Here is a 72,089-nt window from a genome sequence, read left to right on the forward strand (position 1 = left end):
ATTCTTTTTGTGAGTGGCTTAATTAAGGTATCCAATTCCTAAGGCTAGTGTTGTACTAGTACTGTACGTGTAAATTGACTGGCCATTAATTTTTGTCATTGCATGTCTGGATAACAATATGGAGCGCCCTTAGTAATTATGAAAATAAAGCCTTGTGATTTATGCACGCATCATTTGGCAGCAGTTAATCCGTGTATTAATGTTGTTGTTTTGTTTTTAATTATAATTCGTGTGGTGTGGATGGAACGGTCTCAATGGATGAAGAATCGAAAAACCGCATAACTTATCAGTGGCGTGACAGAGTTCATGTATTTAGCTGAAAGTACAAAGAGGAGAATTGGCGATGTGGATTACATCCTGTGTCCATGTACTGATTGTGCCAATACAAAGTCACATGAAGTTGGAGATGTCCAGTGGCACTTAGTTTCTCGGGGATTCATGGATGGATATACATGTTGGACCGGAGACGGTGAAGACGAGGTCATGGATGAAGCTACCAAAGGCTGCGAGATATCAAACCTCGACCAGTGTCACATGGATGTTGAATCTAACATTGGGGCAGATGCGTCAAGCTACCAATGGAACACCCGAAAGCCAAAATGCCCACTAGAAAACCAAGATGTCAACGCAGATGACGACGATCTTGATATGCCAGATTTTGCTGCTATGATTGCAGATTTCGAGGGCCCAAAAAAGGATATGATGGGTACAAGGATCTGCCAACCATTGATGTGGACTCCAAGAAAGAATTGTATCAAGGTTGCAAAAAGAAATATTCCAGGTTGAGTGCCACCCTGGCGCTTCTCAGATTTAAAGCAGCAAATGGTCTATCAAACAAGGGCTTCACAGAGATGTTAGGTCTTTTCAAAGAAATTCTTCCAGAAGATAATGTGCTCCCCAGAAGCATGAATGAAGCGAAGAAAAATGTTTGCCCATTGGAACTTGAAGTACAGAAGATACACGCTTCCGTGAATGATTGTATATTGTACCATGGTGAGTACAAAGATTTGCGTGCATGTCCCCAATGCAACCATGCACGATACAAGCGCAGGAGAGCAAAGGACAAGTACAAATTGGACCACGAGATCAAGACAGGAATCCCGTCCAAGGTTGAGGCGTTTGTTTGCAAACCCTAGAGAGGCAAAGAGTTTGTGTTGGCATCATGATGAGAGAATTGCTGACAAGTATATGAGGCACCCAAAAGATGGGGCTTAGTGAATATTAATCGACAACAAGTTTGAAGACTTTGCTAAGGATCCTAGAAGTATAAGACTTGGGGAGTGTACTACCGAGATGAATCCTTTTGGCGATATGAGCACCAATCACAGCACATGGCCATTGCTTCTGTGCATATATAACCTAGCTCCTTGGTTGTGTATGAAGAACAAATACAATATGATATCAATGATTATCCAAGGCCCGAAGCAACCTGGAAATGACATTGTCACATCCCTAGTTCTGGTATGCTCAAGGCTAGCTATTCATGTGTGCATCATGTTTAAATTCCATTTATGTTTGAAATGGGGATTTGTGAAACCCTCAGAATCATTTTAGGAATTGATCCAAATAAAAAGTGCTCCAAAAAGGTCCAAGAAAATGCTCATGTTGCTCTCTGAAAATTTTGGACAAAGATAAAAAATCAAACCAATATTTTTGGGAGCTCATAAGTATTTATTTTAGGCATTTGGAATTAATGCTTAATTATTTGCATTGGATATATATTTGTTATATATATAATATATGTCCAAAAATTATGCCATTTGTTGAGGAGCTCTGGAATAATACCACTAGTTCCTACAAAAATTGGCATAAGGAAATAAAATGGTTTAGTATTTTTTTATTAAACCAAACAAATGTTAGAAAAATAGAAAAGAAACAGAAATGGAAAAAACCTATGTGTCCTTACCTGCGGCCCAGCTCCTATGCTGGCCCAGCACTGTGCAGCCCAGCAGCAGCCCAGCCGCCTCCTCCTCCGTCTTCTTCCTCATGCCTACTGGCACTGTGCGTGTCGCGCGCGCGCTCGCCCGTGGCCACGTCTCCCCGCCACCTCCTGCTTCTCCCTCTCGTTGCCCTGGATGCCCTGGACGTTGCCATGCACCACCCCACATCTCTCTCACTCTCTCTCGCTCTTCCCCTCCCTTGGTCTCTCTCCTATGCGCATGGCCAAACGCCACCGTTGCCGCCGCTCGCCGTTGGCGTAGCCACCGCCTTCCCCTCGCCTCTCCGACACACGCAGGAGCTCCGCCTCCTCGCTCTGAAGCTCTCTGCCGAGCCACGCAAGCCGGAGCGCCCCGTGGAGCCGTCACCGCTGTCGTCTTTATCATCGGTCGCCGGAGATCGTCTTCGCCGCCCCGCCGATCCAGCCCTTCTCCGAGCTCACCGTCGACGCTGTCAAGTTTGCAGTGAGCCTCTGCTCCGTTTCCCTCTCCGCGTTCCTCCGTTCTCGCGCCGTAGCCCCCTTCCCCTGCCATGGCCGTGCTCCGGCCGCCGCCGCGAGCTCTGCTCCGGCGAGCTCCGGCAGCCCCACGGTCTCCCGCGCGTCCCCCCGGATGCGCGTGAGCCTGGGCTCCTCGGAGATGGTCTCCGCAGCCCTTTTGGTCGCCGGAGACGCGATCCCGAGCCCCTCTGCCGCGTTCGGCCTTGCCGGCGGCTAAACACCGATGGGGTGTGACCCCTTGGACCTCGCTGGCCTGGATCAGGCGATTGGCTTAAGCTAATCACCACCTAACCTAAACCCCTGACACTGACCAGTAGGCCCCGATGCCCTAATCTTTTAATTATGTTTAAAACTAACCCCTGTTTAACCCCGTGTCACTGACGTGTGGGACCCACACGTCAGGTTTGACCAGTCAGCTCTGTTTACTTGCTGACGCAAGCATGACACAGTGCTGATGCAGTTATTTATTTTCTGGATTTAAATTTAATCAGGAAATTCCAGAAAATGATATAGACTTAAAAAATCATAGAAATTCAACCGTAGCTCAGATTGAAATAATTTATATATGAAAAATTATCAGAAAAATGCAATCTATCCATCTGTACCAGTTTCATGCATGAAAAACCAACCTAAACCTGCTGTATAGGTGAAAACACATAAATGGCATATATAAGAGCTTACTTTGGAGATGCCTTTGAATCTTTGGTTCAAATGGACTCCATCCAAATAACAGCTAGTTGCATTAGCTAAAACAGCACCACATCTACATGCCACGATCGTGCATCATATTGTTGCATATGCTTGTATTTTGATTGTCGACACCGTTCCTTCTCGATAGGTCCTGCTTCGGAGAGTGTTCGAGAGTACCTGCCTGAGGAGCAGTGCCACACTGTTGATCTACCGAGCAAGCAAACCCCCTTGTTCATTCCAATACAATCCTACTCTCTCGCTCCTGCTCTCAGTTATTGCATTAGGACAACAACGATTCAATTGCTACTTTGTGCTGTGGTAGTTGAACCCATTCGTCTGCATGACCTGTGTCATTGCCACAATAAATAGTTAAAACCCACTAGCATGTGTAGGAGTTGATTGAAGCCATTGCTGTGTTCCTACCATGCCATGCCTGCTATTGCTTAGAGTGTGTCAGGTCTGATTCATTGGGAATGAATTGGAGTGCAGTGCTATGTTCTGATGCTGAGAGTTAAGTGTGTGAACATTATTTGGTAAAAGGTAGTGGTGAGAGGCCATGTAGGAGTACATGGTGGGTTGTCTCACTGGAACCGTCCTTAAGCACTTAGTTTTGTGTATGTTGTCCAATGACTAGATACTACCACGCATTGGAGTGCTTAAGTGCCCCTCTCGACTTATTAACCAACTTGATCTCTGTCCAGGAGTTGCAACTAGTTTCTGGTGTTTGTAGGTAGTGCTATTTTTCTACCAAGTGGCACCCGGTAGGGTGGGCTTGGGACAGACTAGGCACACGTGGCCTGGTGTATTGAGTGGCACCTGGATGGTGGGCTCGGGAACCCTGCACACATCGTTTGGGACTATGAGCGAAACCTCGGCCGGATCTCCTTGCGGATGGAACCCAAATAGGCGATAAACCTGGACTAGAGTCTTATGTGGTTAGTTAGGTCGTGGCCGACACCCTCGCCAGGCTTCCGCTTGCAGGTTGCCGAGTTACATGACGTGTACATGGAGGTAAGTGGTGAGAGCGTGTGTGAAGAAGTACACCCCTGCAGGGTTAACATGATCTATTCGAATAGCTGGGTCCTCGGTTATGGACTTCTTGGATGCTTACATGGTACATAGACAACTAGAAGTAGATACTCTAAAATTCTCAAGACAAGTGTGAGTATTATGGATGGCCTTCTCATAGGGAGACGGGGATGAATCCATAGTAGTGTATTGTGTGGTGATTAGTGGACTCGTGTGCGCCATCTCACCTCAAGAAGTTTCTCGTAGTCGTAGAATAGGATAGCCACTGAGTCAAAGTTGGCTTGCTGCGACTGAACCCCACATTACCCTCTTGATACAAATGCATGTATGATAGGATCTGATGTAAGTCTTGCTGAGTTTCTTTGTACTCATGTTGCTTTACTTATGTTTTTACAGCAGAGACTTCGGTCTTACTAGTTACGTGGACTTCGACAAGTAGCTTGTACCTCAGCTACGATCTTGACCGGATGTTGTAGATAGTGAGGATCCTCAGCCTTTTTCATTTGTAGATGTCTATACTCAGACATGTAATGCTTCCGCTTGTTTCTTGTCTGCTCTGAATGTTGGGTCATGTGACCCTGTTTGTAATAAATGCTATGATGGCTCTTCTGATCCTTTATCTATATGAGTTGTTGAGTTATGTTGTGATGCCAAGTTGTACATCACATACCTGCATGTTATGTGTACGTGTAATGTGTATTGCTATGTGTGGGATCTGACTATCTTGTTGTGTATCCTTAGTAGCCCCTCTTATCGGGAAATGCTTCCTAGTGCTTCCACTGAGCCATGGTAGCTTGCTACTGCTCCGGAACACTTAGGCTGGCCGGCATGTGTCCTTCTTCATTCCTGTGTCTGTCCGTTCGGGGAAATGTCACGCAGTGTCTATCAGAGTCCTGTTAGCCTGCTATAGCCCGGTTTACCGGAGTTCTGCTAGCTCAGTTGCTACAGCCCGGGTTCACTCGCTGATAACCTACATGTTCGTTGCTGGGTCATGTATGCTTGTCCCTGTAAGTTAGTGCCACTTTGGGTTCACGACTAGCCATGTCAGCCCGGGTTGTTTGTCATATGGATGCTAGCGACACTATCATATACGTGTGCGAAAAGGCGCAAACGGTCCCGGGCATGATAAGGCGACACCCTTGGGAATACCGTGCATGAGGCCGCAAAGTGATATGAGGTGTTACATGCTAGATCGGTGTGGCATAGAATCGGGGTCCTGACAGACATCGACATTTACTTTCAGCTACTAGTAGAAGAACTTCTCACAGCGTGGATAGATGCACCTGCTATAAAATGTTATGATGCTTACAGAAAGGAGATTTTTGATCTACATGCGATGTTGGTGCACACCATTCAAGATATGTCGGCATTAGGCAACACATCGGGGCAGAAAAAAGGGATATGTAGGGTGTGTCACATGCATGGATAGGACAACTAGCAGAAGACTTCCCAACTCGTGCAAAACCGTGTATTTGTGTCATCATAGGTTCTTATGAAAAACTCACCCATACCGAAAGATGAAATCTGAATTTGATGGTACGGCAGAGGTAGAAGTGGGCCCAAGACCCTATGATGGGGAGGTGGTCGACAACATGGCTAAACAAATTAATTTTGTCCTTGGCAAGAATCACGCTTTGACGGTGAAACAAACACCCAAGTGTCAAGTGTTTGAGAAGAAATCGGTGTTCTGGAAATTACCTTACTGGGAGATTCTACGTGTATGTCACTACATCGATGTCATGCACGTAGAGAAGAATGTATGTGAAAGCATCCTTGGTACTCTGCTCAAGATTAAAGGTAAAATAAAGGATGGTGAGGGTTCACGGCTCAATATGCTTGCTGATCAATCAAAAGGTAAAAGTGAAGCAGAAGATGATGAAAAAATCATCAAAGCTCGCCAGAGTTGCAATTTTAGTACAAAAGAAGCAACACAGTTCTTCACCTATTTGTTGTCAGTTAAGACACCCTCTTCCCACTCCGCAAACATCAAAAATCTCGTGGATGTGAGCTCTGGTAAAATGAAGTTGGGACACATGAAGTCACATGATAGCCACGTAATGTTGACACAAATCCTCCCAGTGGACATCAGGAATCTGATGGACAAAGATATAAGGAACACACTCATTGAGCTCTGTGATTTCTACAACTAACTATGGTAGAAAGTTGTAGATCCTGAAGAGCTGGATCATATGCAAGATGATATTGCAAGAATATTGTCCAACCTAGAGATGTTTTTCCCACCGCCATTCTTTGATGTCATGGTCCATCTCACTGTGCACCTTGTCGACAAGATAAAGTATTGTGGACCTGTGTTTCTATGCAACAGGTATCCCTTTGAGCGGTTCATGGGAATACTGAAGCACTTTTTTTGGAACAAAAACCATCCAGAGGCATGCATCCTACAAGGTTATACCGCGGAGGAGGTGGTCGAGTTTTGCACCGAATACATGAAACAATGACCTATAGGTTTGCCCCTCTCTATCCATGAGGGAAGGCTGAAAGGTAAGCCGGTCCTTGCTGGCACGCAAATGGCTGCACCCAGAGAATTGGTAGAGAAAGCCCATTTGATGGTACTGCTTAATAGCCCAGTTCTCAGCGCTTACGCCGAAGAACACTTGGCGGAGATATGCCAAAGCTTCTTACCAATGGTGCCTTCATCAGATGTGGAGATTAAGGAGCACACTAAGAAGTACGCCAAATGGATGAAGAAGCGTTTGGCACAAGGATCCGTCGATGACATTGCTACGTGGTTGGCACAAAAGCCATCACCTACGATGTTGACATACCAAGCATATGACATTAATGCATACATGTTCTCCACTGATGAACGTGATGAGAAGATCTCATATCGAAACCAGCTCTATTGGAACAAAATGCATGACTATAGATGAAGCTGATAAAAGGGTATAGTATATGGAACCATAAAAGAGATTTGGGAGCTTCACTATGTGAAAGTTAAGGTGGCATTATTCAGGTGCTCATGGATCCCTCTTGGTCAAGTAAAGGTTGATGATTATAGGAAGACCTGTGTTAATAGGACAACGATGGCGTATCACACGGAAACGTTCATTCTTGCCAGCGATGCTACACATATTTTCTTTGCGAAAGACCCTTTGCATAAGAACTGACATGTAGTGATTCATGGGAAGAGGAGGGTACTTGGTGTCGGTGATGTTGCCGATGAGGACGAGTACGATGAATTTGATGAGTTGCTAGCCAAGGGATCATGCACCCGTGTAACAGAGAAGCGTAAAATCATCAGAAAACCCAAGTTCATTTGGGGTCAACGTAATGATTCCAGTTCCCCATGTAAATGGGAATTAAGCGTAAGACTAGGACCAAAAGCAATTATATGTATGGACGGGCATTCTTGGGTGCAAGCACACTACATAGTTCTACAAAATTCCTCCTTGGTGGATCCGTATATCGAGGAACACAAGAATATTCTACACTCCAAACACCCGGAGCAGTCTGACGACTGGATTACACCTGAATAAACGGGGACTTTCGCCGGTTCATTGCAGACACGTCTCATGCATGATGACACTATGGAAGATGAGATGTACTTGTTGTCCCCGTTACCATCTTTGAATATATTGACTTTCAAAGGGTACGAGATAAATGGGAATACATTTTACATGATCACCCAAGATAAAAAGAGCACCAACCAAAATAGTGGTGTCTGAGGGAGTCCTGGACTAAGGGGTCCTCGGGCGTCCGGGCTATGTGATATGGGCCAGACTGATGGGACATGAAGATACAAGATAGAAGAACCTTCCTTGTGTCCGAATGGGACTCCGCTTTGCGTGGATGACAAGCTTGGCGTTGGGATCATGTACCTTCCTTTCTTTGTAACCGACTCTGTACAACCCTATATCCCTCCGATGTCTATATAAACCGGAGGGTTTGGTCCATAGGGAACAACACAATCATACACGCTAGACATCCAGGGTTTAGCTGTTACGATCTCGAGGTAGATCAACTCTTGTAACCCCTATACTCATCAAAGTCAATCAAGCAGGAAGTAGGGTATTAACTCCATTAAGAGGGCCCGAACCTGGGTATACATCGTGTCCCCTGCCTCCCATTACCTTCGATACTTAGATGCACAGTTCGGGACCCCCTACCTGAGATTTGTCGGTTTTGACACTGACATTGGTGCTTTCATCGAGAGTTCCACTATGTCATCACCAGAAGGCTCGATGGCTCCATCAACCATCCACAACAACACCGCCCAGAGGGAGACTTTTTTCCCCGGCCAGATCTTTGTATTCGGCGGCTTTGCACTGTGTGCCAATTCGATTGGTCATCTAGAGCAGATTGACAGCTACGCCCCTGGTCATCAGATCAGTTTCGGAAACTTAAACTACGTCGCTGAGATCCGAGGAGACTTGATCTTCCAAGGGTTCGCGGCTTCAACCCCAACTCCGGCCTTAGATCTGGAACTCCTCACCGAGTCCGAAGATGGGAGTTTAGAGCCCGCCGGACTCTCCACAGCCATAGAGCTCAACACCAGAGACACGGAGGGGATCGTATCACCGGCCAGCCTGGAATCACTCCAGGCTCCCTTTATCCTCATCAAGCTGAACTCGCCTCCGTGCACCAGCTCCGAACTCTCGAGGTCCGTGTTATACAAGCTCAGCTAGGGAACTCCTGTCCCGCCCCGCTCCACGGATCCTTGCTACCATGTCCAGACACCTCTCTTAAACGAGGCTCTGGACTTAATGCGATCTCTTGCCATTACAGAAGGATCGCTGCCAAACTATGCCCAGCCCGCACTAGGGGCAGAGAGCGGGGAATTTTATGTCCCACCCACCACCCACTTCATAGCCACTATCGAGGACTTAACCGACATGCTCAATTACGCTTCCGAGGACATCGATGGCATGGACGACGATGCCGGAGAAGAGCAAATCCAGAACCCGCCGCTTACCGGACCCTGGATGGCTACTTCCACATATGACGTGTATATGGTGGACACACCCAAAGAGGATGACGACGAAGCTGGGAAGGACCCTGTCGAGGATAATTCTCCTATGGCACCACCAAAGCGTCGTCGTCAACGACGCTGCTCTAAACCACAAAGAGGAAAAGACAGCAATACCGGCACCGGAGACAACAATACTCCGGATAACGCTGAAGACTAAGAAGCCCCTATCGAACCAACATCCGAACATGATGATTAGGAGCAGGGGCAGTTCAACCCCAATGATCCTATCAGGACGAGGGCTCGGAGGATAGTAACTACCTACAGACCTTCGAAGAGGATGAGAGCCTGGGCGACGAAGACTTCATCATACCGGAGGACCCCCTCGAACAGGAGCGCTTCAAGAACCGGCTAATATCCACGGCAAGAAGCCTGAAAAAGAAGCGGTAGCAACTTCAAGCCAATCATGATTTACTCAACGACAGATGGACTAATGTCCTGGTAGCCGAGGAATACGGCCTCGACCACCCAACTAAGAGTTACCCAAAGCACATGTTGCTCTCCCAAGGAGGTCCCAGAACCTATACCAGCATCGCGTAACACACCTGACGGACCTGAACGACCACCTCATGGTCGGGACAGAGCGGCAACCCAAGCCGAACACCAACCTCCGGCACCTCGCCCTAGAGGTAGAGAAACAGCGGCCGTAGGACGCATGCATGACCTATGATAGGACCTGGACAATAGAGCCGATCATACCAGATCAATTTATGGATCACGAGGGCATGCACCAGCGCAAGAAGACGGCCATCAAGCCTGGTGCGATAAACACAACCTCAGACGGGCCCAAAACCGCATATGGACTCCATCCGAACTGCGTCATGATGTCGCCCGATACAGAGCAACCGCACACCCTCTATGCTTCACCGATGAAGTAACGGAGCACCAGTTCCCAGAAGGTTTTAAACCCGTGAACATTTAATCATACAACGACACCACAGACCCCACAGTATGGATTGAAGACTTTCTTCTCCATATCCACATGGCCCGCGGTGATGACCTACATCCCATCAAGTATCTCCCCCTGAAACTTAAGGGACCAGCAGGGCATTGGCTGAATAGCCTCCCAGAGAACTCTATTGGAAGCTGGGAAGACTTGGAGGACGCCTTCAGAGACAACTTCCAAGGTACCTATGTTCGGCCGCCGGATGCCGATGACCTTAGTCACATTATCCAGCAACCCGACGAATCAGCCCGGAAGCTCTGGACTAGGTTCTTAATTAAAAAGAACCATCTAGTGGATTTCCGGACGCGGAAGCCCTTGCAGACTTCAAACACAGCGTCCGAGATGAGTGGCTCGCCCAACACCTTGGCCAAGAGAAGGCGAAGTCCATGGCAGCCCTCACCGCATCGATGACCCGCTTTTCCGCGGGAGAAGACAGCTGGCTAGCTCGTAGAAGCAATAGTACCAGGGACCTAGGCACCTCTGAATCCAGGGACGACAATGGCAAGCCACGACGCGACAAGCACAAGCATCAAAACAATACCGAAGAAACGGCTGTCAACGCCGGATTCAGTGGCTCCAAGTCCGGTCAGCGGAACAAAACCATTCAAAGGAAACAAAGATGGTTCATCTAGTTTGGACAAAATACTCGATTGGCCCTGCCAGATTCATGGGACCCCTGATAAGCCTGCCAATCATATCAACAGAAACTATTGGGTCTTCAAAAAGGCCGACAAGCTCAACAGCAAACACAAGTTGAAAAGGCCACCCCGCGAGGACGGCGATGAAGAGCCTGGCCCACCGAACACAGGGGTGCAGAAGAAATTTCCTCCCGAGGTCAAAACAGTGAATATGATCTATGTCTCACACATCCCCAAACGGGAGTGCAAGCGCGCATTAAGGGACGTCTGCGCCGTAGAGCCGATCGCCCGAAAATTCAACCCATGGTCGGCTTGCCCAATCAGCTTCGATCGAGAGGACCACCCGACCAGTATCCGTCATGGAGGATCGACAGCTTTGGTCCTCGACCCAATCATCGAGGGATTCCATCTCACACGAGTCATCATGGACGGCTGCAACAACCTTAACCTGCTCTATCAGGACATTGTCCACAAAATGGGCATCGATCCATCAAGAATCAAGCCCACTAAAACTACCTTTAAAGGAGTAATACCTGGCGTGTAGGCCCGCTACTCGGGCTCAATAACGTTGGAAGTTGTCTTTGGCTCACCCAACAACTTCCGCAGTCAAGACTTGATCTTCGATATCGTACCCTTCCAAAGTGGCTATCATGCACTGCTCGGACGGCCTGCTTTTGCTCGATTCAACGCGGTGTCGCACTATGCTTATTTAAAGCTCAAGATGCCCAGTCCACACGGTGTTATAATAGTCAATGGAAATACGAAACACTCCCTCCGCACGGCGGAGCACACCGCAGCTCTCGCAGTTGTGGTACAGAGCGGCCCACTCAAGCCGCACACCTTGTCAGCCACCAAGCCGCCGGACTTTCTTAAAAGAGTCCGGTCAGTCCCGCAAGCTAGCAGCTCGGTACATCCAGAGCTAGACTAGTAGTTTTATTTCCATCGATCGCCATGCACACCCGCGAAATGTGTACCGCGCATGCATCATTACACACTCAAAATACATTGGGCATCGGCGGAGGCACAATATGGGAAGGTCTATAGTACGGCTCGACCCTATATGATCTTCCACTTTTCTTCGCTTAGTTTTTTACCACACGTGTACTCGAGCCCATGTACCCTAGAGACTTACAAGGACTCCTTCCGAGCCCGCTTTTGTACGGCGAACAGAAGACCGTTCCTTTCAAGGAACTCCTCTCTACAAGGTGAAAGCGGCATAGACGTGCGGCAACACATCCAAAGGACTCTTCGGACCAAACCTTATTTAAAAGGACTTGTATGCTTTTCTCCTTATTACTAGACCCCCGGCATGTAAAATGATTTTGGTGCTTGCGGTACCCTCTGTAAGATCATGTTTTGACGTATGAATCAGATTCTAGTAGTGACAATTTTTTCGGTACCAACTTCATTCATAAAAACTGTAGTCCGTCTCTCCAGTTGTCACACCTACCTCGACACCCATTGCCAGGGGCTCTATACCGCCTTTTATGAGCCTTTAAACGAAATCCCGAACAGCCTTGTAGCACACTTCGGTGTCCCGAGCTTGGCATTATATGCATCAGCTCCGAATCATGTCTTTGGTCAATATTTGGGTTGCCCAGCTCCTGTGTTTTCTACCTTACGTCCCATTTGTTCGGCTAGGGTGGTAAAGGGAGAACTACTACGATTGTGTTTCTGGCTTGTCCAATAAAGCACCTCAGTAGAGAAAGCCGAAAACTGACTGTCATGATGCGGCGAGAGCTGGTCAGCCTTTCGGTGACTTACTAAATCTTTAAGGATTTTTCTGTTTTAAACGAAGGACGGTTTTTCCAGTCACATACGTAACGCATCCGCATTCGGATAGTCGCATACATACCAGGGGCTATTTTACAGCCCCATCCTCAAACTCGTATGGATAAGTGAGAGCGGTAAAGTCGTATAGTCTGATTGCCTGGTTCGATGCACTGACATGTCCATCACGCACCAAGACATTGGGTCAAGAGTGTTCAGGTGTCATTTCGAACACCCCCGTAGCATCTACGTGGGGGTCAAAGCCGACTACTAGAAAAATCTCAGGCATACAAAACACGGTCGCATAGGAGGAAAGCAATATTCAAGATATGGTGCAAATATATTACAAAGCCTTAATATCTATAATACACACAATCGGATCGTTCGAATACATCCATTCGAATATGACGTCCTTTGAGCATTGACCCTCTATAAAATGAGCACCCGCTAGGACGTCATTTAAATAATGCTCCGACGTGCGATGGTCCTTGCCTTCGGGGGGACCCTCAACCGCGACAACAGCGGCCTTGACCTTGGCCCAGTGCACCTTGACGCGGGCGCAGGCCCTCTGTGCACCTTCTATGCACACCGACCGTTTGATAGCATCAATGCGGGGCATGGCATCGACGAGTCGCCGTACTAGACCAAAATAACTGCTCCGAACAGGTTCAGCCGACCACAGCTGGAGTATACCCTCCTTCATGGCCGCCCCGGACATCTTGTGCAACTCGGCCCACTGGGCCATCTAGTCATCTAGTAGCGTCGAACGCTCCTGTGTTGCATATTGCAACGAGAACCGCTTCTCCATCGCATGCGCCTCCTGGGCCCGGTAGAATTACGCTACATTAGCGGCGCTCTTTGGTAGATCCGCAAAGGAGTCTGGAGAACTCTATAGTCGATTAAGTAAGGCATACCTCTGATCCACAAACTTAGACTATAAAAGAAAGGGCTTACGAGTCGCTATCTATCCAGCCTGTCGGAGCTCCTCGCGAGTGTTGGGGAACATAGAAGAAATTCAAAATTTTCCTACGAGTCACCAAGTCTATCTACAGAGAGACTAGCAAAGAGAGAGAGGAGAGTGCATCTACATACCCTTGTAGATCGCTAAGCGGAAGCGTTCAAGTGAACGGGGTTGATGGAGTCGTACTCGTCGTGATCCAAATCACCGATGATCCTAGCGCCGAACGGACGGCACCTCCGCGTTCAACACACGTACGGTTGGGAGAGACATCTCCTCCTTCTTGATCAAGCAAGGGAAGGAGAGGTGGTGGTGGAAGAGGTGTCACGGGAGGGAGGGAGGCGCCAGGAACTCAGGTGCGGCTGCCCCCCTCCCCTCCACTATATATAGGGACCTAGGGGGCGCAGGCCCCTTGTAGATCCCATCTAGGGAGGGGGGCGGCGGCCCTAGGGGTGGCTTTTCCTCCAAGCCAAGTGGAGGCGCCCACCCCTTAGGGTTTCTAACCCTAGGCGCATGGGAGGCCCAAGGGGGGCGCAGCAGCCCACCAGGGGAAGGTTCCCACTCCCCCTCATCCTATGGGGCCCTCCAGGATAGGTGGCCCCACTCGATGGACCCCCGGGACCCTTCCGGTGGTCCCGGTACAATACCGACGACCCCCGAAACTTTCTCGGACCAAGGGGGGCCGAAACTGGACTTCCTATATATAAATCTTTACCTCCGGACCACTTCGAAACTACTCATGACGTCCGGGATCTCATCCGGGACTCTGAACAACATTCGGGTTACCGCATACTATTATCTCTACAACCCTAGTGTCACCGAACCTTAACTGTGTAGACCCTACGGGTTCGGGAACCATGCAGACATGACCGAGACAACTCTCCGGCCAATAACCAACAGCGGGATCTGGATACCCATGTTGTCTCCCACATGTTCCACGATGATCTCATCGGACGAACCACGATGTCGAGGATTCAATCAATCCCGTATTCAATTCCCTTTGTCTAACGGTATTGTACTTGCCCGAGATTCGATCATCGGTATGCCAATACCTTGTTCAATTTCGTTACCGGCAAGTCTCTTTACTCGTTCCGTACCACATCATCCCGTGATTAACCCCTTGGTCACATTGTGCACATTATGATGATGTCTTACCGAGTGGGCCTAGAGATACCTCTCCGTCACACGGAGTGACAAATCCTAGTCTCGATTCGTGCCAACCCAACAGACACTTTCGGAGATACCCGTAGTGCACATTTATAGCCACCCAGTTACGTTGTGACGTTTGGTACACCCAAAGCATTCCTACGGTATCTGGGAGTTGCACAATCTCATGGTCTAAGGAAATGATACTTGACATTAGAAAAGCTTTAGCATACGAACTACATGATCTTTGTGCTAGGCTTAGGATTGGGTCTTGTCCATCACATCATTCTCCTAATGATGTGATCCCGTTATCAACGACATCCAATGTCCATGGTCAGGAAACCGTAACCATCTATTGATCAACGAGCTAGTCAATAGAGGCTTACTAGGGACATGGTGTTGTCTATGTATCCACACATGTATCTGAGTTTCCTATCAATAGAATTATAGCATGGATAATAAACGATTATCATGAACAAGGAAATATAATAATAATAATTAATTTATTGTTGCCTCTAGGGCATATTTCCAACAGTCTCCCACTTGCACTAGAGTCGATAATCTAGTTCACATCGCCATGTGATTAACACTGATAGGTCACATCGCCATGTGACCAACATACAAAGAGTTTACTAGTGTCACTAAAATAGTTCACATCACCATGTGATTAAGACTCAATGAGTTCTGGGGTTTGATCATGTTTTGCTTGTGAGAGAGGTTTTAGTCAACGGGTCTGCAACATTCAGATCCGTATGTATTTCGCAAATCTCTAGGTCATATTGTAAATGCCACTTCCATGCTCCACTTGGAGCTATTCCAAATGCTCGCTCCACTATACGTATTCGGTTTGCCACTCAGAGTCATTTGGATAGGTGTTAAAGCTTGCATCGACGTAACCCTTTAAGCTGAAATCTTTATCACCTCCATAATGGAGAAACGTTTCCTTATTCCTCTAAGGATAATTTTGACCGCTATCTAGTGATCCACTCATGGATAACCTTTGTACCCTCTTGCCAGACATGTGGCAAGGCACACATCAGGTGCGGTACTCAGCATGGCATACCGTACAGAGCCTATGACAAAACATAGGGGACGACCTTCGTCCTTTCTTTCTCTTCTACCATGGTCGAGCTTTGACTGATCCATCTCGAACACCTTCATGATCATGTCAAGGTATGTGCTCATTTGAAAGTACCATTTAGCATTTTTGATCTATCCTCATAGATCTTGATGCTCAATGTTCAAGCAGCTTAATCCAGGTTTTCTATTGAAAAACACTTTTTAAATAACCCTATATGCTTTCCAGAAATTCTACATCATTTCTGATCAATAATATGTCAACAACATATACTCATCAGAAATTCTATAGTGCTCCCACTCACTTCTTTGCAAATACGAATTTCTCATAAACTTTGTATAAACCCAAAATCTTTGATCATCTCATCAAAACGTACATTCCAACTCCGAGATGCTTACCCCAGTCCTTAGAAGGATTGCTGGAGCTTTGCATACTTGTTAGCATCTTTCAGGGTTTGTCAAAACCTTCTAGTTGTATCACATACAACCTTTCCTCAAGAAAATTGTCGAGGAAACAATGTTTTTTGACATCCTATCTGCAAGATTTCATAAATAATGCAGTAACTGCTAATCCAATTCCAACAGACTCTTAGCATCACTACGAGTGAGAAAGCCTCACCGTAGTCAACTCCTTGAACTTGTCGGAAATCATCTTAACGACAAGTCGAGCTTTCTTAATGGTGACACTTACCATCATTGTCCGTCTTCCTTTTAAAATCCGTCTGTACTCAACAACCTTACGACCATCAAGTAGTTCTTCCAAAGTCTACATTGTGTATTCATACATGGATCCTATCTCGGATTTTATGGCCTCTCGCCATTTGTCGGAATCCGGGCCCACCATTGCTTCTCCATAGCTCATAGGTTCATTGTTGTCTAGCAACATGACCTCCAAGTCAGGATTACGTACCACTATGGAGTAATATGTATCTTTGTCGACCTACGAGTTTCGGTAGTGACTTGATCCGAAGTTTCATGATCACTATCATAAGCTTCTACTTCAATTGGTGTAGGTGCCACAGGAACAACTTCATGTGCCCTGCTACACACTAGTTGAAGTGATGGTTCAATAACCTCATCAAGTCTCCACCATCCTCCCACTCAATTCTTTCGAGAGAAACTTTTCCTCGAGAAAGGACCCGATTCAAGAAACAATCCCTATTGCTTTCGGATCTGAATTAGGAGGTATACCCGACTGTTTTGGGTGTCCTCTGAAGATGCATTTTATCTGCTTTGGGTTCGAGCTTATCAACATGAAACTTTTTCACACAAGCGTCGCAGCCCCAAACTTTTAAGAAATGATAACTTAGGTTTCTCCAAACCATAGTTCGAACGCTGTCGTCTCAATGGAAATACGTAGTGCTCTATTAAAGTGTGTGTGGTTGTCTTTAATGCCTAACCCATAAACGATAGTGGTAATTCGATAAGAGACATCATGGTACGTACCATATCCAATAGGGTGCAACTATGATGTTCGGACACACCATCACACTATGGTGTTCCAGGCGGTATTAATTGTGACACAATTTCCACAATGTCTTAATTGCGTGCCAAAGCTCGTAACTCAGATACTCATCTCTATGATCATATCATAGACATTTTATCCTCTTGTCACGATGATCTTCAACTTCACTCTAAAATTACTTGAACCTTTCAATAATTCAGACATGTGTTTCATCAAGTAAATATACTCAACATCTACTCAAATCATCTGTGAAGTAAGAACATAACGATATTCACTACATGCCTCAGCACTCATTGGACTGCACACATCAAAATGTGTTACTTCCAATAAGTTGCTATCTTGTTCCATCTTACTGAAAACGAGGCTTTTCAGTCATCTTGCCCATGTGGTATGATTTGCATCTCTCAAGTGACTCAAAATCAAGTGAGTCCAAACGATCCATCTGCATGGAGTTTCTTCATGCGTATACACCAATAGACATGGTTCGCATGTCTCAAACTTTTCAAAAACGAGTGAGTCCAAAGATCCATCAACATGGAGCTTCTTCATGCGTTTTATACCAATATGACTTACATGGCAGTGCCACAAGTAAGTGGTACTATCATTACTATCTTATATCTTTTGGCATGAAAATGTGTATCACTACGATCGAGATTCAATAAACCATTCCTTTAGGTGCAAGACCATTGAAGGTATTATTCAAATAAATAGAGTAACCATTATTCTCCTTAAATGAATAACCGTATTGCGATAGACATAATCCAATCATGTCTATGCTCAACGCAAACACCAAATGACAATTATTCAGGTTTAATACTAATCTTGATGGTAGAGGGAGCGTGCGATGTTTGATCACATCAACCTTGGAAACACTTCCAACACACATCGTTATCTCACTTTTAGCTAGTCTCTGTTTATTCCGTAGCCTTTTACTTTGAGTTACTAACACTTAGCAATCGAACCGGTATCTCAATACCCTCGTGCTACTAGGAGTACTAGTAAAGTACACATTTGATTCAATGTATATCCAATATACTTCTGTCGACCTTGCCTGCCTTCTTATCTACTAAGTATCTAGGGTGGTTCTGCTGCAGTGTCCGTTCCTCTCATTACAGAAGCACTTAGTCTCGGGTTTGGGTTCAACCTTGGGTTTCTTCACTGGAGCAGCAACTGATTTGCCGTTTCATGAAGTACCCCTTCTTGCCCTCGCCCTTCTTGAAACTAGTGGTTTCACTAACCATCAACAATTGATGCTCCTTCTTGATTTCTACATTCGTGGTGTCAAACATCGCGAATAGCTCAAGGATCATCATATCTATCCCTGTTATGTTATAGTTCATCACGAAGCTCTAGTAGCTTGGTGGCAATGTCTTTTGAGAAACATCACTATCTCATCTGGAAGATTAACTCCCACTCGATTCAAGTGATTGTTGTACTCAGACAATCTGAGCACAAGCTCAACGATTGAGCTTTTCTCCCTTAGTTTGATGGCTAAGAAAATCGTCGGAGGTCTTATACCTCTTGACGTGGGCACGAGCCTGAAATCCCAATTTCGGCCCTCGAAACATCTCATATGTTCCGCGACTTTTCGAAAACGTCTTTGGTGCCTCAACTCTAAACCGTTTAACATTACCGAACTATCACGTAGTCATCAAAACGTGTGTGTCAGATGTTCGCAACATCCACAGACCACGTTCGAGGTCCATCACACCGAGCGGTGCATTAAGGACATAAGCCTTCTATTGTCCGCATAATTTCTACTGTCAACTTTCAACTTTATTTTCTCTAGGAACATATCTAAAACAGTAGAACTAAAGCGCGGGCTATGACATAATTTCCAAAGGGCTTTTGACTATGTTCAGAATAATTAAGTTCATCTAATGAACTCCCACTCAGATAGACATCCCTCCAGTCATCTAAGTGATTACATGATCCGAGTCAACTAGGCCGTGTCCGATCATCACGTGAGACGAACTAGTCATCATCGGTGAACATCTTCATGTTGATCGTATCTACCATACGCCTCATGCTCGACCTTTCGGTCTCTTGTGTTCCGAGGCCATGTCTGTACATGCTAGGCTCGTCAAGTCAACCTAAGTGTTTCGCGTGTGTAAATCTGGCTTACACCCGTTGTATGTGAACGTTAGAATCTATCACACCCGATCATCACGTGGTGCTTCGAAACGACGAACTTTCGCAACGGTGCATAGTTAGGGGGAACACTTTCTTGAAATTTTAATGAGGGATCATCTTATTTACTACCGTTGTTGTAAGGAAATAAGATGCATAAACATGATAAACATCACATGCAATCAAAAAGTGACATGATATGGCCAATATCATTTTTGCTCCTTTTGATCTCCATCTTCGGGGCTCCACGATCATCATCGTCACCGGCATGACACCATGATCTCCATCATCATGATCTCCATCATCGTGTCTTCATGAAGTTGTCTCGCCAACTATTACTTCTACTACTATGGCTACCGGTTAGAAATAAAGTAAAGTAATTACATGGCATTGTTCAATGACACGCAGGTCATACAATAAATTAAGACAACTCCTATGGCTCCTGCCAGTTGTCATACTCATCGACATGCAAGTCGTGATTCCTATTACAAGAACATGATCAATCTCATACATCACATATCATTCCTCACATTCTTCTTGGCCATATCACATCACATAGCATACCCTGCAAAACAAGTTAGACGTCCTCTAATTGTTGTTTGCATGTTTTACGTGGCTGATATGGGTTTCTAGCAAGAACGTTTCTTACCTACGCAAAAAGCCACAACGTGATATGCCAATTGCTATTTACCCTTCATAAGGACCCTTTTCATCGAATCCAATCCGACTAAAGTGGGAGAGACTGGCACCCACAAGCCACCTTATGCAACAAGTGCATGTCAATCGGTGGAACCTGTCTCACGTAAGTGTACGTGTAAGGTCAGTCCGGGCCGCTTCATCTCACAATACCGTCGAAACAAGATTGGACTAGTAATGGTAAGCATATTGAGCAAAATCAATGCCCACAACTACATTGTGTTCTACTCGTGCAAAGAATCTACGCAATAGACCTAGCTCTGATACCACTGTTGGGTAGCAGAAATTCAAAATTTTCCTACGAGTCACCAAGATCTATCTACAGAGAGACTAGCAACAAGAGAGAGGAGAGTGCATCTACATACCCTTGTAGATCGCTAAGCGGAAGCGTTCAAGTGAACGGGGTTGATGGAGTCGTACTCGTCATGATCCAAATCACCGATGATCCTAGCGCCGAACGGACGTCACCTCCGCGTTCAACACACGTACGATTGGGAGAGACATCTCCTTCTTCTTGATCCAGCAAGGGAAGGAGAGGTTGATGGAGATCTAGCAGCACGACGGCGTGGTGGTGGAAGTAGCGGGATCCCGGCAGGGCTTTGCCAAGCGTAAGCGGGGAGGAAGAGGTATCACGGGAGGGAGGAAGGTGCCAGGGACTCAGGTGCGGCTGCCCTCCCTCCCCTCCACTATATATAGGGGCCTAGGGGGGCACCGGCCCCTTGCAGATCCCGTCTAGGGAGGGGGGCGGCGGCCCTAGGGGTGGTTTGGCCTCCAAGCCAAGTGGAGGCGCCGCCACCCCTTAGGGTTTCTAACCCTAGGCACATGGGAGGCACAAGGAGGGGTGCAGCAGCCCACCAGGGGCTGGTTCCCACGCCCCCTCAGCCTATGGGGCCCTCCGGGATAGGTGGCCCCACCCGGTGGACCCCCAGGATCCTTCCGGTGGTCCCGGTACAATACCGATGACCCCCGAAACTTTCCCGGTGGCCGAAACTGGACTTCCTATATATAAATCTTTACCTCCGGACCACTCCGGAACTCCTCGTGACGTCCAGGATCTCATCCGGGACTCTGAACAACATTCGGGTTACCACATACTATTATCTCTACAACCCTAGTGTGACCGAACCTTAAGTGTGTAGACCCTACGGGTTCGGGAACCATGCAGACATGACCGAGACAACTCTTCGGCCAATAACCAACAGCGGGATCTGGATACCCATGTTGGCTCCCACATGTTCCACGATGATCTCATCGGATGAACCACGATGTCGAGGATTCAATCAATCCCGTATTCAATTCCCTTTGTCTAACGGTATTGTACTTGCCCGAGATTCGATCGTCGGTATGCCGATACCTTGTTCAATCTCGTAACCGGCAAGTCTCTTTACTCGTTCCGTAACACATCATCCTGTGATTAACCCCTTGGTCACATTGTGCACATTATGATGATGTCCTACTGAGTGGGCCCAGAGATACCTCTCCGTTACACGGAGTGACAAATCCCTGTCTCGATTTGTGCCAACCCAACAGACACTTTCGGAGATACCCGTAGTGCACCTTTATAGCCACCCTGTTACATTGTGACGTTTTGTACACCCAAAGCATTCCTATGGTATCCGGGAGTTGCACAATATCATGGTCTAAGGAAATGATACTTGACATTAGAAAAGCTTTAGCATACGAACTACACGATCTTTGTGCTAGGCTTAGGACTGGGTCTTGTCCATCACATCATTCTCCTAATGATGCGATCCCATTATCAACGACATCCAATGTCCATGGTCAGGAAACCGTAACCATCTATTGATCAACGAGCTAGTCAATAGAGGCTTACTAGGGACATGGTGTTGTTTATGTATCCACACATGTATCTTAGTTTTCTATCAATACAATTATGGCATGGATAACAAACGATTATCATGAACAAGGAAATATAATAACAATAACTAATTTATTATTGCCTCTAGGGCATATTTCCAACAGCGAGATGCTTGGGATTCAGACCTTGCCTCCTGGGCGTCCTGAAGGGCCTTGGAGAGTTCGGTTGCCTTCGCTTTATTCCCCTCCTCGAGGAGCTCGCACTTGCGAGTTGCATCGTTGAGCTCTTGCTCAATCTTGGACACGCACTCCTCGAACTGGCGCTGGGTGGCCTGTCTGTCCTTCAAACAGGCAGTCACTTTCTCAGCAGCCGCATCGCTCACCCTTGCCTATTCCTTTACGCGGCAAGGTCACTCCTGAGGGTCTCGACCTCAGCAGCTCCATTTGCAACTATGCATATAGCAGCGTGTGAGCTTCACTTAGGCATTTGCACACTAATTCAATGGAATATCGAGCACTTGCAACATACCTTGCGCTTTATCAAGCCACTTGTTAATCCGGATATTGTCCTCATGGACTAGCTGCAGTTTCTGCTTCAGTTCAGAAACTTCGGCGGCCTGAGCGGTCACCGCTAATAGTGAAGCCTGATGTTTATCAAAAAGCCTAAGTATGTTATTTACTATGGATACGTATAGAACCTCTGTTCGCCCTCCTTCATTGGCCAAATAGAGTCTCAAGGGCTACTATCTATATATAGACGGATTTCTTATGGAAAGCGGCCAAAAGACATTACATCACATACCTCGAAACCTGTTAGTAGGCTCGTGAAGGCTTCATCCAGTCTGCTCTTTGCGGACTGAACTTTTTCAACCACCGCACCCATTAAGGTACGGTGCTCCTCCAAGACAGATGTGCACCTTGCATTGCATTCATCATCTTGTTCGGTGCCTCTGCATTCGTAGAGGTCGCCGTCTCCCCCTCCCGCAGAGGGGGTTGCCAATCCGATTCCGTAACCGTTTGGGTCTTCGGAACAGTATCCAGCTGAGGGTCGGACGACCCAGTACCCCCATGGCCGGTCTCCATAGGGGTTGCGCCTCCCATGTTCTCGACAGCCTCCGGTGGTGTATTGGTCCTCTCCCGCTCTTCTCTGGAGCCTAGATAAATACTTTGGGATGACACCTCGGGATCGTCCCCTTTAGGAGGCGAGGAAGCTCGTGGAGGCGTCTCGCTCTCCATCTTCTCCGGTGAAAGATCCCCGAATGAGGACAATTCTCGAGGAATGTCACGGGCCGGAATGTAATATGAAATTTGATATTATGCTTATAGTCTATAAAAATGATTAGATGTATATAAGACACCTTAAGGAACTCACAATTCGGCAAGGGGCTTGGTGCGCGGGTGGTGCTGGGGAACAGACTCGGTGCCCAAATCCGAGTCATCGGAGAGGGATACCCTTCCCCTCTTGGACGCCCCCTCCTCTGGATCTATGGAGGTCGCTCTATTTTTCCCCTTAGGAGGAGGGTTCTTTACTTCCTCCTCCTCCTCGTCGTCCTCGTCTTCTCCTTCCTCGCTAGAGGAAGGAGCTTCGGTTCCTCTGGACACGGCACCTGAAGTCTCTTTAGGATGGAGGTCGCCTTGGGCCTCCTTGGTCTTCTTCTTCTTCTTATCCTTCTTTACCGGCGCCTGATAGGGCGCCGGGACCAGCATCTTCATTAACAGAGGATCGGCTAGGCTTTCAAGGAGCGGGGCCGGACACTTAATCCGCTCGGCCTTCTTTATCCAATCTTGTTCAGGAGATGGAATATTCAGGACCCGTCCCTGAGATTGACAAGCTCCATAGTGTTCGGAAATATGATAGTTACTAGGGATGTCGGATTATTGCAGTCGAGCCCGGTGTCGTCGGACGTCCGTGGCCATGTCTTCTGCTTCTTAAAGAGCAGCGGCCAGATCTTCTTGTGCATTGTGCCATAGAAGTGATGCAGAGTCTGTGGCCCCTCCGGATTGAACTCCCATATTTTGAGAGGCCATCGTTGGCAGGGGAGAGCTCGGCGGATGAGCATCACTTGAATCACTTCCGCAAGGGTGATGTCCTTGGTTATCATGCTCTTGATACGTTTCTGCAGCATCGACACTTCGTCGAGGTACCCCCAATATAGGACCTTGTTGGTCCAGGATGCGAGCCTCAACGGAGGTCCAAATCTGAAGGCAGGAGCAGCGGCCCACTTGGTGCCGCGGGGTTCGGTGATATAGGACCACTCCTGTTGCCACACCTTAACAGTGTCCACAAATCTACCTTTGGGCCATGTAACATGGTTGATCTTGCTCACCATGGCGCCTCCGCACTCAGCATGTTGGCCTTCAACCACCTTCGGCTTCACATTGAAAACTGTGAGCCATAAACCAAAGTTTGGAGGGACGCGGAGAAATGCTTCACACACGACGATGAACGCCAAGATGTGCAGGAAGGAATTCGGAGCCAGGTCGTGGAAATCTAGCCCGTAGTAGTACATGAGACCTCGGACGAAGGGGTGAAGGACGAATCTAAGTCCTCAGAGGAAGTGAGGGATAAAAAGTACCATTTCGCTGGGCTTCGGGGTGGGGATAACCTGCCCTGGGGTTGGGAGCCTGTGTTTGATCTCCGCCGTGAGGTACCTTGCCTCCCGCAGATCCTCGATGTTCTTCTCCGAGACACAGGAGGCCATCCACTTGCCCTGAAAGCCAGATCCGGCCATTGCTAGGGAAGTTGGGGCGAAAAGAAAGTTTGGAACTTGGGCGCTAGAGCTCGGGGGATTGAAAGGCAGAGGAAGAAGAAGGCATGAGGTGAATAGATGGGTCTTTATCCTCTTATAAAGGCAGCAAATATACGAGACTACCTCATAATCCTTAAATCTCACCTATTCCCAAGGGGACGTGTGAATGGAACGGTTGGATTACCCAGAACACGTATTGATGAGAATCCCGTAATAAGGGGACATGATCTCTGCTTTGACAAGACGTGTCATTGGCTGTACCTCGAAATGTGAAACGAGGCTATAAACCGGTTTAGAATAATAATAAGGCCAGAACATAACATCTCGCCAGAAAAGTGGCTCGTGGACATGACTTATTTAAGTATTGTTGTTTTTTACAACTTAGGGTTGTACGTGTTAGGCAAGGTCGGACACAGCTCTTTGTGTGCGAAAAACTGCTTTGGATTATTCGGAAAGGGTAACCCGCCTTGCAATGCCAAAGATAATCTGCGCGCCAGATACATCGTCATTGAAGCCTAGTTCAGGGGCTACTGAGAGAGTCCTGGACTAAGGGGTCCTCGGGTATCCAGCCTCTGTGATATGGGCCGGACTAATGGGCCATGAATATATGGGATAGCAGAACCTTCCCCGTGTCCGGATGGCACTCCCCTTTGCATGGATGGCAAGCTTGGCGTTCGGATCATGTACCTTCCTTTCTCTGTAACAGACTATGTACAACCCTAGGTCCCTCCGGTGTCTATATAAACCAGAGGGTTTAGTCCATAGGGAACACAACCATACAGGCTAGACATATAGGGTTTAACCATTCTGATCTCGAGGTAGATAAACTCTTGTAGCTCCTATACTCATCAAAGTCAATCAAGTAGGAAGTAGGATATTACCTCCATTAAGAGTGCCTGAACCTGGGTAAACATCGTGCCCCCTACCTCCCTGCTACCATCGATCCTTAGACGCACAGTTCGGGACCCCCTACCCGAGATCTGCCGGTTTTGACACCGACAGTGTCGGCTTTGATGCAACAAACACCAATAGGCCAAAGGACACATATTATTGTTACATAGAGGAGATATGGGAACTTGACTATGGACGTGGTTTGAAGGTCCCTTTGTTTTAGTGCAAATGGGTCAATCTAACAGGAGGCGGGGTAAAGGAAGACCCGCAGTACGGAATGACAACAGTGGATCTCAACAATCTTGCGTATGTAGACGAACCATTCGTCCTAACCAATGATGTGGCACAGGTTTTGTATGTGAAGGACATGTGTACCAAGCCGAGAAAAAGATAAGATAAGGAAGCGAATACATCATATGATGAGCCAAAGCGCCACATAGTTCTTTCAGGGAAAAGAAATAATGTGGGAGTGGAGGACAAGATAGACATGTCAAAAGATTATGAAAAGTTTCCTGAAATTGCTCCCTTCACAGTGAATATTGGCTCGAGCATCCAGTTAAATGATGATGATTGTCCATGGTTATGGCGCAAAGGGATACACATGAAGAAAAAGTTTTTACCCAAAGATCCCACTCTGGGATGTGGCCGGCTTTAGTGTCATCACTTTCTCATCTAGTGAGTTTCTGGACATAGATATCCACAAAGGCCCACTTCGGACAAGCCGGAGGGAATCTTTGTAATAGCTAGGGTACTTATGTGTTTTGGCATTTGAAACGCGAAGAAATATTATGTACACACAAATTATTTCATGCATTATGTAGGACTTCATTTGCTATTTTTTAAGCTAAATGACCCTGAAATTGAAAAGCACTAGAAATTAATGCAAGACAGGACAGTCTGTAAAGAATGCAAGAAGATCCATTCTTCTCTAATACCAAAAATTCTGAAAAAATACCACACTATAGAAAATTTGTTGTTGCTTACTTTTGAAAACTTTCATGATTTTATCATGTTCTGACTTCCTAGAACAGTTCAGACAATGATAGAAAACTTGACGTCTTCAAACGGCAACATGTTTGTAATGATTTGCAGAATTACCATACTTCTTTTACTCCAACAATTTTGAAAAATTAGGACAACGTGTGAAATTTGTATACGTGTGAAATTTGTACAAAATGCACAATCTCTTTCGAAGTATCAGGTTTCAGACGAAAACTCATCTTTCACAAAGGTATTACATATTTTTAAATAACCTAAGAATTACCAAACAGAATATAATGATAAAACACGCTAATATTAAACATCAGAAAAAAAGAATCACTCAAAATTCTATTTTTAAAATAAAGTTATTCACAAACTACTGATTCACACAAATTTCAAATAATTCAAATTTAAACTATTCAAATTTGAAAACTACTGGCACTAAAGGAAAGTTTATAATTTTTTACCTAAAGCAAAAAATATTGACTAGGAAACTCTAAATAAAGCAAAAAAACTCTGAAACAAAAGAAAGTAAATAAAGGGAAAATAAAAAAACTGGAAAAATAAATAAATAATGCCCGCCTACTAGGCCGCCACGGCCTGCATACGACAAGAAACCCAACCTCTATTTGCGCCAGGATGCAGGCCCACATGACCCATAGGCCCCACAGGGCAGCACCAATATGTTAGGCCCGCGACGGCCTGCTTAGAGAGGAGTTCAATACGGATGCAGCGGCGGCGCTTATAAACCGCTTATACGTCTCCAAGTATCTATAATTTTTGATTGTTCCATGATGTTATATGATCATTCTTGGATGTTTTACAATCATTTTATCGCAACTTTATATCTTTTTCGGGACTAACCTATTGACATAGTGCCCAGTGTCAGTTGCTGTTTTTTGCTTGTTTTTTACATCGTACAAAATCAAAAACAAATGGCAACGAAACTTTTTGGAGATTTTTTTGGACTAGAAGACATTCAGTGGGCCAGAGAAGCACCTGGGGGGTGCCCCGAGAGGGGCACAACCCACTAGGGCGTGCCTAGGGGCCCAGGCATGCCCCGGTGGGTTGTGCCCACCTCGGTGGCCTCCCGCACCGCCTCTTCACGTTATAAATGCCCAAATATTCCAAAAACCTAGGGGAGTCAGCCACCGCCAGATCCAAAACCACGAGATCCAATCTAAAGCCCTTCTCCGGCACTTCGCCCGAGGGGGAACTCATCACCGGTGGCCATCTTCATCATCCCGGCGGCCCCCATGATGAGGAGGGAGTAGTCCACCCTCGAGGCTGAGGGTTTGCACCAGTAGCTATGTGTTTAATCTCTTTCTCTCTCATGTTTGTGAGATGTCATGATCTTGATGTATCACAGGCTTTGTTAATATAGTCGAATCATATGTTGTTTTCCCCTCTCTATCTTCTGATGAATTGAGTTTTCCCTTTGAGATTCTGTTTTATCAAATTGAATAGTTTATGGATTTGAGACCACTTGATGTATGCCTTGCTATGAATAACCGTGGGGACAATGGGGTATCGTATTGATTCACTTGATATATGTTTTGGCACTCAACTCGCAGATTCCTGAGATGACATTAGGGTAATCTATGCATAGGGGTTGATGCACGTTCTTGTCTTTGTTTCTCCGGTAGAAATCTTGGGGCACTCCTTGAGGTTCTTTGTGTTGGATTGAGTATTATGAATCTGAATTTGCTTTGGTGTTATTTTAGTATGAACTCTTAGATAGATCGATCGGAAAGAATAGCTTTGAGGTGGTTTCGTACCCTACAAACATTTTATTCTTATGTTCTCCACTGGATAGGAACTTTGGGGTGATTGTTCATCGCACGTTGTGGGATGGCTATATGATCCAATTATATTACCATTGTTGAGAGATCGCACTAGCGATAGTACGGCCCTAGGCCTTGTTTCTAAGCATTGCAATATCATTTTTGTGCCCGTTTAATATTTGCTACCTTGCTGTTTTTTATTGTTCCTATCACAAAAATCAATATCTAGTATCGTTGCTACACTTTTATTACCATCTCTTCGCCGAACTAGTGCACCTATACAAATGACCATTGTATTTGGTGTGTTGGGGACACAAGAGACTTTTTATTATTTGGCTGCAGAGTTGTTTGAGAGAGACCATCTTCATCCTACGGCTCCCATGGATTGATAAACCTTGGGTCATCCACTTGAAGGAAAATTGCTACTGTCCTACAAAACTCTGCGCCTGGAGGCCCAAGACAAGTCTACCAGAACAAGTTGCATAGTAGACATCAAGCTCTTTCCTGGCGCCGTTGCCGGGGAGGTGAAGGCATGAAGGTATATATTTAGATCTTGCAATAGAATCTTTTAGCTTCTTGTTTTATCACTAGTTTGGTTTATAAAAGAAAAATACAAAAAATGGAATTAAGGTTGCAAAATATTATTCATCTTCATAATGTCTTCCGTGAAAATGTTGGAAAGGAAAATTGTGCTCAATTGATAGAAGAATAATTCAATAGAATGTTGTGTATAAATGATGAGCACTATTACAATGTTGTTAGTATGAATTCTTTGAATATCCATGATGCTAATGATATGCAAAGCCATAAGCTTGGGCATGCCATGCTTGATGAAGATGATATTTTTAGTCCCCCAAAATTTGATGTGCAAATTTGTTATAATGATTGCATGCCTCCTATTTAGGATGATTATAATGATGAAAGTGTATTTGGAGAGGTCATGACTTTATTTAGTGATGAATCCACCATTTTGGATGAGGCTTCAATTGACTATGATAATAATGTTGTTATCTATGATGATGATTATGATGACATATATGCCATAAAGAGTAATAAATCTTCTATATTTGTGCATCATGAAAATAATGCTTTATCTGATTATTATATTGACAAATCTATTCATGATGCTACTAAAAAATATTATGAGAGAGGAACTTATGATTCATGATGCTCTTGTTATGTTTCAACTCTTATCTTTTATGCGAGCATCATTGAAATCATCATGCGTAGCTAAAAGGCATTAAAGAAAAGCGCTTGTTGGGAGACAACCCAACACTTTTACCTACTGTTTTTGTGTGTCCACATGATTAAGTTACTGTAGTAATCATTTTTCGTTTCAATAAAGTGCCAATTAAAGCCTTTGGGATAGTGTGGTTGATAGTTGACTTGAATCTATGCAAAAACAAAAACTTTTGCGCCCATTCCAGGAATTTTGAAAATTCAATGGAATGTGGTTTTGATCTGAACGTTTTTACAGGTGATAGATATACAAATTCCCTATGTTGTCCTAATTTTTCAGAATTTTTGGAGTAGCAGAAGTATGGTTGGAATACAAATTACTTCAGACTATTCTGTTTTTGATAGATTCTGTTTTCCATGCATACTTTGCTTGTTTTCTAGTTTCTATGGCTTATATTTCTCAATATAAATTGTGGAAATAGGATACAGTGAGCATTGTGTGGAAACAATTATGAATCTTGTCTTTGATAGTACCCAAGTGAAATGGTTTGCTCTTTATCATACTAACCTATCTAACGAAGTTCGTTAAGTTTTGTTTGATCGAAGTGTTCATGTTTTGGGTGATATGTCGATATGAGGAGAATAAGGAGTGAGAAGTGCTACCTCTTGAGCATGCGTTGGTTTTCCCTTGAAGAGGAAAGGGTGATGCAACAAAGTAGCGTAAGTATTTCCCTAAGTTTTTGAGAACCAAGGTATCAATCCAGTAGGAGGCTACACTCAAATCCCTAGTATCTGCACAAACAAATAAGAACCTTGCAACCAACGTGAAAAAGGGGTTGTCAATCCCTTCACGGCCTCTTGCAAAAGTGAGATCTGATAGAGATAATAAGATAAATATTTTTGCTATTTTTATGATATAGATTGGAAAGTAAAGATTGCAAGATAAAATAGATCGAGAACTTATATGATGGAAAATAGACCCGGGGGCCATAGGTTTCACTAGTGGCTTTTCTCAAGCTAGGATAAGTATTACGGTGGGTGAACAAATTACTGTCGAGCAATTGATAGAAAAGTGCATAGTTATGAGAATATCTAGGCATGATAATGTATATAGGCATCACGTCCGCGACAAGTAGATCAAAATGATTCTGCATCTACTACTATTACTCCACACATCGACCACTATCCAGCATGTTTCTAGAGTATTAAGTTCATAAGAACAGACTGACGCATTAGGCAAGATGACATGATGTAGAGGGATAAACTCAAGGAATTTGATATAAACCCCATCTTTTTATCCTCGATGGCAACAATACAATATATGCCTTGCTGCCCCTGCTGTCACTTGGAAAGGACACCACAAGATTGAACCCAAAGCTAAGCACTTCTCCCATTGCAAGAAAGATCAATCTAGTAGGCCAAACCAAATTGATAATTCGAAGAGACTTGCATAGATAACAAATCATACATAAAAGAATTCAGAGGAGATTCAAATATTATTCATAGATAATCTTGATCATAAACCCACAATTCATCGAATCTCGACAAACACACCGCAAAAATTATTACATCGAATAGATCTCCAAGAAGATCGAGGAGAACTTTGTATTGAGATCCAAAGAGAGAGATTAAGCCATCTAGCTAATAACTATGGACCCGAAGGTATGAGGTAAACTAGTCACACTTCATCGCAGAAGCTATGGTGTTGATCTAGAAGCCCTGCATGATCGATCCCCCCTCCAGCGGAGCGCTGAAAAAGGCCCCAAGATGAGATCTCACGGGTACAGAAGGTTGCGGTGGTGGAAATAGGGTTTCTTGGTGCTCTCGGATGTTTTCAGGGTATATGAGTATATATAGGCGAAAGAAGTTGGTAAGGGGAGACACGAGGGTGGGGGGCGCACCTACCCCCCTGGGCGTTCCCTCCTGCCTCGTGGCCACCTCGTTGCTTCCTTGACATCCACTCCAAGTCTCTTGGATTGCGTTTGTTCCAAAAACGATTCTCCCAAAGGTTTCATTCCATTTGGATTCCTTTTGATATTCGTTTTCAGCGAAACACTGAAATAGGCAAAAAAACAGCAATTTGCACTAGGCCTCCGGTTAATAGGTTAGTCCCAAAAATAATATAAAGTGCATAATAAAGCCCATTAGACATCCAAAACATATAATATAATACCATGAAACAACCAAAAATTATAGATACGTTGGAGACGTATCAAGCATCCCCAAGCTTAATTCCTGCTCGTCCTCTAGTAGGTAAATGATAAAAATAGAATTTTTGATGTGGAATGCTACCTAGCATAATTCTCAATGTAATTTTCTTTATTGTGGCATGAATGTTTAGATCCAAAAAATTCAATATAAAAGTTTAATATTGACATAAAAATAGTAATACTTCAAGCATGCCAACCAAGTAGTTTATGTCTTATGTTTGGCCATGCTTCATTTTCGTCACACAACATGCTCCCATCATGCACAACCCCGGTTTCAACCAAGCAATTGGTTCATACTTTTTAACACGCTTCAGCCTTTTCAACCCTCACGCAATACATGAGCGTAAGCCATGGACATAGCAGTATGGGTGGAGTAGAGTATGATGATAGGGATTATGTGAGAAAACAAAAAAGGAGAAAGTCTCACATTGACGCGGCTAATCAACAGGCTATGGAGATGCCCATCAATTGATGTCAATACAAGGAGTAGGGATTGCCATGCAACAGATGCACTAGAGCTATAAATGTATGAAAGCTCATAAAAAACTAAGTGGGTGTGCATCCAACTTGCCTGCTCACGAAGACCTAGGGCCTTTTGAGGAAGCCCATCATTGGAATATACAAGCCAAGTTCTATAATGAAAATTCCCACTAGTATATGGAAGTGATAAAATAAGAAACTTTCTATCATGAAGATCATGGTGCTATTTTAAAGCACAAGTGTGGAAAAGGGATAGTAACATTGTCCCTTCTCTCTTTTTCTCTCATTTTTTATTTGGGCTTTTTGGCCTCTTTTCTTTCTTTCTTTTTTTTCGTATGGAGTCTCATCCCGACTTGTGGGGGAATCACAGTCTCCATCATTCTTTCCTCACATGGACAATGATCTAATAATGGAAATCATCACACTTCTATTTATTTACAACTCAAGAATTACAACTCAATACTTAGGACAAAATATGACTCTATGTGAATGCCTCCGGCGGTGTACCGGGATATGCAATGAATCAAGAGCAACATGTATGAAACAATTATAAAGGTGGCTTTGCCACCAATACGATGTCAACTACATGATCATGCAAAGCAATATGACAATGATGGAGCGTGTCATAATAAATGGAAGTGGAAAGTTGCATGACAATATATCTCGGAATGGCTATGGAAATGCCATAATAGGTAGGTATGGTGGCTGTTTTGAGGAAGATATAGGGAGGTTTATGTGTGATAGAGCATATCATATCATGGAGTTTGGATGCACCGGTGAAGTTTGCACCAACTCTCAAGGTGAGAAAGGGCAATGCACGATACCGTAGAGGCTAGCAAATTGCGGAAGGGTAAGAGTGCGTATAATCCATGGACTCACATTAGTCATAATGAAATCATATACTTATTGCAAAAGTTTATTAGCCCTCGAAGCAAAGTACTACTACGCATGCTCCTAGGGGAAGGGTAGGTAGGAGTTAACCATCGCGCGATCCCGACCTCTACTCATAAGGAAGGCAATCAAAGAACACCACATGCTTCAAATTTGTCACACAATGTTCACCATATGTCGTGGAATTGTCATGGAAGATGTCCTAGTGTGAGGACTTAGTCATGAGGCCAACGCATCTATGCGGTAGCTTGAAGGGGTTGGTCGGAATCGAGAGACGCAAGGCAATCAACACACAATACAAGGATTTAGACAACTTCGGGCCCCGGGAAATATCATTCGGTAATAACCCTACATGTTGTTTGTGGCTAGGTCTCATTATACTCATGAGGGAGACGCCGTAAATCTGGCTCTCTCGAGTTGTGTCTAGCCTTAACGATTATTTTCCTGCCCTCTCTTGGGGTGCCCTGCCCCTCCTTATATAATTTGAAGGGGCGGGTTACATGTAGAGTCAAACTCAGATTAGGACTTAACTTATTTTGACGTCTTACCAGGGGCTTCTCTCCATGAGCTTCTAAATGTCTTGGGCTTCTTAACGTCTTGGGCTTCTTAACGTAAGACGGTTTAAGATCCGGACTTACAATCTGGCTTACCATTTGGATTAACTGTCTGGATTACAATCTGGCTTATTGTATGGCTTATATGACTGTATCTGTTGCCGGGTTACATGACTGTATCTACCGGGTTACATGACTGTATCTGCCGGGTCACATGACCGTGTCTGCCAGGTTACATGACTGTGTCTGCCGGGTTACATGACTGTATCTGTCAGGTCACATGACTGTGTGTGCCGGTTTAACATGCTTAACTGTTCCTGTCGGCTTATAGTTTGTCGGGTCACCAATGAAACATCCAATCCCAACCGGGTCATATCTCCGGCCGGGTCATACCGCGGGGTATATCCTCGACATAGCCCCTAGTTCAATTTGGATTCATCCATGTTAAACCGATCCTGTAAAACAAACACAAGAACAATTTTGACAGATTATGCTCTGGATTAAGAACTCTTGTAAGCTGCCACCAGATCATCGTTAACTCCTTGATATTTCCTTCTTATAGAAAATCCGGGTCAATAGACCAGCTTCAAAAATAATTGGGCATGAAATACTCATCTGATTTTCAGCCAGCTTGAAGGTGTAGAACTTCATTATATTCATATCACTTGTAGCCCCCAAGTGCCAGGTCATTATGAAATAATGAGAAGGGACTTTGTAAATATGATCATGTAGACTTAAGCAGCAACGTGTAGCCCCCAAGGGCCGGCTTAGTAAGATAATACTGAGCTGGGACTTTGTATATAATTTATTGATAATAACATTATATGATATAATCTTCACCATGAGGCTTGAACCCATGTCCATAAGGTTAAGAGCTTTGTACTCTACCAACTGAGTAATGGATCTTTCAATATAATGCACTGAGCTTATGTACCTTGAATTTTTGAAAGGAGCAATTGGTAGCCCCCAAGGGCTGGCTAATTACAATGGGATGAGTCGGGTCTTCAATAATTTGATCCAAAAATGACTTTACATTAGCCCCCAAGTGCCATGGTGCATGCTGGCAGTGACATGGGACTTGCATATTTGATGTAATCTCAATTTGAATAATGTAGCCCCCAAGTGCCGGGTTGTTAGCCTGCAGCAACTCGGGACTATTCCTTCCATTGTAGAAATAAATTACTCCCTCCGTTCCTTGATATAACGTGTATAGATTTTTGAGAAATAGTCCGAAATATAAGGTGTATTGTGTTGCACCACTCGTTTGGATATTTTTTTAGGGATTTGATTACATTTCCTTATATCATGTAAGCTCCTCTATTTTCTCATGTCAATTAGTCATGTGTAATCTCACTCAAAACTTGTGAAATTTTCCCTCCACGTGCGTTCCTTAATTTCCATGCCAAAAACTATACACCCTATATCTAGGAACAGAGGGAGTATGTCCATTAATACAATAATAACCATTGCGCAATATTGGCTATTGATAACCATAATAAAAATCCAGCCATGTTGGCTATTGAAGATTTGAATAATATAACCCAGTTTGAAAACCGGGTCTTATGATATTGAATCGTACTGTTGGTTTAGGATACCTGTGTAGTAAGGGTGATGACCCAGTTTAGAAGTCATGACTTCAATTGGAGTGTGTCACACGCCTGGCGACTGATTGTTCAAAGTCAAGCCGGCTCAAACAGAAACCTTATATGCCTTAGAACATGACACAGAAAAGGTCTCAAGACAAATCCAAAGAGTGCTTTCAAAAGAAGACTTATGCAAAAAAGAATAGAAATACAAATTAAGGCTTCTGATTCGAATACGATCAGTAAACCGTCCCAAATGGGTTAAGCTAGGGTTCGAATACGACCATGTAGCCCTCAGTGGCTTTGGCATTGCGCCGATCAAGAGGGTACCGACAACTATGTTCTCTTTGGTTCGAATACGACCTATGTTTGAACAGGAAGCCCCCAAATGACCTTGAGAATATTTAATGACTCTAATTCGAATACGACCCTGGTCGGACCCAAGAGGGGTTAAGATATGATTCGAATACAATCAAGAAGCCCCCAAGTGGGATTTGGCATTGCGCCGATCAAGTGGGTGCCGACATCTATATTGTCTTTGGTTCGAATATGACCTATGTTTGAACAGGAAGCCCCCAAGTGACCTTGAGAATATTTAACGACTCTGATCACATACGATTAGGGTCAGACCAAAGGGGTTAAGCTATGATTCGAATACAATCCAGCCCCCAAATGATCAAGAGGTTTGAACAGCTATGATTCGAATACGACGAGGAAGCTATGCCAAAGGGGTTAATCTAGATTGGAATACGATCAGCCCCCAATGATCATTTGAAGCAGGGTACCTATGTTTGAGTTGTGCTTTGCAACAGACTCTCTTTGGTCCCTTTAATTTTTCCTGAGAACTCAAACTTTGCAAGAGATAAATTCTCCTTGAGCCGGAATTCTTCATTTTGAACCGGAAATTTTTCTGATGACATTTAAATTGGCAACATTTACTGAGCCATGTCCATGGAGCCCCTGAGTCTTAAGACGACTCAATGAGTTGGCCCGAAATTCTCCATAGTTGACCGTGATATAGACCGGTTTGAGTCCTGCATTGGAGAACTTGCAAGCCAAAGTAATTGCTCTTTTAAAGAAAATAATATGTAATATAAAATATACTGGATGGATTTCAGCTGATATGTCAGGCCAGAATTTATCCACCGCAGAGTTGATGATCCCGAAAGTGAAGCTAAAATCAATCCTGGGCGAGTCGGCAACGGGTGCGGGAAGATAAGCTAGCCGCGGCGTTGTAAGCTAGCGTGGACAAGCGAGTCAATTGCAGGCGTGGTAAGCCGCGCAGACGGGTGAGTCAGGCGCGGTAAGCCGCATAGACGGGCAAGTCAACCGCATAATGTTGATGTAAATTGGGCCGTAAAAGCGGCAGTTTGCACATATATTCGCCGAGCATCATGGCATGGTGAGATACTAGTGCATGATAATAGTAGCGCGAGCTATACATCCCTGACACGACCATCACTCTTGCAGTGAACAATTGTCCTGCATAAACTATATTGCAGACCAAGGCAAAGATAAACTGTTCTTTGAAAAAAATGTGCTAAAAAGATAAATTTAAATGGATATCACCTGATTTGTTTTATCGGATGCTGATATTGGATAACGTTTAAACATAGTCCAACGCAGATGTATGTTGTGATCTAATGTAGCACTGCCTCATATATGTCTCATTATACAGACTCAAATATCAGATTCTAAAGTCTGTGCTATCCTTTGTATTCAAAACTAGCACTTGATCATGTGGTCTTCCAGACTTGATTTAGTACTTGGTCCACGTGATGTTTCTATCCACTCAGGTTGAATCCTTCAACAAGTGCATGGGTCCTGCCTTCAAAGCTGACCCGCCTATGGCTAACGATCGTACATCCTGAACTCGTGCAGGTCTTGCTTATGGCCAGTTGTGGCTCTTGCAAGGAGAGACCACATTAGGTGCAGACAGAAACTTGCTAGCCAACATTGTTTTGGGAGCTGAATCAATCTGACATCTGAATTAACCACCAAAGCACGTACTCCATCCTATTTGATTAAAAAATACACACAATGCCTGCAGTCTTTGGCTCGATCTGATGCCCACACGCTTAACCGCTGCCTTCAGATATGCAGATGGCTGTCTGGCTTGAGTGCAGAGAGAACTCTTTAGCATCGGATTCAGCAGCAGCGGAGAAGTGCTGGCGACTTAGCGCAGAGGTGGATCGCAACACGGAGAGGCGGCTCAAGGAAAAAAGTTAGCCCGGCCTAGTCAGAGGCCTACAGAGGCGGCGGCTTAGGGCAGAGACTGGGCCGGCTTAAGGGAGGTAGAGAGGCGCCTCGGCGAGGCTGAGAAGCGGCCGGCGGACAAAGGCGAACTGTTTTGGTATTGACCAAGGGCAGATCATAGGGATAGTAGACAAAGCATGCATCCATCGTCGCGCGGATGCAGACCGACTTTTGGGCCGGTGAGTCCCATGTGTGCTTCATTTGGTGGCTCGACAGCGCCGGACCCCAGCCAATATAGAGAGCAGCAGCGGATCGGCGGCTTGCCACGGAGATGAGCAGCGCCCATCGATGGCTCAAAGGGAGGCCACGGCGGCGAAGGCAGTGACGCCGAGCGACTCAAGGTCAGCCGTGACAGAGGCAGAGCCACGGTTTTAGGCCCACTGAGGCGAGGTGGTGATCCGAAGCGAGACAAGGCCATGATGGTCATAGGGAGTCTTGGCGAAGCCGCGGAAGCGGCGGAGGCACCAGTCACGAAGTGAGTCCTGCGGGGGCGGCTTATGGTGAATTACAGAGGTACCAGCGGGTCACTTCGGCTCGAGGTTGCCCGTGACTTGGATGCGAGGCCCCAGAGATGGCGACTTGAAGCAAACCGAGGTGAAGACAAGGGAGGCAATAGCAGAGACGGAATCCGGCGGGGTGAGGCAAGCTCGGACAACATGCAGCAGAAGCGGCACTAATGGCGAACCTGTGCGGGGGCAGATCCGCGAACTTGATGAGGCAGAAGCGGCCGCAGCGTCGGGGGTAGCCTGGCAACAGCAAAGGTGCGTGGTAAAGAAAGGCGGCTGCGACAATACCGGCGAGTTGGTAAAGCAGATTGCTATAGAAGCCACACAGCTGGGTTAGCTCGGTGGCTCGAGGAGTCCTTTGGTGACTTGAAACGGCTTCAACTCCTGGCAGGTCACCCCAGGCGTAGCCGTGGAAACTGGCACGGGGTAGTTCACATAACAAAGGAAGAGTAAATCGGCCACGGGGCAGCTCAAGTTCATTGGGGCGGTGACTCATAGATGCACCGACGAGGGGCGGCTCAATAGAGGCCGGCAGGTCACACTGTGGTAGGTCAAGCGATGAAGACGGCAAACCGGGGCTGGCTCAACGCGGTGGACGGCGACTTGTCGAGCTAAATCAACCTGACATCTGAATTAACCACCAAAGCACGTACTCCATCCTATTTGATTAAAAAATACACACAATGCCTGCAGTCTTTGGCTTGATCTGATGCCCACACGCTTAACCGCTGCCTTCAGATATGGAGATGGCTGTCTGGCTTGAGTGCAGAGAGAATTCTTTAGCGTCGGATTCAGCAGCAGCGGAGAAGTGCTGGCGACTTAGCGCAGAGGTGGATCACAACACGGAGAGGCGGCTCAAGGAAAAAAGTTAGCCCGGCCTAGTTAGAGGCCTATAGAGGCGGCAGCTTAGGGCAGAGACTGGGCCGGCTTAACGGAGGTAGAGAGGCGCCTCGGCGAGGCTGAGAAGCGGCCGGCGAACAAAGGCGAACTGTTTTGGTATTGACCAAGGGCAGATCATAGGGATAGTACACAAAGCATGCATCCATCGTCGCGCGGATGCAGACTGACTTTTGGGCCGGTGAGTCCCATGTGTGCTTCATTTGGTGGCTCGGCAGCGCCGGACCCCAGCCAATATAGAGAGCAGCAGCGGATCGGCGGCTTGCCGCGGAGACGAGCAGCACCCATCGATGGCTCAAAGGGATGCCACAACGGCTAAGGCAGTGACGCCGAGCGACTCAAGGTCAGCCGTGACAAAGGCAGAGCCATGGTTTTAGGCCCACTGAGGCGAGGCGGTGATTCGAAGCGGGCCAAGGCCATGATGGTAATATGGCGTCTTGGCGAAGCCGCGAAAGCGGCGGAGGCACCAGTCCCGAAGTGAGTCCTGCGGGGGCGGCTTATGGCGAATTACAGAGGTACCAGCGGGTCACTGCGGCTCGAGGTTGCCCGTGACTTGGATGCGAGGCCGCAGAGATGGCGACTTGAAGCAAACCAAGGCGAAGACAAGGGAGGCAATAGCAGAGACGGAATCCGGCAGGGTGAGGCAAGCTCGGACAACACACTGCAGAAGCGACACTAATGGCGAACCTGTGCGGGGGCAGATCCGCGAACTTGACGAGGCGGAAGCGGCCGCAGCGTCGGGGGTAGCCCGGCAACAGCAAAGGCGCGTGGTAAAGAAAGGCGGCTGCGACAATACCGGCGAGTTTGTAAAGCAGATTGCTATAGAAGCCACATGGATGGGTTAGCTCGGTGGCTCGAGGAGTCCTTTGGTGACTTGAAACGGCTTCAACTCCTGGCGGGTCACCCCAGGCGTAGCCGTGGAAACTGGCACGGGGTAGTTCGCATAACAAAGGAAGAGTAAACCGGCCATGGGGCAGCTCAAGTTCATTGGGGCGGCGACTCAGAGATGCACCAGTGAGGGGCGGCTCAATAGAGGCCGGCAGGTCACACTGTGGTAGGTGAAGCGATGAAGATGGCAAACTGGGGCTGGCTCAACGCGGTGGATGGCGACTTGGCGTGAAGCTTCCGGCGACTCGGCCTGCGGCAGAGGTAGGTGGCCCGGCAATTTGGAGTGGTGGGGGAGGAAGAGGCAAGGCCGGTAGAGGCGCCGGCTCGCGGGTGGTAGTTACCGCTGGCGGCGGCTCAAGGTGGACGGTGGATTTTACCCATTCCGCAGTTGAAGTGGCCGGCTCGAGGTCGTGAGAAACCGCGGCTTATCCAGCCATACGGGATGCAGGGAGGTGACTCACAGGGGCAGCGGGTCAACGCTGTATCGGTAGCCCGCATGAAGCAAAGGCGAGGCCGGGCAGCTCAGGAAGCACGAGGAAGTAGATCGAGGTGGTAGGCCAGAAACTTGTGAGACGGTGGTTTCGATTTGGCCGCTACGGCGACTTAGCGATGGCGGCTCGAAACCACATCCACGGAGGTGAGTGCGACGGTGATTCGGACGAGAGGCGGAGTCCGGACCAGCCACGGGTCGTGGCCGTCGTTTCCGGGTCATGGACGTGATTGCTTTTGGTCTTTTTGTCTTCTGTTTTGCTTTTTTGACCTGTAAGGCTAGTCAGTTTCCAAATAGTGTCCGATCCCTCATCTGACTCGGTAACTCGATCGGGAATTGACCTTGTACTTATCGGTGACTTGCACCCATCGGACCCGATGAATCCTTGCTGAACCAAACGGAGACTCTCCCTTTTGGGATCTAGTGAACTTGACCTTGATGTGAATCTTCCACGCTGGCTTTCATTGAACTAAAAAATTGCAAACTTGTCGAACCCTAGGAAAAATCCCTCCAAGAACTCAACACCACCGTGCGTCTGGCCCCACGGTAGGTGCCAACTGTCATGGAATTGTCACGGAAGATGTCCTAGTGTGAGGACTTAGTCGTGAGGCCAACACATCTATGCGGTATCTTGAAGGGGTTGGTCGGAATCGAGAGACGCGAGGCAATCAACACACAAGACAAGGATTTAGACAGCTTTGGGCCCCGGGAAACATCATCCGGTAATAACCCTACATGTTGTTTGTGGCTAGGTCTCATTATGCTCATGAGGGAGACGCCGTAAATCTGGCTCTCTCGAGTTGTGTCTAGCCTTAACGATTATTTTCCTGCCCTCTCTTGAGGTGCCCCGCCCCTCCTTATACAAGTTGAAGGGGGGGTTACATGTAGACTCAAACTCGGATTAGGACTTAACTTATTTTGACGTCTTACCATGGGCTTCTCTCCATGGGCTTCTTAACGTCTTGGGCTTCTTAACGTCTTGGGCTTCTTAACGTAAGCCGATATAAAATTCGGACTTACAATCTAGCTTACCATCTGGTTTAACTGTCTGGCTTACAATCTGGCTTACCATCTGGCTTAACTGTCCGGCTTATATGACTGTATCTGTTGCCGGGTTACATGACTGTTTCTGCCGGGTTACATGACTGTATCTGCCGGGTCACATGACTGTGTCTACCGGCTTAACCTGCTTAACTATTCCTGCCGGCTTATAGTATGTCGGGTCACCAATGAAACATCCAATCCCAGCCGGCTCATATCTCCGGTCGGGTCATACCGCGGGGTATATCCCCGACACCATACGTGCATGCTACGGGACTTGCCCACTTTAACAAAAGTATTTCTCAATTTCATAATTACCCAACTAGCATGACTCTAACGTTACCACCTTTATATTTCAAAACAATTATCAAGTATCAAATTTTTCATAGTGTTTAATGCACTCCATATGAAAGTTTTTATTTTACCCAACTTGTATGCCCATCATATTAGGACTAATTTTATGACCAAAGCAAATTACCATGCTGCTCTAAAATACTCTCAAAATAATATAAGTGAAGCACGAGAGATCAATAATTTCTTCAAAATAAAACCACCACCGTGCTCTAAAAAGGTATAAGTGAAGCACAAGAGCAAAATTGTCTAGCTCAAAAGATATAAGTGAAGCACATAGAGTACTCTAATAATTTCCGATTCATGTGTGTCTCTCCAAAAGGTGTGTACAGCAAGGTTGATTGTGATAAACCAAAAAACAAGGACTCAAATCATACAAGACGCTTCAAGCAAAACACATATCATGTGGTGAATAAAAATGTAGCATCAAGTAAAGTTTCCGATGGCCGAAGACGAAAGAGGGGATGCCTTCCGGGGCATCCCCAAGCTTAGGCTTTTGCTTGACCTTGATTTTACCTTGGGGTGCCTTGGGCATCCCCAAGCTTAGGCTCTTGCCACTCCTTATTCCATAATCCATCAAGTCTTTACCCAAAAACTTGAAAACTTCACAACACAAAACTCAGCAGAAAATCTCATGACCTCCGTTAGCGAAATAAAACAAACCACCACTTTAAGTTACTGTAATGAACTCATTCTTTATTTATATTGGTGTTAAACCTACTATATTACAACTTCTCTATGGTTCATACCCCCCCCCCCCCCGATACTAGCCATAGATTCAACAAAATACGCAAACAGCAGACGAAAAACAGAATCTGTCAAAAACATAACAGTCGGTAGCAATATGTAACTCTCGAATACTTCTGGAACCCCCAAAATTCTAACAAAATAGGAAGTCATAGACAATTTGTTTATTAATCTTCTGCAAAAATAGTCAACTCAAAATCATGTTTCTGTGATTTATGAAAATTATTCTCGTGCGCGCAAAAGTTTTTGTTTTTCAGCAAGATCAAATTAACTATTACCCAAGAAGATCCTATAGGTTTTACTTGGCACAAACACTAATTAAAACATAAAACCACATCTAACCAGAGGCTAGATGAATTATTTATTACTAAACATGGACAAAAATCAAATAACAAAAATAATATTGGGTTGCCTCCCAACAAGCGCTATCGTTTAGCGCCCCTAGCTAGGCATAAAAGCGAGAATAGATCTAAGTATTGCCATCTTTGGTATTCAATTCTTCAATAGAACACTTATAACCCTTAGGAGTTTCCTTCTTTTTATTAAAGATTAAACACCTAGGCAAGAAATCAAGAAATTCATCTGAAGCAAAAGGTTCCTTAATGATAGGGAAAAAGTTGGGGTGAACGTTTATTGATTTGAGATACGCGTTTTCCTTACTAGAAGATTCACCCTTATTTTTAGGAACATACATTAATTTAGAAATTTTGGTAGTATGAGGATTTGGAGTATTTTTCATAGATGAAAAGACAGACCCTAAGTTGGTAATAATATCCTCAAGTTTACCGATTCTTGTGGAATCTTGATCTATTCTTTCGTAACTATAGGTTCCTTTTCTTTAAAAAAATTTAGAGTAACTCCAACCTTAGATCCATATTGGGTAATTTGGTTGTGGATCTTTTTATCCAAATTTTCAATTAACTCTACAATGGCATCTTTATTTTCAATAATTTCAAGCCTTTGCATCACATATTCCAGAGTTAAAACAGTTCCATTAACCATAAGAGGTGGTGGACCAAACAAATCTATCATAGCATTATAAGAATCAAAAGTATGGCTACCCAAGAAATTCCCTCCGGTAATGGTATCAAGAATATATCTGTTCCAAGGTGTAATGCCTACATAAAAATTGCGAAGAAGAACAGAAGTAGATTGCTTCCTAGTAGATCCATTCTGAGCATTGCAAATTCTATGCCAAGCATCTTTTAGATTTTCTCCCTCCTTTTGTTTAAAATTAAGAACTTGATGACCGGGAGTACTAACAATGATAGAAGGACTAGCCATGATGATGAACGACGACACAATAAGCAAGCGAAAAAAAGCAAACGGGAAAAAGAGGGCGAATAAAACAGCAATGGTGAAGTGGGGGAGCGGAAAACGAGAGGAAAATGGCAAATAATGTAATGCGAGGGATAAGACTTTGTGATGGGTACATGGTATGTCTTGACTTGTGCATTGACTCCCCAGCAACGGCGCCAAAAATCCTTCTTGCTACCTCTTGAGCATGCATTTGTTTTCCCTCGAAGAGGAAAGGGTGATGCAACAAAGTAGCGTAAGTATTTCCCTCAGTTTTTGAGAACAAAGTTATCAATCCAGTAGGAGGCTACACTCAAATCCCTAGTACCTGCACAAACAAATAAGAATCTTGCAACCAATGCAAAAAAGGGGTTGTCAATCCCTTCACGACCACTTGCAAAAGTGAGATCTGATAGAGATAATAAGATAAATATTTTTGGTATTTTTATGATATAGATTGGGAAGTAAAAATTGCAAGATAAAATAGAACGGAAACTTATATGATGGAAAATAAACCGGGGGCCATAGGTTTCACTAGTGGCTTCTCTCAAGATAGCATAAGTATTACGGTGGGTGAACAATTACAGTCGAGCAATTGATAGAAAAGTGCATAGTTATGAGAATATCTAGGCATGATCATGTATATAGGCATCACGTCCACGACAAGTAGATCGAAATGATTCTTCATCTACTACTATTACTCCACACATCGACCGCTATCCAACATGCATCTAGAGTATTAAGTTCATAAGAACAGAGTAACACATTAGGCAAGATGACATGATGTAGAGGGATAAACTCAAGCAGTACGATATATACCCCATCTTTTTATCCTCGATGGAAACAATACAATACGTGCATTGCTACCCCTGCTGTCACTGGAAAAGGACACCGCAAGATTGAACCCAAAGCTAAGCACTTCTCCCATTGCAAGAAAGATCAATCTAGTAGTCCAAACCAAACTGATAATTCGAAAAGACTCGCAAAGATAACAAATCATACATAAAAGAATTCAGATGAGATTCAAATATTGTTCATAGATAATCTTGATCATAAACCCACAATTCATCGGATGTTGACAAACACACCGCAAAAAGTATTACATCGAATAGATCTCCAAGAAGATCGAAGAGAACTTTGTATTGAGATCCAAAGAGAGAGAAGAAGCCATCTAGATAACAACTATGGACCCGAAGGTCTGAGGTAAACTACTGACACTTCATCGGAGAGGCTATGGTGTTGATGTAGAAGCCCTCCATGATCGATTCCCCCTCCGACGGAGCGCCGGAAAAGGCCCCAAGATGGGATCTCACGGGTACAGAAGGTTGCGGTGGTGGAAATAGGGTTTCGTGGTGCTCTCGGATGTTTTCAAGGTATATGAGTATATATAGGCGAAAGAAGTCGGTCAGCAGAGCCAGGAGGGGCCCACGAGGGTGGGGGCCTGCCTACCCCTCTGGGCGCGCCCTCCTACCTTGTGGCCGCCTCGTTGCTTCCTTTACATCCATTCAAAGTCTCCTAGATTACGTTTGTTCCAAAAATGATTCTCCCGAAGGTTTCATTCTGTTTGGACTCCGTTTGATATTGCTTTTCTGCGAAACACTGAAATAAGCAAAAAAACAGCAATTTGCATTGGGCCTCCGGTTAATAAGTTAATCTAAAAAATAATAGAAAAGTGCATAATAAAGCTCATTAAACATCCAAAACAGATAATATAATAGGATGGAACAATCAAAAATTATAGATACGTTGGAGACGTATCAAGAAGACCCTAAGCTTGGGGATGCCCAAGGCACCCCAAGATAATATCCAAGGAAGATCCAAGCAACTAAGATTGGGGATGCCCCGGAAGGCATCCCCTCTTTCATCTTCAACATTATCGGTAATCTTACTTGGGGCTATATTTTCATTCGTCACATGATATGAGTTTTGCTTGGAGCTTCATTTTGTTTTGTATTGATTTGCTTGCTGCTATCCATAATATTTTTTTGCATCTTTTACTTCAAGAAAAATGTCAAGTATAGCCTTTGCCATGCTTATTTTGCAAGTATATGAGTTGCTGTTTCAAAACAAAAAATGTATTGTTGTTGCAAAAATTCTCGAGAAAACTCAGAATGTGATAAAATGATGAAAGTTTTTGCATAGTAAGCTATAATAGATTTTCTACAATGTGGTAATTTTTCAGAATTGTTGGAGTTAGGGAAGTATGATGAATCTTGCATTTTTCACAGACTGTACTATTTTCTCAGATTGCTATTATGTTTGCATTGGTTGCATATGTTTGCTAATTTCATGATTCTATTTGAGGATAGGAGTATGAAATATGCAGAGGCGTTTAGTATGCAATGTTCAATAATAACTTTAGTGATTTGCTATAGTAGAGAATGATAAGGTTTTGCATTGATTTATACTAACTTGTCTCACAAGTTCTTGTTGAGTTTTGTGTGTATGAAGTTTTTGAGATTTAGGAAACAGTGATATGAGAGGAATTAAGGAGACAGAGAAGCTCAAGCTTGGGGATGCCCAAGGCATCCCAAGTTAATATTCCAAGAATTCTCAAGCATCTAAGCTTGGGGATGCCCCGGTAGGCACCCCACCTTTCTTCTTCAACAATTATCGGTTAGTATGGGTTGAGCCTAAGTTCCTTCTTCTTCCCATCATTTGTGTTACTTTTGGAATGCCATTTTATTTTGTTTTTCTTGCTATTTTAATAAATTACTTACATCTGAAACTTTTAAATAAGAGAGAGTCCTCATGTAGCTACCTATTTACTTAACTACTCATTTGATCTTCACTTATGTCTTTTTGGAGTAGTTTGTCCGTTCTCTCATGCTTAACTTATATTATTTTGAGAGATGAAATTTTTTATGCTCATGTTCTTCACTTAAACTTGTTTGAGCTTGTCGAAAAGCAATTGCAACATATGAAACTAGTCCCAAAGTGATAGATATCCAAGGAGGATATAAAAAACTTTCATGAAGATCATTGGACAAAATAAACTTGGTTCTTGGTAATGGTTTTGAGAGGTCGATATGATATGTGAGTCATGTTGATGAGTAATTATGCTTTAGTAAGAATATTAATGTTAAGGTTTGTGATTCCCTATGCAAGCACGAAAGTCAATAGTTATGAAATGAAATTAAATCCTACTTGTGGTGCATTGTTAGGTGTTAGTTATGCTTAATGCTCGCTTATGAGATTTTTCGTTTCTTGGTTGGACGCTTCTCAATATTTTTGCTAGCCTTCATTTGCACTGAGTATGATCACTACTTGTGCATCGAAAACCCTTTAAACCAGTTTTTCCATATGAGTCCACTATACCTACCTATATGCGGTTTTCCATGCCGTTCTAACAAAATTTGTATGTGCCATCTCTAATTTTCAAAATAAATTTCTCTTTTGTGTGCTAGTACCGCTCGTGAGGTGGTGAGTGGTGGCTGATTGTTTCCATGCTAGATGTGTTATTCTCATGATGAGTGTTTATTCACTTGTCATTGCACGAGAGTACGGAAAAGGTATTAGGGATTCCCAATCCTGAAATGAAATATGAATTTACTTTATGTTGTCAAATAATAAATTCCTAGGAAAGTGTTGGTATGGAGGGCACCCGTGGATACGGCTAGCCATGGAAAGTGAAAGTATGGTGGAAAAAGGAATAAACTTTATTTTCTGTTTGGGAACCTCCTATGATATATTTAGCATGGAAATTGTTGGGAACTCTAAGTCATTTTTGTTGGTGGGAGAAGTATGTCGCCCAAAATATTTTTATCTCTCAATTTTCGCTTTGAGCTCTGGCACCTCTACAAATCCCAACTTCCCTCTGCGAAGGGCCTTTCTTTTACTTTATGAAATTTTTATTTTTTTTACTTGAGTCTCCATCTTCTCTTATAAAGCACCCACCAAGGGCACTATGATCGTACTTGAGCATTGGGTATAGCTAGTATTCGAGTGTGTTTCATGAATCGATCAATGATTGAGCATAATGGGATAGGGATAAGTTGCTTTAGTGTTGATATTTTGAAATACATGGTTGGTTGTTGATATGCTTGAGTATTAAAGTCTTCATGTCAAAACTAGACTATAGCTTTGAACCATATAAAAGTCCAAATGTCCATGCTACAAAGAAAAGAATGTGATGAACATGATCGGAAGCATTCCACATAAAAAATTATGCTTCTATCATTTACCTACTCGATTACGAGCAGGAATTAAGGTTGGGATGCTGATATGTCTCCAATGTATCTATAAAATTTTTATTGTTCCATGCTGTTATATTATCATTCTTTGATGTTTGACAATCAGTTTATAGCAACTTCATATCATTTTTTTGGGACTAACCTATTGACATAGTGCCCAGTGCCAGTTGATGTTTTTTGCTTGTTTCTTACATCGCAGAAAATCAATATCAAACGGAGTCCAAATGCAGCAAAACATTTTGGAGATCTTTTGGACCAGAAGACATCCAGTGGGCCAGAGCAGCACTTGGGGGTGCCCGGAGGGAGGCAGGACCCACTAGGGCGTGTCTGGGTGCCCAGGCGCGCCCAGGTGGGTTGTACCCACCTTGGTGCCCTCCCGCACCGCCTCTTCTCATGATAAATGCCCAAATATTCCAAAAAACCTAGGGGAGTCGACGAAATTTTGTTCCAGGTGCCGCCAGTTCTAGAACCACGAGATCCAATCTAAATACCTTCTCCGGCACTCAGCTGGAGGGGGAAATCATCACCGGTGGCCATCTTCATCATCCCGGTGGCCCCCATGATGAGGAGGGAGTAGTCCACACTCGGGGACGAGGGTTTGTACCAGTAGTTATGTGCTTAATCTCTCTCTCTCTCTCTCTCTCTCTCTCTCTTTGTTGTGTTCTCAGATGTCACGATCTTGATGTATCGCGGGCTTTGTTAATGTAGTCGGATCATATGGTATTTTCTCCTCTCTATCTTGTGATGAATTGAGTTTTCCCTTTGAGATTTTGTTTTATCGGATTGAATACTTTTATGGATTTGAGAACACTTGATGTATGCCTTGCTATGAATAACCGTGGTGACAATGGGGTATCATATTGATTCACTTGATATATGTTTTGGCACTCAACTCGCGGATTCCTGAGGTGACATTGGGGTAATCTATGCATAGGGGTTGATGCACATTCTTGTCTTTGTTTCTCCAGTAGAAATCTTTGGGCACTCCTTGAGGTTCTTTGTGTTGGATTGAGTATTATGAATTTAAATTTTCTTTGCTATTATTTTAGTACGAACTCTTGGATAGATCGATCGGAAAGAATACCTTTGAGGTGGTTTCATACCCTACAAACATTTTCTTCTTATGTTCTCCACAAGATAGGAACTTTGGAGTGATTGTTCATTGGACGTTGAGGGATGGCTATATGATCCAATTATATTACCATTTTGAGAGATTGCACTAGCGAAAGTACGGACCCTAGGCCTTGTTTCTAAGCATTGCAATACCGTTTTTGTGCCCGTTTACTATTTGCTGCCTTGTTGTTTTTATTGTTCCTATCACAAAAATCAATATGTACTAGCATTGCTATGATTTTATTACCATCTCTTCCCCGAACTAGTGCACCTATACAAATTATCATTGTATTTGGTGTGTTCGGGACACAAGAGACTTTTTATTATTTGGTTGCACGGTTTTTTGAGAGAGAACATCTTCATCCTACGGCTCCCACGGATTGATAAACCTTAGGTCATCCACTTGAGGAAAGATTGCTATTGTCCTACAAAACTCTGTGCTTGGAGGTCCAACACAAGTCTACAAGAACAAGTTGCGTAGTAGACATCAATCGCTCTGAGCGCCCTTCGCTTGGCGAGGTGGAACTAAACATCGACGCGCACCTCGCCTGTCAGAACACCACCTTTAGTCATGGTTGGTGCCACCAACCGCGACTAAAGACACCCCGTTAGTCACAGTTGGAGCCACCAAGCGGCACTAAAGGCCTCGCTTCCCGCCGCTTGGCCTGGCCAAAATTCACCTTTAGTCCCGGTCGGTGGCTCCAACCACGACTAAAGATGCCTCCTATATATACAACACTTACGAAGTTTGACTCCATTATCCCATCAACGTCAAAACAGACGTCTCCAGGATGCCGCCTCCGCCCACGCCGACAACGCCGCCAAGCTGCCCCCGAGCCCTTCCTCATCGTCGTCGATGCCTTTGCGCCTCTCCTCTCTGATCTGGCGCAGCCCCCGGCGTGCGCCGCCCACGCGTCCTACGCCCCGCCGGCCTCGACCTCGCCCATTGTGAGCTCGCACCGCCCCGGCCCACCGGCAATTTTTTTCACTAGATATATATGCATGATTATTATTAATTAGTATACAATATTGTGTGTGTGTGTGTGTGTATATATATATATGTGTGTGTGTGTGTACGTATGTATGTTTTGATGTTTTAGATGATTATTTTTTCACTATATGTATGTATGTTTTAGTTTTTTAACTAGTTTTTTATACAATGTATGTATATATATGTATTGTAGATGAATGGTGGAATTTGCATACATTTTCTATTTTTTAGTTTTTCATACTTACAGAAAAAAGTTTCATAGGAAAAAGTTGACCATTTATTAATAATATTTTAATCTTAATATTTATCTTAAATTTGTATTTGCGAAAGTTTATCAAGTATTTGCAAAATCAAGTGATAAAGAATTACAAAAAATCATAATCAAGCATTTTAAAAAATGTTAAATTCACATAGAATTTCTCCTCGACATCTATGATGTTCGGCCCGCATCCTCGTCATCGACTCGTTCGCGACAACGTCCTGCTTCAGAGGCACCATGCCCAGTACAGGGCTCCGCTGGGGTGGCACTAAGAGGTGCTACCTTTCAGGGCACGCAGCTTGGTGAGGAACCGGGCTCCAGTCATCGACCCAGAGCTTCTTTGGTGGTGGTCGTGTGGGCCACTTTTGATGCGGAGGCAGACGGTCCAGCCGGAGGTGGTACGTCGCCATGTCAGGGAGGAGGACGAGCACGTTCATCCCAACATGGTTGTGTTGGACGTCATGTTCTCTAATACCTGGCAGGTTCTTCAGAGATCTCACCCGAGCTATGATCCTGTGATGCTTCCTTCTCTTTGGGTGTCCAGCGCCCGCGCCTCAGGAACTGCGAGTGAACTAGATTATTCGATAATACACTACTAGGGAAAACCTTATACACAGAGGTATTGCAGTAGCGCTCGTCGGAACAAAGAGGTACTGCTAATTAGTAGTAACGCACGTCAACAAAGAGCACTACAACTATGGTTGTAGCAGTAGCATGTCTCCATGCAAAAGCACTACTGATATAATTCCCACACTGTTGCCGGACTAGGAATAGTAGTAGCGATTCTGTGGAAAGCACGCTACTGCTAAGTGCCTTGTAGCAGCGCATTTCTGGTGTAGAGCACTACTGCTAAGAAAAAGAAAATAAATAGAAAAGTAAATTAAAATGAAAGAATTAGAAAGAGGAGAAATGTAAAAAAGAAAATGTAAATAAAAACAAAAGAAAAAGAAAAATAAATAGAAAGGCATAGCAGTAGTGCTTGCTCTGACACAACGCTATAGCTACTTTAGCAATAGCGCTCTATGCAGGACTACGCTATTGCCAAGTTCCTTAGATAAAAGGAAAAAAGGAAAATAAATAGCTACTTCCTATAGCAGAAGTGCGTTTTGGTGGAAAGCGCTATAGCTAACTTAGCTATAGCGTGTTTTCCCTACCAGCGCTACTGCTAGTTTGACTTAACCACACACGAGCTCAAATTTTGGTAAGTCCTTTCACTACAAAAAAATACACTTCTGTGATGATACATGTTTGTCACAGTAGGTCGCGTTTTCTGTCATGCATGTACATCCATGACAAATTTATGACGGAATCAAGATAGTCATACCTGTGCTGTCGTAGAAGTGTTCAATGACATTACCAAAATTATCATCACGGAAGTGTCCACTTCCATGACAATAAATCGCGCGTCACAGAAGTGCTTTCGTCAAGGGTGACCGACAGGTGGCATCCACTGTAACAGAACGCCTTTAAGCTATCGGGTCCAGTTTTGGATCCGATAACCCGTTAATAGCCCGGGCCAATGGGGATTTTCCATGTGTAAAATCATCATTGGCTGCAGGAAACACGTGTTGCCTCACCGTTGGGACAGATGCCATCCACTCATTGGACAGGAGGCGCCTATGATAGGTCGACACATGGCACGGCCCAAAAGTGGCCCATTCCGGTGAAAAAGGCCGACCCAGTAAAAATTAGCAGGTCGGCCCATATAAGGCCTACTTGTGTCAGGTCCATTTAAGCCCATGGCCCATACGAGATGTGCTAATTCGGCCCATCAATGGCCCGTTAAAGATTTGACACCACTGCACCCCATCGTCAGTTCGAGCCCGTTAACAACCCGCTATATATTTGGGCTCAATATCGGCCCGATGAGATTTCGGCCTGTTAACGGCCCATTTAGTGGATGGGCAAATTTTCAGGATGTACATCTTTCGGCCTTTTAGCGACCCATTTAAATGTTGGGCTAATTTCCGGCCCGGTGTGTCTTTCAGCCTGTTGATGGCCCATAAATCTAATGGGCCATTTGTAGTCGGACCTGAGTTTCGGCCTTTTAGCGGCCCATTTAAGTGTTGGGCCAACTTCTGGCCCGGTGTCACTTTCAGCCTGTTGACGACCCATAAATCAGTTGGGCCATTTGTAGTTCGACCTGAGTTTTGGCCTTTTAGTGGCCCATTTAAGTGTTGGGCCAATTCCCGATCCTGTGTGCCTTTCGGCCTGTAAACGGACCATAAATGAGTTGGGCCATTTGTAGTCGGACCTTAGTTTTGGCCTTTTAACGGCCCATGCCCGTCATGGTCCAATACCAGCCCGGTTTCTCTTTCGGCCCGCTAAAGGCCCACAACACAGTTAGGCCATTTGCAATACGATTTGACTTTCGGCCTCTTAGCGGCCCATGCTCTTCATGGTCCAGTACAAGCCCGTTGTCTCTTTCGGCCTGCTAAAGGCCTACAATATAGTTGGGCCATATGTAGCCCAAACTTAGTAACGGCCTGTTAACGGCCCGTGAAATAAATTGGGGCCACCTGTTGCCCGCTTCGATGTCGGCCTATTATCGACCCGGGAGGTAAGAGGCCGACCATTAACTTTCAGCCTAGTAACGGCCCATTAACTTAATGGGCCCACTAAAGTTCGTACATGTCTTTAGGCCAAATTAGATAATTTGAGCCCATTATGACGAGCAATTATGCATAGGACCAAACCGATCAAGCAAAGGTACGACATACAGGGAATAACGTTGCACACCCACCATATATTACAGGAAATTACATCCACTCGGAAATCAAAGATTGATGCCAGTGCAAATAAATGAGCAGAACCTAACCATCTACAACGTCACAATCTGCAACCTCAGCACAGATGACGCCCATAAGCATGTGGGCAAGTTCTTGCTGCTTTGCTACACTGTCACTGAAAACATTGATCAGTTGTTGTGTCACACGACTCTGCACCTCTGATTGATCCACCATTTCCATCATTGCTTCAGACATTAATTGGTTCACAAACATACATTTATTCCATTGGATTCGAGACAGAGGATACTGAACAGATTCAGATGGCGATTTTGGCAGGCTTGCATTGTTGATAGGGGAGAGTGTCTCGACCACTGCATCAGAACATAAATTAGGACGGGAACCAAACAGATTAATCATGAGTTATTGCCATATTACCTCGCATATATTTACTGGAAAGAAACAATTGGATTGCCTTGTTGTTTTCAGAGTTTGTCTTCTTATCTTCAGCAGCCTGCACAAAATTAACACACTAGCATTGCTATCATTGGCCAAGTCAGATATTAGGAAAGCAACATTGACACAACGAATATTTGGGAAACTAGCCTACACCAAATTAACACAATATGGCACAACTATCATCAGCCAGGTAAGGTAGTACGAAAGCAACATTGACATAATGAATGAATGGGCAACCAGAGAAGCACTACAATTCAGTAATGTGCGTGATATGAGATAGTACACTCATGCAGCTCAGGATGCAAAACTACCAGGCAGTTTTCCTTAGAAAAATAAACATTGGGGCCTTTAATCATACATTTTGCTACAACTAAATTTAGATCAGATAAAGGTTGGATTCATGTCGATTAACAAAATACATGCTGATGTAAAAATATAGTGATATACAACAGGTACTTACATCAGCATTGGAGCACAGAGAATTCCTGCAAGATATTTTCCTCGATCCAATGGAGGAAGTCTTCTATCGTTTAACATTATTTTCTAAAAGAGAGATGGGTAAGAAACGTGTAGAAAATATGATCAGAATGCCATAAAATTTCATGATGCGAGGATACGCACACGCTTCTTAGAATGGAGTTGAATTCTTTTGCTAGACTGGAGCGGACTAGTTCTTTGGCCACTGGAATCTGCTTATTATCAGTGGAAGTTGGGTTTATCTGTGCTGGAGCAGTATCTATGAAAAATGGAGTTGGTTTATTATCTCCTAGCGTTTGGATCTTTTGCAAAGACCTGGTTTGTAACCCTTCAGATTCTAACATAGCCGTCTTCCCCTTGCATGCCTTATATAGAAGAATGGTGATTCAGTTATAAAACATGCTACAGCAGAGATGGAATAGGTACTGAAGAATAGAAAGGCATGACATATTGACATGTATTCCCTCCATCCGGAAATAAATGGATGGCTCTAGGCGTATTTCAGTTCTAGATTCATCCAGTTTTATCCATTTATGCGACATTTAATCCGGACGGAGGGAGTATGATGTAAGAGCTAGGGATACGACAGGACAACATAGTAAAGAAAAACACTATAAAACCCACTCCAGAACCAAAGTATTCAAACGCACTGATATGAGATAGTACACTCATGCAGCTCAGAATGCAAAACTACCAGGCAGTTTTCCTTACAAAAATCAACATTGTGCCCTTTAATCATACATTTTGCTACAACTAAATTTAGATCAGATAAAGGTTGGATTCACGCCAATTAACAAAATACATGCTGATGTAAAAATATAGTAATATACAACAGGTACTTACATCGGCATTGGAGCACAGAGAATTCCCGCAAGATATTTTCCTCGAATACGATCCCAATGGAGGAAGTCTTCTATCGTTTAACCTTATTTTCTAAAAGAGAGATGGGTAAGAAACATGTAGAAAATATGATCAGAATGCCATAAAATTTCATGATGCGAGGATACGCACACGCTTCTTAGAATGGAGTTGACATTCTTTTGCTGGACTAGAGCGGACTAGTTCTTTGGCCACTGGAATCTTCTTATTATCAGTGGAAGTTGGGTTTCTCTGTGCTGGAGCAGTATCTATGAAAAATGGAGTTTGTTTATTATCTCCTGGCATTTGGATCTTTTGCAAAGACCTGGTTTGTAACCCTTCAGATTCTAACATAGCCGTCTTCCCCTTGCATGCCTTATATAGAAGAATAGTGATTCAGTTATAAAACATGCTACAGCAGAGATGGAATAGGTACTGAAGAATAGAAAGGCATGACATATTGACATGTATTCCCTCCATCCGGAAATAAATGGATGGGTCTAGGCGTATTTCAGTTCTAGATTCATCCAGTTTTATCCATTTCTGCGACATTTAATCCGGACGGAGGGAGTATGATGTAAGAGCTAGGGATACGACAGGACAACATAGTAAAGAAAAACACTATAAAACCCACTCCAGAACCAAAGTATTCAAATGCACTGATATGAGATAGTACACTCATGCAGCTCAGGATGCAAAACTACCAGGCAGTTTTCCTTACAAAAATCAACATTGTGGCCTTTAATCATACATTTTGCTACAACTAAATTTAGATCAGATAAAGGTTGGATTCACGCCGATTAACAAAATACATGCTGATGTAAAAATATAGTGATATACAACAGGTACTTACATCAGCATTGGAGCACAGAGAATTCCCGCAAGATATTTTCCTCGAATACGATCCCAATGGAGGAAGTCTTCTATCGTTTAACCTTATTTTCTAAAAGAGAGATGGGTAAGAAACATGTAGAAAATATGATCAGAATGCCATAAAATTTCATGATGCGAGGATACGCACACGCTTCTTAGAATGGAGTTGACATTCTTTTGCTGGACTAGAGCGGACTAGTTCTTTGGCCACTGGAATCTTCTTATTATCAGTGGAAGTTGGGTTTCTCTGTGCTGGAGCAGTATCTATGAAAAATGGAGTTTGTTTATTATCTCCTGGCATTTGGATCTTTTGCAAAGACCTGGTTTGTAACCCTTCAGATTCTAACATAGCCGTATTCCCCTTGCATGCCTTATATAGAAGAATGGTGATTAAGTTATAAAACATGCTACAGCAGAGATGGAATAGGTACTGAAGAATAGAAAGGCATGACATATTGACATGTATTCCCTCCATCCGGAAATAAATGGATGGGTATAGGCGTATTCCAGTTCTAGATTCATCCAGTTTTATCCATTTCTGCGACATTTAATCCGGACGGAGGGAGTATGATGTAAGAGCTAGGGATACGACAGGACAACATAGTAAAGAAAAACACTTTAAAACCCACTACAGAACCAAAGTATTCAAATGCACTGATATGAGATAGTACACTCATGCAGCTCAGGATGCAAAACTTCCAGGCAGTTTTCCTTAGAAAAATAAACATTGGGGCCTTTAATCATACATTTCGCTACAACTAAATTTAGATCAGATAAAGGTTGGATTCATGCCGATTAACAAAATACATGCTGATGTAAAAATATAGTGATATACAACAGGTACTTACATCAGCATTGGAGCACAGAGAATTCCTGCAAGATATTTTCCTCGATCCAATGGAGGAAGTCTTCTATCGTTTAACATTATTTTCTAAAAGAGAGATGGGTAAGAAACGTGTAGAAAATATGATCAGAATGCCATAAAATTTCATGATGCGAGGATACGCACACGCTTCTTAGAATGGAGTTGAATTCTTTTGCTAGACTGGAGTGGACTAGTTCTTTGGCCACTGGAATCTGCTTATTATCAGTGGAAGTTGGGTTTATCTGTGCTGGAGCAGTATCTATGAAAAATGGAGTTGGTTTATTATCTCCTAGCGTTTGGATCTTTTGCAAAGACCTGGTTTGTAACCCTTCAGATTCTAACATAGCCGTCTTCCCCTTGCATGCCTTATATAGAAGAATGGTGATTCAGTTATAAAACATGCTACAGCAGAGATGGAATAGGTACTGAAGAATAGAAAGGCATGACATATTGACATGTATTCCCTCCATCCGGAAATAAATGGATGGCTCTAGGCGTATTTCAGTTCTAGATTCATCCAGTTTTATCCATTTATGCGACATTTAATCCGGACGGAGGGAGTATGATGTAAGAGCTAGGGATACGACAGGACAACATAGTAAAGAAAAACACTATAAAACCCACTCCAGAACCAAAGTATTCAAACGCACTGATATGAGATAGTACACTCATGCAGCTCAGGATGCAAAACTACCAGGCAGTTTTCCTTACAAAAATCAACATTGTGCCCTTTAATCATACATTTTGCTACAACTAAATTTAGATCAGATAAAGGTTGGATTCACGCCAATTAACAAAATACATGCTGATGTAAAAATATAGTAATATACAACAGGTACTTACATCGGCATTGGAGCACAGAGAATTCCCGCAAGATATTTTCCTCGAATACGATCCCAATGGAGGAAGTCTTCTATCGTTTAACCTTATTTTCTAAAAGAGAGATGGGTAAGAAACATGTAGAAAATATGATCAGAATGCCATAAAATTTCATGATGCGAGGATACGCACACGCTTCTTAGAATGGAGTTGACATTCTTTTGCTGGACTAGAGCGGACTAGTTCTTTGGCCACTGGAATCTTCTTATTATCAGTGGAAGTTGGGTTTCTCTGTGCTGGAGCAGTATCTATGAAAAATGGAGTTTGTTTATTATCTCCTGGCATTTGGATCTTTTGCAAAGACCTGGTTTGTAACCCTTCAGATTCTAACATAGCCGTCTTCCCCTTGCATGCCTTATATAGAAGAATGGTGATTCAGTTATAAAACATGCTACAGCAGAGATGGAATAGGTACTGAAGAATAGAAAGGCATGACATATTGACATGTATTCCCTCCATCCGGAAATAAATGGATGGGTCTAGGCGTATTTCAGTTCTAGATTCATCCAGTTTTATCCATTTCTGCGACATTTAATCCAGACGGAGGGAGTATGATGTAAGAGCTAGGGATACGACAGGACAACATAGTAAAGAAAAACACTGTAAAACCCATTACAGAACCAAAGTATTCGAAGGCACTGATATGAGATAGTACACTCATGCAGCTCAGGATGCAAAACTACCAGGCAGTTTTCCTTACAAAAATCAACATTGTGGCCTTTAATCATACATTTTGCTACAACTAAATTTAGATCAGATAAAGGTTGGATTCACGCCGATTAACAAAATACATGCTGATGTAAAAATATAGTGATATACAACAAGTACTTACATCAGCATTGGAGCACAGAGAATTCCCGCAAGATATTTTCCTCGAATACGATCCCAATGGAGGAAGTCTTCTATCGTTTAACCTTATTTTCTAAAAGAGAGATGGGTAAGAAACATGTAGAAAATATGATCAGAATGCCATAAAATTTCATGATGCGAGGATACGCACACGCTTCTTAGAATGGAGTTGACATTCTTTTGCTGGACTAGAGCGGACTAGTTCTTTGGCCACTGGAATCTTCTTATTATCAGTGGAAGTTGGGTTTCTCTGTGCTGGAGCAGTATCTATGAAAAATGGAGTTTGTTTATTATCTCCTGGCATTTGGATCTTTTGCAAAGACCTGGTTTGTAACCCTTCAGATTCTAACATAGCCGTCTTCCCCTTGCATGCCTTATATAGAAGAATAGTGATTCAGTTATAAAACATGCTACAGCAGAGATGGAATAGGTACTGAAGAAAAGAAAGGCATGACATATTGACATGTATTCCCTCCATCCGGAAATAAATGGATGGGTCTAGGCGTATTTCAATTCTAGATTCATCCAGTTTTATCCATTTCTGCGACATTTAATCCGGACGGAGGGAGTATGATGTAAGAGCTAGGGATACGACAGGACAACATAGTAAAGAAAAACACTATAAAACCCACTCCAGAACCAAAGTATTCAAACGCACTGATATGAGATAGTACACTCATGCAGCTCAGGATGCAAAACTACCAGGCAGTTTTCCTTACAAAAATCAACATTGTGGCCTTTAATCATACATTTTGCTACAACTAAATTTAGATCAGATAAAGGTTGGATTCACGCCGATTAACAAAATACATGCTAATATAGTGATATACAACAGGTACTTACATCAGCATTGGAGCACAGAGAATTCCCGCAAGATATTTTCCTCGAATACGATCCCAATGGAGGAAGTCTTCTATCGTTTAACCTTATTTTCTAAAAGAGAGATGGGTAAGAAACATGTAGAAAATATGATCAGAATGCCATAAAATTTCATGATGCGAGGATACGCACACGCTTCTTAGAATGGAGTTGACATTCTTTTGCTGGACTAGAGCGGACTAGTTCTTTGGCCACTGGAATCTTCTTATTATCAGTGGAAGTTGGGTTTCTCTGTGCTGGAGCAGTATCTATGAAAAATGGAGTTTGTTTATTATCTCCTGGCATTTGGATCTTTTGCAAAGACCTGGTTTGTAACCCTTCAGATTCTAACATAGCCGTATTCCCCTTGCATGCCTTATATAGAAGAATGGTGATTAAGTTATAAAACATGCTACAACAGAGATGGAATAGGTACTGAAGAATAGAAAGGCATGACATATTGACATGTATTCCCTCCATCCGGAAATAAATGGATGGGTATAGGCGTATTCCAGTTCTAGATTCATCCAGTTTTATCCATTTCTGCGACATTTAATCCGGACGGAGGGAGTATGATGTAAGAGCTAGGGATACGACAGGACAACATAGTAAAGAAAAACACTTTAAAACCCACTACAGAACCAAAGTATTCAAATGCACTGATATGAGATAGTACACTCATGCAGCTCAGGATGCAAAACTTCCAGGCAGTTTTCCTTAGAAAAATAAACATTGGGGCCTTTAATCATACATTTTGCTACAACTAAATTTAGATCAGATAAAGGTTGGATTCATGCCGATTAACAAAATACATGCTGATGTAAAAATATAGTGATATACAACAGGTACTTACATCAGCATTGGAGCACAGAGAATTCCTGCAAGATATTTTCCTCGATCCAATGGAGGAAGTCTTCTATCGTTTAACATTATTTTCTAAAAGAGAGATGGGTAAGAAACGTGTAGAAAATATGATCAAAATGCCATAAAATTTCATGATGCGAGGATACGCACACGCTTCTTAGAATGGAGTTGAATTCTTTTGCTAGACTGGAGTGGACTAGTTCTTTGGCCACTGGAATCTGCTTATTATCAGTGGAAGTTGGGTTTATCTGTGCTGGAGCAGTATCTATGAAAAATGGAGTTGGTTTATTATCTCCTAGCGTTTGGATCTTTTGCAAAGACCTGGTTTGTAACCCTTCAGATTCTAACATAGCCGTCTTCCCCTTGCATGCCTTATATAGAAGAATGGTGATTCAGTTATAAAACATGCTACAGCAGAGATGGAATAGGTACTGAAGAATAGAAAGGCATGACATATTGACATGTATTCCCTCCATCCGGAAATAAATGGATGGCTCTAGGCGTATTTCAGTTCTAGATTCATCCAGTTTTATCCATTTATGCGACATTTAATCCGGACGGAGGGAGTATGATGTAAGAGCTAGGGATACGACAGGACAACATAGTAAAGAAAAACACTATAAAACCCACTCCAGAACCAAAGTATTCAAACGCACTGATATGAGATAGTACACTCATGCAGCTCAGGATGCAAAACTACCAGGCAGTTTTCCTTACAAAAATCAACATTGTGCCCTTTAATCATACATTTTGCTACAACTAAATTTAGATCAGATAAAGGTTGGATTCACGCCAATTAACAAAATACATGCTGATGTAAAAATATAGTAATATACAACAGGTACTTACATCGGCATTGGAGCACAGAGAATTCCCGCAAGATATTTTCCTCGAATACGATCCCAATGGAGGAAGTCTTCTATCGTTTAACCTTATTTTCTAAAAGAGAGATGGGTAAGAAACATGTAGAAAATATGATCAGAATGCCATAAAATTTCATGATGCGAGGATACGCACACGCTTCTTAGAATGGAGTTGACATTCTTTTGCTGGACTAGAGCGGACTAGTTCTTTGGCCACTGGAATCTTCTTATTATCAGTGGAAGTTGGGTTTCTCTGTGCTGGAGCAGTATCTATGAAAAATGGAGTTTGTTTATTATCTCCTGGCATTTGGATCTTTTGCAAAGACCTGGTTTGTAACCCTTCAGATTCTAACATAGCCGTCTTCCCCTTGCATGCCTTATATAGAAGAATGGTGATTCAGTTATAAAACATGCTACAGCAGAGATGGAATAGGTACTGAAGAATAGAAAGGCATGACATATTGACATGTATTCCCTCCATCCGGAAATAAATGGATGGGTCTAGGCGTATTTCAGTTCTAGATTCATCCAGTTTTATCCATTTCTGCGACATTTAATCCAGACGGAGGGAGTATGATGTAAGAGCTAGGGATACGACAGGACAACATAGTAAAGAAAAACACTGTAAAACCCATTACAGAACCAAAGTATTCGAATGCACTGATATGAGATAGTACACTCATGCAGCTCAGGATGCAAAACTACCAGGCAGTTTTCCTTACAAAAATCAACATTGTGGCCTTTAATCATACATTTTGCTACAACTAAATTTAGATCAGATAAAGGTTGGATTCACGCCGATTAACAAAATACATGCTGATGTAAAAATATAGTGATATACAACAAGTACTTACATCAGCATTGGAGCACAGAGAATTCCCGCAAGATATTTTCCTCGAATACGATCCCAATGGAGGAAGTCTTCTATCGTTTAACCTTATTTTCTAAAAGAGAGATGGGTAAGAAACATGTAGAAAATATGATCAGAATGCCATAAAATTTCATGATGCGAGGATACGCACACGCTTCTTAGAATGGAGTTGACATTCTTTTGCTGGACTAGAGCGGACTAGTTCTTTGGCCACTGGAATCTTCTTATTATCAGTGGAAGTTGGGTTTCTCTGTGCTGGAGCAGTATCTATGAAAAATGGAGTTTGTTTATTATCTCCTGGCATTTGGATCTTTTGCAAAGACCTGGTTTGTAACCCTTCAGATTCTAACATAGCCGTATTCCCCTTGCATGCCTTATATAGAAGAATGGTGATTCAGTTATAAAACATGCTACAGCAGAGATGGAATAGGTACTGAAGAATAGAAAGGCATGACATATTGACATGTATTCCCTCCATCCGGAAATAAATGGATGGGTATAGGCGTATTTCAGTTCTAGATTCATCCAGTTTTATCCATTTCTGCGACATTTAATCCGGACGGAGGGAGTATGATGTAAGAGCTAGGGATACGACAGGACAACACAGTAAAGAAAAACATTGTAAAACCCACTGCAGAACCAAAGTATTCAAACCCACTGATATGAGATAGTACACTCATGCAGCTCAGGATGCAAAACTACCAGGAAGTTTTCCTTACAAAAATCAACATTGTGGCCTTTAATCATACATTTTGCTACAACTAAATTTAGATCAGATAAAGGTTGGATTCACGCCGATTAACAAAATACATGCTGATGTAAAAATATAGTGATACACAACAGGTACTTACATCAGCATTGGAGCAAAGAGAATTCCCGCAAGATATTTTCCTCGAATACGATCCCAATGGAGGAAGTCTTCTATCGTTTAACCTTATTTTCTAAAAGAGAGATGGGTAAGAAACATGTAGAAAATATGATCAGAATGCCATAAAATTTCATGATGCGAGGATACGCACACACTTCTTAGAATGGAGTTGACATTCTTTTGCTGGACTAGAGCGGACTAGTTCTTTGGCCACTGGAATCTTCTTATTATCAGTGGAAGTTGGGTTTCTCTGTGCTGGAGCAGTATCTATGAAAAATGGAGTTTTTTTATTATCTCCTGGCGTTTGGATCTTTTGCAAAGACCTGGTTTGTAACCCTTCAGATTCTAACATAGCCATATTCCCCTTGCATGCCTTATATAGAAGAATTGTGATTCAGTTATAAAACATGCTACAACAGAGATGGAATAGGTACTGAAGAATAGAAAGGCATGACATATTGACATGTATTCCCTCCATCCGGAAATAAATGGATGGGTCTAGGTGTATTTCAGTTCTAGATTCATCCACTTTTATCCATTTCTGCGACATTTAATCCGGACGGAGGGAGTATGATGTAAGAGCTAGGGATACGAGAGGACAACACAGTAAAGAAAAACACTGTAAAACCCACTGCAGAACCAAAGTATTCAAACCCACTGATATGAGATAGTAAACTCATGCAGCTCAGGATGCAAAACTACCAGGCAGTTTTCCTTACAAAAATCAACATTGTGGCCTTTAATCATACATTTTGCTAGAACTAAATTTAGATCAGATAAAGGTTGGATTCACGCCGATTAACCAAATACATGCTGATGTAAAAATATAGTGATATACAAGAGGTACTTGCATCTACATTGGAGCACAGAGAATTCCTGCAAGAATCTTCCCTCATAAATGATACCATTGCAGAAATTCTTCTATCTGTTAAGCTTATTTTCTAAAAGAGAGATGGGTAAGAAACATGTAGAAAATATGATCAGCATGCTATAAAATTTCATGATGCAGGGATACGCACACGCTTCTTAGAATTGAGTTGACATATTTTTGATGGACTGGAGCGGACTAGTTCTTTGGCCACTGGAATCTGCTTATTATCAGTAGGAGTTGGGTTTCTCTGTGCTGGAGCAGTATCTATAAAAACTTGAGTTGGTTTATTATCGCCTGGCGTTTGGATCTTTTGCAAAGGCCTTCTTTGTAACCCTTCAGATTCTAACATAGTCGTCTTCCCCTTGCATGCCTTGTATAGAAGAATGGTGCTTTAATTATAAAACATGCGATAGCAGAGAGATGGAATAGGTACTGAAGAATAGAAAGGCATGACATATTGACATGTATTCAGTCCATCCGGAAAAAAATGGATGGGTCTAGGCATATTTTAGTTCTAGATACATCCTTTTTTATCCATTTCGGCAACATGTAATCCGGACGGAGGGAGTATGGTGTAAGAGCTAGGGATACGACAGGACAACACAGCAAAAAAAACACTAGTTGAATATAAAACTATATGCTAGTGGAATACGTACAGAAATAACTGATGAAGTACATACTGATGAATAACAATGCATAAGATATTCAGAAGCATGATGTCCAAATTAAGCAGAAGGCATTGCGATAGAGTAGAATGACAGTACTTGAATTTGAAAACATGTTATCATGAATGGAATAGGTACTGAAAAACAGGAAGGCATGACATATTTACATGCATGATCAGCATGCTAGGCACATGGCATTGCAACAGAGTAGATACGCTCCAGGACATTATATGCATGTTGTACCCATATCACAGGCCAAGTTAGAGCAAGGACCTTGTGCGGTGAAGAGGATTCATCATCTTTCTGCAAGTCTTCTGAAGAACTGCCTTTACATGTTCCATCATATTGGGTATTATTGACATCAAGTTTATTGGCCTTTACATTGCTCCGTGAGGTTCTTGTGGATATTTCAGTGTGTGCAATTATATCTGACATGCATGGAAGACAACTAGTAGTTAGATTTATGTAATGAGTGCATGTAGGAGATGACATAAATAGTAGGACTGGGGTTAACTAGCAGCAACAGGTCTCATAAACTAAAGGGAGAACATAGATGAAAGCTACAGAATATGTATCGTTTCTACTCGAGATTAACTAGATGGCACACAAAAGTATTAAAGAACAACATAGGTAATATTAGAAGTGGTATAATACTACAATCACCAGCCTGTGGGATGGCATTGGCTGATGGATGATAACTATGGAACAGCATTACCTAAAGAACAAGTATCTTAGCTGAACTATGGAACAACGTGAACTCCTGAACAAGACCCGTAAGAGATCAGCATGAATATACAATGAAATGTGATGATCTATTTTCCATGCTTAGATGAATAACAACGCCATAAATGTTGCACACAAGTAAGATGAGGGTACAACCTATCTGGCTGCCATCCATAGAAGTGAGCATCATGTGCTGACTTGTCGATGGCCCTACAGTTGTTGTGGCTGTCCATGTCGGGCACGCGCATTTGATGCAGGGAACTGTTGAGTGGGGACTATAGCTCCCTTCTGGTGTATGCTTCCCTTGTTGGAGCAGCTGCGGTGAGTCAGAAGACGGTGTGTCTAAAGATGCAGATAACGCATAATGTTAAGAACGACATATCTCTTTAATCTGAAGAAATACACTAAGAGATCAACAGCAAGGTACGAGAGTGGTCACACATCTGTGGACTAAAGACTAAATTGGGGTCACATGATTTTATTTTATTTTGGTACTGTCCGATCTACGCCGGATGACTTGATGGCCATCTTGTGCCTCCCGGCTGACACTGTTCGGAATCTTCCCCGAAGAGCCAGCGACTAACGGCAGAGCAGCCTTCCTCCGCCTTCCGTGGCCCCGGCAAAAACCCCGCTCCCCGCCCCACCGCACTGCCGTGGGTGCGCCGCCCCCGGGCCAATCCACAAAGACTCCCCGTCATCCAGATCCGGCGGCGGCAGTACCTTCAACCCACGCAACTCTAAAAGATAGCCATCTAAGAGCTGCTTCCGCAGCGAACTTGCCTGCCCCGCACCCTTACGTTAGACACCATCCAACCTGCAGCCTAGGAGCTCCGCCGCCTCGAGGGGTGCTGCTTCCCATTGGGAATCGATTGGCCCAGAATAAAAATTCAGACAACTGATGCCTAAATAAAGTGATTTGAGATGAGGGTGCGACCTATTTGGCGGCATGGTGAAGTAGGCAGGTCCAGCTGTCGAGTCGGTGAGGCCGGCGCGGTTGCGGTGGCGACCGGCGACAGGGAAAGAGCGATGCCGCGACGGTCGACGGCTATGTGGAAGCAGCGCCAGGACTCTGGACGGATCTGAAGTTGGAGCCGCTCCGGCGCCATGACCAACGACGGGGGTGAATCGGCTCCTGTACGGTTCACTCGGCCGTCGTCGAGGCAGCACTAGCAGCACGGAGTAAGAGGCACACGGCCCAGTGCACGACGGCAAATGGACAGCGTCTCCGGCATTAGGGAGGAGGGCGACTGTGAAATTGGTGCGGTGGGGGGCGCCATGGAGGTGGGGCTGAGGTTTCGCGGCTCGGGAGAAGGGAGCTTCCCGGAGAGAAGGTGATTTGGTGCCCACGAGGTATGAGTGGGGGCGGGCGGGCCGGGGGGGGGGGAATTGGAAGGGGAGTGGAACCATGTCTTACAGACGAATTTGTCTGAAATATGAGGGGGAGTTATAGTTCTACCCTTGCCAATAGGCTTCTCGGCTTGGGTCTATGTACTGAGGGTCGGGGATAGTAGAGTAACTTTGCTTCTCCCCAAATAGTGGGCGGGAGCGATTTCGGGCGAGGAGGGCGTGTTTTGAACTATAGTGGGCGCAAGCGATTTCGGGCGAGGAGAGCGTGTTTTGAAATAGTGGGCGTGAGCTATTTTGGGCGAGGAGAGTGTGTTTTGCCGACCATGGTTTATGAATTACTCGGCACATGTCATTTCGGCCGAGGAGAATGCGCGCTTGGATGAAGCTACGAACCTACCCTCGATGTACAACGGGCCAATTGATGCGTGTCCCACATAGGATGGTAATTTCGCGTCTCCCATTTATTTGCTCGGGCGAAATCCACCTAGCAGAGAGGATGTTTAACGGCTCGTTCAAATTTTGGGAGAACGAGCATCCACGTCTACCTTATCAAGTCGATTCGAATCAAATTTTGAAATATTAGCTTGCCACTTCTTTTTTAGATGGAGAGATGATGCTCGGGAGTAATGTGTTTTTACATGCTCATTACTAGCGATTTACTATATGACAAATAGTTGACCCACTCAAAAATGCGAGTCAAACCCAAAATGGAATATCTCGATTCAATGAAATAGCTCGTTCAGTAGGTCAAAATAGTGAACTAAATCCAAAATTGAACACCTCAATCGAGTAGCATGTTGTACAGTATTATAGTACTCCATGAACATGTTGAAAGTCAAATTAATGAACTTGTTTGATATACGCATATATCTGTTCATGTGTGGATTGCAGACAACATGTTCTCCAATTTAAATATTTGAATGCAAGTTTATATCGAAACATGGTTTATATCAGTCTTTGATGCACAAAATGTGACCTCCCCCTCTCCTGGACTCCTATTCTCTCTCTCTCTCTCTCGCCGACAATCTTCAATTCTCTCGCACGCATCCGACACAAAAACCTTGGTGCTCCCTTTCCCTTTCTATCCATCTCTCTTTCTCTCTCTCTCTCTCTCTCTCTCTTTGTGTGTGTGGGGGGGGGGGTCTTTCTAGTTCGCATGCATATATACACCATCTATAGGTCTCTCTCGCACACTATGTGTGATACTCTAGCTAGTCCAAGCTAGATATCTCGGGTGCACTCATCGTATGCACACAAATTCCATGGCTCTTTGCCCGTAACTCTCTCACGCACCACTATGTCGTCTCGGAGCTCTTCCCCCCCTCTCTTAAACTCTCCACCCACCTGGGTCACACATACACATGCATATCTCACTCGCACTCGATAGGCCCATCTAAAACTCTATCTCTCTCCCTCGTTCTCTCTCCATCTCACACGCACACACACACACAATCTCATGCCCAGCTAGCCAAGTATGATGGTCTCTCACTCAATTGTAGGCACACGCAGTCCCCCCCTATATGTATATGACTAGCTAATCTTAGTCTCCATCACAAACATGTGCATAGTCTATCTCGATTTCTCTCGAGGCATCTTTCTATTACGCACGCACTCCCTCGATCTCCCACCCATATAGTCCCCTCACGATCTCGAGGGGATCTCTCTATCACAAAAAAATTCGTTCGGCCCAAAATGTCACGGATGTGTCTTTTTTTTGTAGTGTTTTCCCCCCTCTCCCCCCACCCGATCTTTCGCCGCCGTCGATCGCCCTGCGCCCGAGCATGCTCTCGACGCCGACCATCGCCCGAGCCCGCCCTCGACCTCACTTCCGCCGCCAAAGGCCGCCCTTGACCTCACCGCCACCGCACTCGACCTCGCCACCGCCGCCTGAGCCCTCCCTGGACCGTCGCCGCCCAAGCTTGAGCCCGCCCTCGCCGCCGACCGTAAGCCTCTCCCTCTCCTCTCCCCTGCCCTCCTATCTCTCTCTCTCTCCCTCTCTCTCTCTCTCTGCTATCTAGAGCAAATTTCATAGATTTGTTTAGGGCATTAGGCTTTTTTAGCATTTAGGAAAAAAGGTTAGCAATTTTTTTAGGAAATTAGCTAGGGCAAATTTTATGAAAATTACTAAATAGTAATTCTTTTTAGCTTTAAATTAATAGAGGGTACATAAATAATAGTAGCATTTAGATTTAAATTAATAGAGGCTATAAAAAAACAGTAGCATTTAGCTATAAAAAATTATTCAGACTATGGACATGAATCTGGTCCAAATTTCACTATGGACCTGAATATTTTTGAATAAATTGGTTAGGTACTAAGGTCTTGGTGTGGAAATTTTGGTGAGGTCGGAAGGGTTAGATAAAATGGAGTTCCTTTGCAATTTCTAATAAGGTCAAGTATTGTTGGAAATTTTCTCTAAAAAATTTGGATGAAAAGAAAATAATGTGTGTGTCTGTGTGTGTGTGTGTGTGAGGAATAACTAGAACATAATTTGGGTTCTGTCCTAGGCAGAGAAGTGTTTAGTGAGGTCATTTTGCAAAGGTTTTTGGTTTTTGAAAAGACCACTCACTACTGCAGGATGCTGCTAACGCGACACTACGATCATAGACCCTTCGAGAAACTGTGTGCGATGCAATAATCGCAAATGGTGGTGTCAGAGAACCGTAAAACATGTCCAAAATGTTTGCGATGACAGATGCATCAAACACGGTTCAGATTTTAGTTGCGTGTGCGATGAAGGGCATATGGTTGATCCAGCAGAACTGTTTGCGATGAGGAAGAACAATAGAAATGGGCAGCCCTATCAATGTGTGTGCGATATACGGCATATAGTTCCCTCCGATGAACTGTGTGCTCTTAGGGAATGCAACAGAAACGGTCATTCAAATCAAGGAGTGTGTGATATACGGCATACAGTTCACTCGGACAAACTGTTTTCGATTAGGCAAGAGAACGGAAATGGTTCATCTTAACAAGATGTGTGTGATATGCGGCATTTGTGATCAGCAAAAAGAACACAAACAATTCGTGTAAACCATATGTGTGTGATACACAGCAAACAACCCACTCGGATGAATTGTTTGCGATGAGAAATTATAACACAGACGGTTACTATACTAAGTTTGTGTGCGATTCTGTTCGTACAAAAAACTTTGAAAAATGCAAACTTGCTTGCGTATAAACAATTATCAAAAAGTAACGAGATAGACCTTCCTCAAGCCAATCAACATGTGTTCAAAAAACAAAAAATGTCAAAAATTACAAAACAAAGACCTTGGTATTAACTAGATGGGATGGGTCACTACAAAGGTTTATAATAAACCTTTGCAGTTACTCATCCAACTAGTTAATATTGAGTCCACTTCCCATCCGGTCACCCATCTCATGACTACTCCAGCCTCATCATAGTTAACTTGTAAGCTGTGTTAGATGAACTATCGGTAGGGAAGCTGGTCCTTGCTGTTGTAGATCCCTCTTTGCAGACTTTATTGCGCAACACAATGGAAACGGTTCAACTGAATAATATGTGTGTGATATGCTGCAAACAGGTCCGTGATCAGAAATGTGTGCGAAGACCAATAATAACACAGAAGATTGCTACTAATAAGCCGTGTGATTTGCTATGTCTATAGAAGAATAACATGTATATATAAGTGAAATAAACATCAAATCACATAAGTGACTATACGGATCATTCGCGCACACCTCAATAAACAATTGCATGCATTCTGAAGTAGGAGAACTGATCGTCTAGTCATCTACTTCTTGTGACGCTCCCGCCACTTCTTTGTGGCTCGATCCCTCGGCTGGGTCATGAACAAGACACTTCCTCATGTGAACGATCCCCCTATACATCTCGTAGCTTGTGTATGCGTCATTGGTCACATACTTGACGTGTTCTTCATCCAGTCTCTCATGCCAAACACTGTGCCGGGTGTCCTTGTCCTTGTTTCTCTCATCCTTTATCTTCATGTAGTAAGGGTCGATGATGGCCGAGGCGAGGTCAACCAGGGAGTTCAGTTTGTCATTGGCGTTGCCCCAAACCTTGTCGTGGTCCTCAATGTTGACAAGATTCGGGCATTTCAAGACCGAAACCTTGAGCGCTTTTAGATTGTTGGTGGTGTCCACCGCAGCGAACTTGTGCTCGTAAGGCCTTGTAGCCAGGTGGTAGTGGTAGATGAGGACGTCATGTCGCGCACACAACTAGGCGATGGCAACCTTCTAATCGTGCCCGGCACGACCGATGGTGTACTCAAGGTCGAAGTCGACCACTTGGTACTTGTCCTCGGCAAGGAACTGCTCCATAGTTTGGATGGAGCTCTCCACCAACACTGGATCATTCGTGTACACCACCAAGAGGGCCTTCCCCCTCACATGGGTGTCCACTACGTGATGCATAGTGAACTGCCAGTCATTGTCATCGTCGGCCGCTGGGAGCGCAATTGGAGCCACGGGGATCGTCATTGGAACCGTTGGATGTCCTCTTTGTATGTGTTGTTGTGGAGGTGCTTATTGTGTCGTCTGATGTGAGAGATGAAGGTAAATGGCCGCAGGAATAAATGGGGGCTGGGCGACCTAGATTCTTGGCGCGTCCGCATGGCAGTTTTTGCATCGGGTAACTACATTGTGGAGCCTCGCCCGGCGCAACCGCATGCACACGAACGTGAGTGATCGTGCACCGGCCCCAAACACTGGGAGCGTGCATGGAGGGACAAGGGCAGAGCACCCGGAGGGACGCAAGAAGGCAGAGCACACACGGTGGGACGTGAGCAGAGCATGCCCCGGCCGCCTCAATCGCAAGCAAGCACACGCATAGAGCAGTTGAACACGCGGGAATTGGTTGCCTACAAGCCAGCCGACACTTGTGTCGCTGCATAGCGAGCGGCCATGTGCTACTACCTCCGTCTTGGTCTATAGTCCCCTTTATATTATGTGCATACTTTACCCTCAAATTTAACCAACAAAATGTAATGCATGTTATAAAAAATATATAATTGGAAACTATGTTCAAATACGAATCCAACTATATAATCTTTGGTTACATGCATTCTTATTTTATTAGTTAAATCCTACTTATAAACCAGGACGGGTGTATAGTAGGTCGTTCAATCGCAAATGTTTTTTATTAACCGTATATGTACGTGGCCTTTCGTCCTCCTCTCGCATGTATTGTCACCCCGCTGCCGCAGACGGCTTACAACGCAAGCTTGTGCAGCGCGTGGGAGCGTTCTTTTGGCCAAACGGTGGCGCCAATGAATCATTGGTGAGCCTGTACCCGTGCAACCTCGAAGGTTCCCGCGCAAGCTTCCCACCCGACTGGGTGAAATCCCCCAAAATCTCAATGCTTATCGGCCTGCTATAAAAACTCTCACGGCCGGCAAGTCCTGTGTCACATTTTCACCTCCCTCCATGTAGCTTATCTCATCTGCTTCTAGCACAATCGCCAACGGCACCGGTCCATCATGGTCGCTCAACCACTCTGTCGTCATCAGACAACAGCTCCAGCTAGGAGGCTACACCGCGGTGGTGGCGCAGTCCCCAGCGTAGTGTAGTGTGCATGGCATCCCTGTTGAGTTTGCGCGAAACACCCACCACACGCTCGGCCGCCATTGCCCGTCGGCAGTTGTTGCCGGCCGCCGTTGCCGCCACACCACCGTCGAAAGCCAGGGCCATCGCCCGCTCCGCCCCTGCAGCCCGAAGGCGGGAGGTGGCCGTCATGGCCGCCACCCCACTGTCGGCCACTATGGCCATCACCTGCTCCGCCACTGCGGCCCGAAGGCGGGAGGTGGTGTTCGTGGCCGCCACCCCATCATCGGCCGTCCTGACCGCCAGCCCACCTTCGACCGCTGGGGTCATCACCCGCTCCGCCACCGCCGCTCAAAGGCGGGAGGCGGAGGTTGATGCCGGCACGTGCGTTAGTGACCTTGTGCGCTACACCGAGTTCCTGCGGGAGAAGGAGGAGCACCTCATCGAGCATGCAAAGAGCCTTACCGCCGCCGTGGCCACGACACACGACACCTCAAGGGCGAGAAATCAGGAGATCTACGAGGAGAAC

This window comes from Triticum aestivum, chromosome 4B (assembly GCF_018294505.1).
Source record: "Triticum aestivum cultivar Chinese Spring chromosome 4B, IWGSC CS RefSeq v2.1, whole genome shotgun sequence".
NCBI classification, from domain to species: Eukaryota; Viridiplantae; Streptophyta; class Magnoliopsida; order Poales; family Poaceae; genus Triticum; species Triticum aestivum.